The sequence below is a fragment of the Tachypleus tridentatus genome, chromosome 5 (assembly GCF_004210375.1).
Source record: "Tachypleus tridentatus isolate NWPU-2018 chromosome 5, ASM421037v1, whole genome shotgun sequence".
In the NCBI taxonomy this organism is placed as follows: Eukaryota; Metazoa; Arthropoda; class Merostomata; order Xiphosura; family Limulidae; genus Tachypleus; species Tachypleus tridentatus.
Window position 1 is genome coordinate 18,584,035 of NC_134829.1, and position 72,089 is coordinate 18,656,123.

A 72,089-nucleotide genomic window follows, 5' to 3' on the forward strand; every position below is an offset into this window, starting at 1 on the left:
TAGCTCAAGAGTTGGCGGTGGGTAGTGATGACTAGATGCCTTCCTTCTAGTCTTACACTGCTAAATTAGAGACGGCTAATATAGATAGCCCTTGTGTAGTTTTCCAAGAAAATTTCAAACAGATTTTCTTGTACTCCTCTTCTGTTAAACGTTTGTAGTTAACTTCTCACACATCCCGATGTTTGCTTTTACGATTTCATCTTCATATACTGTTATTCATTTCTCGAATCGTATCTTGTATTTAAACTCACTTATAAGGTAAAGGAAAGAAAATTTCTTTGTAACAGTAACTGGGATTGGTTACTGAATAGGACAATAGTGTAATCTATCCATTTAATATTGGTCACGTTTAATAAATTTCTCCAAAAATACGTTTAGATATGGGTAGTAATAAAAGCAATGTTTAACTATTTCTAGACTCTTACAGTACAGATATTTATTTGTGTTTACTATTTTGAGTGTATGTAGTCTTTCTCTTGTGCTCACCATGTTATGAGCTATTTTGTATTTAAATACCGTCTTTTCGCTTCTATCTTTCTGTTGTTTCGAGTTTTCGGGAAGTGTTTCAACTCACATTTTAATATTGTGTTTCTATTTCTCTTTGAACCTTCATGTGTAGGTATTCGTATATTTCCTCTGTGTTTATTGTGTGCAGTTTTATTTATGTGTTCTCATTCTCTAACTTTCCATTACTTAATTTAGGTAAACTGGTGTTTTGTTTGGTTTTTTTAGCTCGCAGTCCCAGTGGTTTGTTGTTTTTCTTTGAACAATTTGGAGTTGAAACCAACTGTGTAATTATGTTCTATCTCCATTATCTTACATATTTGATTGAGTATGATGACTGTTAGGTACTTTCCATTGTTAGGTCTAAACCTGTATCTTTAACTGATAAATTTAATGATTCTCTGGATAGGCGTTCGGGTTTGTTGTTCCCTATGAACTTGTACATTATGTAGTTTTTCTTTATATCTCTGCTGTATGGTAGTGAAGTACGTTATAGGTAGATTAGTTTAGCATAAATATCTTGTTTTTGTACATGTGATTTTGCTGCCAGTGATTTCGTTGTCTTCTAATTCATCTAGTTTTTGTGTGAGTTCTTTAATTTTTTGTAGCCAGTTGTATTTTGTTTGGTCATAGAGACCTAGCCAGATATCTGCAGAAGCTGTTTAACGTACTTAGATTTTGGATATTGTATTATATATGGTTATCGTCATAAGCGTGTGCAAGTAACTTTTTACTGGTGATTTTAACTTGAGGCATGAAGATAAGTTATTAAATATTCAAGATAAACATATTTCTAATAGAAAGGAAAGTGTAGCTGCAAGTAAAAACAAAACAAAACAGATCGGCTCACAAAGATTTTAAGAGATAAAATTAAAGGAAAAACATCATAAATTTAAGAAATTTAAATAGACTGGTATAACAAAAAACTTAGAACATTGTGTAATATCGAGAAAGATGATGAAACAAAAAATGAAGACATCAAAAAGGATGTATGAAAAAAAGGTGTAATTTCCTTTCAACTTTAGTACAATAATTTAAGGTAACTTTGCTATTTAGTTCCAACGTACATTTGATGTTATACTTCAAACAATACACAAATTACTCTAAGAGTTGCGAACTTAGCTAAAAATTAAATGAGTGTATTCAGTGGTAAAGTGGCCGATTTGTGCAGGTAGAATGCGTTCAAGCCACTGTCCAAATTCCATCCTCTCATGTATACTGTTTCTAATCTACCGCTCAAGATTCGATTGACAGTGCAATTGACAAAAGTTGGAGTGATTTTTATCTTTTAAAATATATTCAAACAACCTAAATGCTTTTTAGTTTTGTTTTTGTACTTACGGACTCCTCGTATCGTTCTGTTCGTAGCCAATTTAGGGTAACAACAGTCTCTGGGGTTGAGTTTGAGTTTGCATACGTCGGTGGTCACGTATGTACGACTCGTAGAGTTATTAACAGAGAGAGAGAGAGCTCTCTCGTACATTGAGCAATCACCGACTGTGACATAATAAAGGTTTCAAAATGGTCGCCAAAACGGGAACAATTTCAACAACACACTAACACACGTGAGTCTTGAAGAGGGTGAGAATTTCCTGAGAAAACTGTATAATTGACATCATGGGCATTATAACGTACCTGATTCCGTTGAAATTTAGTCTATATTTAAGTTCGAGTACGAGTTATTCCCTTGGGATCTTTTGCTTTTGTTTTTGAGTTTCGCGCAAAGCTACTCTAGGGTTATTTGCACTAGCCGTCCCTAATTTAGCAGTGTAAGACTAGAGGGAAGGCAACTAGTCATCATCACCCACCGCCAACTCTTGGGCTACTCTTTTACCAACGAATAGTGGGACTGACCGTCACATTATAACGCCCCCACGGCTGAAAGGGCTAGCATGTTTAGCGCGACTGGGGTGCGAACCCGCGACACTCGGATTACGAGTCGCACGCCTAACGCGATCGGCCATGCCGGGCCCCCTTGGGATCAGTCTCACATGCCTTCAATTCATTCTCAATAAGATACAGTGTTTTATTACTGAGGTTTAGTGACATGAAATCAACTTGCGCTTTGGTGTCAAGATTCTTTTCTTTTAGGATTTGTAGGTGTTTTACGACAAATTCAGTTTTAATTTTCTTTTTTTTTTTCAGATGACTGAAAGAAAGGTCACATTTTGGGGCTGTAATAAGCCAAGGTGGGATGAGCTGACCTATGGAATCTGCAATGTTATCCAAGGACAGACCCAATTCATCCAATTGCGCCCGGATGCGAAGGCCAAACGGAGCAATGGCAGATCGTTTGTTCTGAAAAAGTACGGCCCACCGAGGAAGGAAAACACATCCCCAGGTGGGATGCTTTGTTAAGGAACGAAGTTTTGAAGAATATTGTAAAGATAGTTGCAAACGGCGAAGGTGCAGAGAAGGTTCATGAGATTCAACGTATAAGCTTTGAACTGGAGAGGTACGGAAAGCCCCAGTGCAGAGTCGAAGTCCTTGGTGATGAATGGGGTCCAGCATCTTTAAGGCTGAGGGCTTTTATTTAATGAACATCTTTCAAACAATCATTCCGTTCCCATTTATACAGATGGTTCCAAATCAGGTAATTCAGTGGGCTCTGCTATGGTTTGCCGCGGTTCGGTAGTTGCGCGTAGAATCCTCTCCACAGCTTCTGTGTTCACTGCTGAACTGTATGCCATATGTCTTGCCCTGGATCATATTGCAGCTGAGCAGTACTCCAACTGCACTATTTATACTGACTCGCTTAGTTCTATACAGACCCCGGAATCACTTCACGTTGGTTCACATCCTGTTCTCGCTGATATTCAAAACCGACTGGCCCATTTCTCATTAACTGCTACTTCTATCCAATTTTTCTGGATACCAGGCCATGTTGGTATTCGCAGGAACGAGCTTGCTGACACGGCAACTAAATCTATCTGCTCCGGCACTATCACCACTGTGCCTATTCCGTACATGGACTATGGTCTTGTATTGAAGGCTCGGCTCCGTGCTAGCTGGCAGTCCACTTGGAGTGAGCAACGCGACAACAAGCTTTTACAAATAAAATCATATATTGGGCTTTGGCCATCTAGCTTCTGTAAAGTTCGGAAGGAGAAAGTTGTTCTAACTAGACTACGCACTGGTCACAGTTTTTTAACTCATCGTTTTCTTTTATCTGGAACTGATGCACCAATGTGTATTTTGTGTAACACTCAAATCACTATCAGCCACATTTTACTTTATTGCCATCGTTACAATTCTCAACGACGGCAATATTTTAAACATGTTTTTTCCAAGGGTTTATCTGTAACATTGGACAGTGTTATTGGTGATGGTGACACTGTCCACCTTGATAAAGTTTTTAGTTTTTTAATGGCCATTAATCTTTTTAATTTCATTTAAGTGTTGCATATTTAGTCATGACACCTTTTTAATTGTGGTTCCTTTTTTACAGTTTCAATCTCTATAGCTCAATTTGACATTGTAAAATGGCCAGAACATTAAATAACTCGACACCAGGACTGGAAAGGCCAACTTCAGGTGACTAACGCTGCTGTTTGAACTATCCGTTTGAACTACTCGTTAGTCGTCCTGGCGAGTTGTTATTACACTTTTGCTGCATGTCATTTAACACTTTTACTACTTTACCTTTTAGTACTGGCCATAATGACACATAACCCGGAACCAGGACTGGAAAGACCAACTTCAAGTGACTGACAGTGATTCTTATACTTACCTGTTAGTCTTCCTGGCGGGTTATGGTCATTACCATTCTGCTTCAGGAAGCCCTTTACAACTTTGTAGTTGTTATTACACTTTTGCTACATGTCATTTAACACTATTATTACTTCACCTTTTTGTACTGGCCATAATGACACATAACCCGGAACCAGGACTGGAAAGACCAACTTAAGGTGACTGACGGTGGTTCTTGTACTTACCTGCTAGTCTTCCTGGCAGGTTATGATCATTACCATTCTGCTACAGGAAGTCCTTTACAACTTTGTAGACTGGATGTCAACATTGGTTTTATGCCATTTTATGTTTTTAATTGCTGTTTTGCTTTTACCTTCATTTCCTTTTATGAATTTTACTTCATTTACTTTGCTTTTACCTTTTTACCGGACATTTGACTAATTATTATTACGATTTTGCTGCATGTCTTTTAAACCTTTTATAACCTTATCTATTAATAATGGCTGTTATGAAACATAACCCGGAACCAGGACTGGAAAGGCCAACTTCAGGTGACTGACGGTGGTTCTTATACTTACCTGTTAGTCTTCCTGGCGGGTTATGATCATTACCATTATGCTAGAAAAAGTCCTTTACAACTTCTCTTTCTCTGCTTTCTCTCTTAACATTGTAGACTAGGTGTCAACATTGGTTTTATACTTTTTCTGTTTTTCAATGATGTTTTGTTTTACCTTCATTTCCTTTTATGTACTTTTATACATTTACTTTATTTTTACCTTTTTACCGGACGTTTGTCGCAGATAGCCTAGGTGCTTTGTGCCATAAAACACTAAATCAATCAATCAATCAACCTTTTCATTTTTTTGCTTGCATACTTTCATATCGTTTTGTACCTTTTTTTTAAATTGTACTTAAGTGTTTCAAGCTGATCTTCTACTGGTACAGTTGAACAATAAGAATGCTCGGCACCTGATGTATTTTTCTTCTTCTTGGTAGGTACTGGGCAGGTTATAAAGTCATTGATTGTATTTTTAAAAAATAAAAATGAATTTTCTTTTCAAAAATATTAATAAGTATTGACAGTATTGTCCAAGTAGTTTTATACCTTTCATGTAATCTTTTGTCAGAAAGTGCTCACTACACACCCAGTGATGCCGAATGGTTGAAATCCTTCACGACTTACATTATTCAACCATTATTGACAAACTGCTTCATCAGAAGGGGACCTAAAAATTAAATTTTAGTGTAACTAATTTTGAGGATAAACTTTCCGACATCTCTCCGTTACATCAATCTAAAACCTTCTTTTCAAACTTTAAAATCAGACAAGAAAAAACAGAATTGGGAACAAAAACGTATTTAGTTTGCACCTAATTTTCACCAGCGGCCATTCATGATTTGGCTGTTTGATCGCTTAATACTGGTATATTCAATACCTCAGTCTTAATCAGTACCATATCAAACTCAATTCTGACGTCCAATACATTAATTAGGCCTACGGTGTATAGCCTAAAAGATCTAGTAGAAATCAGTACACTACAATACAGTTTGGACCTTTGGGCCTTGAAAGACACAAAGCAGACGACAGTTTGCAATTGCTCGAGCTTCAAAGTCTTCATTTTGAAAGAAGAGTTCATAAATGTGAATACTTACTTATGGAAGGAGATTCCTGAGGCCTTTTTACGCTTCTTTGTGCAATTAAAACAAGCACAGCTCTCGGGCATTGTTTGAGAAGTTTGCATTTATCTGTTAGAGATATTCGAATGTCCATTCCCGTTTTGACAATAGCGGCGATCCAGTCATCACCACCGACCGCCAACTTTTGGGCTACTCTTTTACCAACGGTTATTGTGACTGACTGTCGCATTATAACACCTCCACGGCCGAAAGAGCGAGTATGTTTGGTGTGGCGGTGAGTGGTGATGACTAACTACCTTCTTTCTAGTCTTACACTGCTAAAGTAGGGACGGCGAGCGCAGATAGCACTCGTGTAGCTTTGCGTGAAATTCCAAAATAAACATACAAACAAAACTTCTCTTATTTTTGTTATTACCGTTTCTTCCAAGTTTATCTTTCCTAACGATCTGAATGATACGTTCCCACCATACAAAATGTAAAATGCAGTAGCGTGTTGTATTTGCAGGATGTGGCACATTAGACCACATGCTTAGCATCTTATGTCTAAATGGTTACAAAAAGGTTTTAAAATAAAATATTCTTATATCATGGTGGATAACTACTTACAAGTGAAGACAGTGTTTTAAAAGGGGGGGTTCAGTTTTCCAATAAATTGGAAAAAGTCTTGAGAATTCGACATATTAGGACAGTAAGGGGTTTTAATTTATCCTGAGCAACTTCATCATCCACTATGATTACGGAAGAAAAGAAACAAATGAAAAATAGCAACAGTATTGTGGTGAATTTGGAACATTGTTTTATTGTTTACAGGGTAATAAACAATAATTTGAGCTGGCACAGGTTTACAAGCTAAAAGCTTACAAATCAGCAACTGTTTTCATGAAAAAAATGATTGAAGCAGTGGAAATCACAGTATATTTCCAAAGTCCCCAGTGCAACTATACAATGGACGTTTATTCATTTAGTCATTTTAAAATTGGTATTAGAATCCAATATATAGAGAAGATATATATATGGCTAGGTTTATAACAAATGGTTTCGGTGCTTCATTCTCGTTGGTTCCCTTCAGTTATAGATATTGAGATTTTTAATGAGTTGAAATTTAACGTTTTTCGCAGGTTAAATATTACTTAACTGGTGCGGTTTGAAAATATTTGTTGAGAAAAAAATATTAGTGTTGAAAAATGATAATAGTCTTTTAATTTCAGCACACATGATAGAAAAGATATTAACTCCTCCACTTGTGTTTGCCACGATGGAAATACCACTTCTAATACTTTTTTTTTTGGTTTAATGTGTTTATTGTTTGGTACAGGATCGAATTCCTGTAGTGTTATTAACCATCAACTTTATAGCTAATTGGTTGGGCAGGGTAACATTTTAGGTATATTTCAATCTTTGTATGGTTTATTATCAATATTTTGAAACTGATATCTTATAAAGAAAACTTTAAATCACACTTTCGAGTTTTATACTGATTAAATATTTATAACATGTAATAGGCTTACGAATAAGGATTGTTGTTGTTGTTTTGAATCGAGCACAAAGCTATACAATGGGCTCTCTGTGCTCTGCCCACCACGGGTATCGAAACACCGTTTTTAGGGTTGTAAGTCGGCAGACATATCGCTGAGCCACTGGGGAGCTACGAATGAGGAAGGTATAAAACTATACAATTTTTAACAAGTAATTACAGTTGGTAAAACAATATAGATTTAACCGCTCATTGTCAGTGGTCGTTAGAGTTATTTAATCACCAGTTAATTTTTATTTCTTCCCCTCTTTCCCTAATCTAGAATATAATTTAAAATTGTTCTCTAAGAATGGAACTCTGCGATGTTGATTCAAGCAGTTGAGAATCTTACCATGAAACGTGCCAGTTACCCAGTGTACTAATATACTACTATAATATTATACTGAAGTTAGACAGATTACACTGAGATTGCTGTTTTTTATCGGTTAGCTCATGTTACTTTTGATACAAATATATTTATACTTACAGTTATAGACATGTTTATCAACATTAAGTTTTTTTTTCTTCAGTATTATAATTCGTAAACGTTAGAGCCTCAAGGTATCACAATGTTGTCAAGACAGAAATTCAGGGACAGAAAGAAACTTCGATGATATAAAATACTTACCAATTGGAAATTCTAGTTTAAAACGTGAGGGAGATGCATAAAAAACTGCAAGAGGTTCCACAACGATAAATTTATCAGAAATTTGGGACGTAAGTGTTAATAAGTGTTAAGTGACATAAATTTAGTTTAAGATCCTACTAAGTAACTGTGCAATGAATGGAAAAATATAGTTTGTTTTTTATTTATTGTGAAGCATAAACCTGTGTAATGGGCTATCTAAACAAAACCTGGTTGTTGGAATTATAAGTCTTCAGATTCAACACTGAGTAAAAAACTTGAAATATACAGTGGCGAAATCGGATTTCGTCATCGAGCATAATTGTCATTACAGCGTTATAGGCATTATGCTGTGATGACCAATCTCACTGTTCGTTAATAAAGAGTAGCACACGTCTTGTCTGTCACTTAAATTGATCTAAACAACAATCTAGACATGTATCTAATTAAACAGTAAATCTACTGACACAAAATATACATTGACTACAGAGTGAATCCCAGAAAAGACGTACTTTGTCAGGGTGGATTGTAGTATTTGTTTTCATTATTTATATTTGTCAAGTGTTCCGTGTGTCAGGATGGATTGGTGTATGTGTTGTCATCTTTTTATATTTATCAAGTGTTCCGTGTTTCCTTTGTCAGGTTGGTTGTAGTATTTGTTTTCATTATTTATATTTATCAAATGGTCCGTGTATTCTTTGTCAGGGTGGATTGTAGTGTTTGTTTTCATTATTTATATTTATCTAGTTTCCGTATAGCCTTTTTCAGTGTGGATTGTAGTATTTGTTTTCATTATTTATATTTATCAAGTGTTCCGTGTATCCATTGTCAGGGTTGGTTCTAGTGATGTGCTTTTCTTCCTTTCTCCTGCACACAAATATTGTTCGTTCTTGTAACTAACTAGTTTATTACGACCGTATTTAAATTATTTGGATGATTTGATTCATGATTAAGATATTAGGCGTATCTGCGGCTTTCCTGTAAACTCCTATGGTGTATGAATTAGTGGTAAATATTCTATATAGGAAAGGCAATTTATTTTGTTTTTATATTTCCATTGTGAACTGTTTCGTCTAATTTCTTACACCTTGTCAATAGTCTGTCACAGAGTGATCTTGTTACCACGATACTTCAAGGTTTCCATGCAGGTTTGTATAAGTGAGGTGTTGTGAACAGTTTTCAAAATGTTATTAGAATAAAGACAAATGTGTCACAAATTAACTGCCACATGAATTTATTCCTGCACACTGCACAGTATAAAAGATGGCCATCATACTTGACAAGGTTACTAATAACTTTCATTGCATGAATTACGTTTTCAAATATTAATAAAATTAGTAATTACCCTTGATAAGTTTACATCTACTGAAAAACTGTTCTTGTTGTTTGATAAAAATAATTAAAATGTCTTTGCAAACTCTTGAAAATTACACATCAATACAATGTAGCACATAATTATTCATACTTTTCATTGAAGTAAGATTCATTTAGTCCTCTAGTCTACATGTTCCCAAACGTAGACCTCCTTTGTGATGATCTGTTTGTGAATTCTTTCATAAGCTCTTCTATATTTATCTTGTCGACCTCATTTTTTGTGAGTGTGACAAACTGTCACATGGTTGAGAAGGCACTGAGACATAGTTGATCTTAACCATGTCTTCAACCGTCTTAATGCTGAAAAGCTGCGTTCACATTCGCAGCTGGATACTGGACATACAAGAAAAATTTTCATGAGAAGAAACACTTCACTAAACATCTGCTGGCTTGTTTCATGCATTTTACAGTAAGCATCCTTCGCACCTTGCAGAGATACTGCTTTTGTTGTTTCTTTGAACATGGGCAACTGAAACTTGAGCCATTGTGCAGAGATTTCTGGATAGAAGTTTATAACCGAGTTGTCAATCTTGCCAGATGTGATCAGGTTTTCAAATGCCAGATATTGCTTCAAGTCATTGTTGTCTGCATTGAATCTAGTGGTTACATGTTCTATGACTGTGTCCACAAATTTAAAATATTGGCTTCTGTAGTAATCTCTAACTGTTGCAGAATGGTGTGCTGAGCCATCACCTGTGATCCTTCTGGGGGTTCTGCGAATGCGTGGTAGTTCAATAGGCACCAAATCTAGAGAAGTTATCTTTTTATCAGCTTCATCAAATATCTTGTTGTAATTTTCCTCTGTTCGCAATACCCGCAATTGCTCACTGTCATTGCAGATGCTTCAATCATACATGTAATTATACACATTTTAACTGGCCTTTTTTCTGAAAATACTGATATTCTGTGAACAGCAAGAGTGACCTCTGACCAAGAAGTAATGTTTTCATACAGTGTATTTAGGTTGGGGAGTGAATTAAGTAAATTATAAGTTAATGAAAAATATATTTCTTTAAATATTATATACACACAAAAAGCATTTAATAAAAAATACTTTCTTATACAGCACTTTGTAACATGAAACGTAAGTACCTTTATTGAAAGATTCACCCAACGAGGCAGCACAGTGTATATAGGTAGAAAATTGATAGCTTGTTATTAAAACTACTTTGTAGAAAAACAATACACAGAAGTAAAATTATCTCAATATTCTGGTGTTTCTGAAAGACATCACTCTGGTGTCTGAGTAAAGCAATCTGAAATAATCACAAAAACATAACCTTTTAAAATTAAATACTAAAGTATATGTGTTAACACAACATTTCATTCAGCTCTGCTAAAGGACGCTAAGCCAATAAATTACATGTAATTGACGTAGTGTCACCACACACTTTTCTACACCTTGACTGAAAGTTACAAATGTTAGCATTTAATAAATGCAAAAAAAAAGTACCTGAGAGTATTTCTTACCAAGTCAGTTGGTGACCACTTGCTTTATTTGTTTGTGAATTTTCAACAAAGCTAAGCAAAGGCTATCTGTGCTAGGTATCTCTAATTTAGAGGTAGTAAATTAGAGAGATGGTAGCTTTTGTTTGAAATTAAACACAAAGTAACACTTTGAGCTGTCTGTGCTCTGCCAACCACAGGTATCAAAACTCAGATTCTAGCATTTTAAGTTCACAGATATACCGCTGTGCCACTGGGAAGCGAGAAAGCAGATAATCAATACAGCCCACTGCCAACTATTGAGCTATAAGCTACACTTTTATCAATAAATAACGGGATGGACCATCACATTATAATACCTCTATCGTTGAAAGAATAAACATGTCTGATGACAAAAATTTGAATCAAAAGAAGGCAAGTCAAGTGCTCAATATAGGTTTGTAATACCAACATTTTTGAGATTTTGAGAGAATATCCTCAATATTAGTTTGTATTGCCAACATTTCTGATATTCTAAGAGGATATCTTTGGCATTGTTTTGCCTACCACTTCAGTGGTTGTCAAATAAAGGGGGAGGCAAGAGTAATAAAATTCTAGTAGCATTTGTAAACATCATTGAAGAGTTAAAATATTGGTGCAGCACCTGTCAATTATACATAAATTATTTTTATATGTCTGCTGATTAGACTGTACTTTTCTAGAATGAAGGAACCAAGTATACTAACTGCTTCAGACAGGTGCTATTTCTGGAAAGAACCCTATCAGACAGAATCTGATAATAAGATGTTTAATTATTTTTGTACAGTAAGTCTCCTGTAAAAAGCCTGTGAAGTAATCCAGACTTTCCATTCATCAAACAGTTATTATATAATAATGGTACAGAATAGTTCTTCAAAAATAAATGCATGTTTAAATGCACATTTTCAAAAATATTCCATGTTGCCATTTATGTAACAATTATATTTTTGTTACAAGCTTGTATATAAAGATGATCATAGCTGTGATTAAAAAAAAAATTTCATGACTCCACACTTGACCAAAGTGATGCCAAAGCAAAACAGAAACTAAGTATAATGAAGAAAAATAAGTTCAACTGTAAGAGAGACAATCAATTGGACATAACATGTATAAACCATATTGTTTTTTCCATTAACCAATAAAAACATTTTCGAAAGCAAATTGACAGGTAAAGATGGGAACTGCTGTTCAGTTTGATGCAGATAAAATCAGTTTCTTCTGAAATTCACTGACCATCAAGTTAATAGAGGTAACTGGCTGTAGGATTCACCCATTTTACTTTCACAAATGCAAAACATGTCAAAGCATAATATTATGAATGGAGTGGTATGAATGGTTTAGGATTAACTTTCTTGCAATGGGCTCAGTCAAACTGAACAAGCCTGTGACTCCTAACTGATCTTTACTTTCCATTCTATAATTTTCTGTACCTTCACAAAATATCATAAATTTTCAATAACCATTACAAGTCTTTTGTAGACAAAATTTTTTTACCATGTGAATAAAGTTTGAACTGAAAGGTAAAGAGAAAATTTTCTGAATGGAAAATAACACAATATTGAATTTTATTGTATTTTTATTGGTAATAAATAGCATAGTGTAAAATGTCATTAAGAACTACTAGCAATTTGACAAAGAGAAGATGTGGCAGGTAGGCATGGCAAGAAGATTCTGATTTTATAATTTATGGCTCTGTAACCAAATAACATAGAAGGCTATAAAAACTATGCTTTGCCTGACTAATAATATTATAATACATAAGTTATGTTAAATTCCTTACTTCTCATAAGGACTGCATACTTGCACAATACTAAGAAATGCTTACACAACCAGCATGATTACCCTATTCTGCAGCAACAAATGTGACACTACAATTTTTATGCAGATGGTGCCCCTCTGGTTGTTGGCAAACACATGAAACACATTTTGGAGGAGTACTTACACAGACTAAATCATTCACAACCAATTTCTATGTCAATGGCTACCTCACCTCATTTACCAAACCTAATATGAGTTTTGGGAGTATCTTGAAGCCAGAAGCTTCACGCAGTTAAAGATATTAAAATGCAATTGTCTGGGAAGTAGTCAGCATACCAAATGAAATGTGCATTGTCAAAGAAAACCAATACACACTGGATGCTGGAGGAGTTGCATGTCGAATAGTTACTGTGATTGATCATGCATCATGATATAGTGGCACCATATAACAACTGTAGTATTTCAATCTCCACAATTCCCTTACCCTGTGCAATTTTACCTCACTATACCATACCATTTTGGAGATACAATTTGCTGAAGTGTATCTCAGAACATCTGGTATGGGTATTAACACGTTTATTGATAAGTGGAGAATGATGTTTCAACCTGGTTAAGAGAGAGAGTTTGCAACTAACCGTTGCTGGACACTTGTCTCAGAAACGAGAGTATAAACGAATACAGGATTGTAGGGGGCATTGCAGTTGGATGTTAGGTTATTAATTAGTACAGGTATAAAGGTATTCCTTTATATTGCTTTAATTATGGCTTTAGTTCTTGTATAAATAGGACTTCTTTAATTTTACATTTGTTTAGATGTAAACAAAGAAGCTCTACTCCCTTCTAGTCCCTAAGAATTGTAATGAGAATGCGCCTGTCCCTGGAGAGAAAAAGATTTATATTGATCAACTGTCTTTTTTTGTAATTAATGCCATAGAAGTGGAGAAGAAAATGGCATTAAAGTTGAAACATGAAAATAACCTGTAAATTTGCTGTACATTTCTCAAAACCAAAGTCAGAAGCCAATACTAATAAAGGTACTTACCTCTTCGTGTATAGCTTTCATCTTGTCTTGTATGAGCCTATCTACTGTGTCTTCTGACATAAATCCAAAATTGACACATTTGAACCTGGGAAACAATGAAGAAATATTTTGAATTTATTTTTCTTTATATATCAGTTGGCTTTTCCATCTTGGAAAGAGACAATTGGAATTTCCAGGAATAAAGAACTGCCTTAGTCAGCTCTATCTTATAAGACAATGTAGATTAATCAAGCAGGATAAAATTATATATAGAGAGAGTTTACAAAAATATACTTCCTCACAATGCAATGAAACTTTACAACACATCTTGCCTGATAAAATTATTAAGTTTGTAATCAATGAAAATGAACTGGGAGCTAAACACACAGCAGAATATGTGAAGAGAGTGACTGTTCTAATGAGATTAAACAGGGATATGCTGCTAATTTTATTATTTATCATTAAAGTTTCATGGATGTATACTGGCAGAAACTATACCTATTTGAAAAGCTATAATATTATTGTGTCTTCCACTTACTTATGTTTCAAAATATTTTGGGGAGAACTCTTTTCCCAAATGCTGTTTACTTGTGCTATTTTTGGTTCCTTTTCCTCAACTTCGACAGCTACCAGAATAATTATATCTGTGGGTCCACAGTGTAAACCTAGTTATACGTAAAGTAAAAAAACATTACTTGTGAAAAACAACAACTAAAAACAGAACCTATATGTACATCTACAGGTATATACAAATCACCATAAATATATCTAGGTTAGTCATGTCCACATTTTCTTTATCACCTTGCCACTAATACAATGTAGTTGTTCATTATGTTTGATAGATAACCTTAATAAAACCACTAATTATAGAAATCGATAACAATGTTGTTCTTTATGTTTGATAGATAATCTTGATAAAATTATTAATTATACAAATTTATAACAATGTTGACTACATACTAAGCAATGTATGTAATACTAAGCAATTAATCTTGACTTCGTATGGAAGCTAACAGTATGTAATGCTGCACTGGTTGTTTAATCTAAACATTTAGGACTGCTTAAATAAAATACATATTTTTTTTCCCTCTCACAGCTATTTTAATTATGTTTGCATTAAATGACATTAGAGCTAATTGTACTTACTAATAGAAGTTTCATTTCAGAAGAATTATTGAACTTTTGCTAAAATAATTTACAAATTCAAGAGGGAATCCTCAATAGCCACAACTTTAATTATATTTCAAATGGCTCAAGAGACGGAGCTGTGAACTCAAAGTTTGTACTTGAAAAAAAACTTGGAGCCATTCTACAAGCTGCTATGGCACAGTGAAAATTGTCAAAAAAATACTGTAAAGTACAAGTACAAATCATATAACAAGAACTTCACTGTGATATAGTTTTGTGTTACATTTTGTCAATCATTCCAGGTGAGTCAATTTTATTTTATATCTTCCTACATTCTTGTAACCTTTCCTATAAAGTTCTGATTCACAAAACTGTTAGTATTATCTTTCTTTTGATTTGAAAAAACACAGTCTTTAAGTTCACTGTCTTTGATCACTGGCATGCAAAAAAAAAGAAGCCACCTAACTTTTTTTATAATTGCTAACCAAAAGGTTTTATATTAATGCAAGTTTTAAATCCATTTTCATTAATTTATGTACATGTATACACTTTTTTAACATTTATTTTGGTTGATTTTATTTGTCAATTAACTCTTTTTGCAATGGGTCAAAGGCCATGTCATCGTGTTTGTTGACTTGCTTTCAAAATAAAAAATATAAGGTTCTTTTAATATATTCTAGCTTAATAATATTAGTAATTTGAGTTCATAATTTGTATGAAACTAGACTTTCTACTTTGGCATCACAAACATCTAATTTTAAATAGTACTACATTCATACTAAGTGACTAGCTAAAATATATATTTATGTGTTCTTCTAATGTTTACTTTCAAATTAAGAAATTAACTGATATATAATATTAAAGTTTGATTTATAATCTACAGTGTAATTCCAAACACATTGATATAAGTTTATAAAATAGTAGTTCAATAAAATTTTGAATGCAAGTCAATAAATACGATGACATGGCCATATGAACCATGAACTGCTGTGAAAGGGTTAAAGTTTTTTTTCTATTCTGATATTTCAAGGGTACAAACACAGTATGCTTGAAATGATATTTGATATGGTTGGAAGCAAAATGATTTAAATAAGCCAATCTTATCTTCATTACCAAAAACTCATTTCTTGTATTATTATACTGTAATATTATAATTTAACTGAAGTATAATGATGAAGAAAGTCTTGAAAGAATCAGGAGTGTAACTGTGGCAGAAGTTGTTCGTAAATGTTTTTCTTTCTAGTAACGTATCACTTAGCTTAGTTTTTATCACTTTGTTTATGTCTATGCCAATCTTTGGGGAACTGATAGCAATACTGCTTTATACAGTTCAAAAGAACAGAAAAACATGTGTTTTAATCACTATCTTATAACTTTTTTAAGTTGAAATATAGGCAATTATATCATACTATGACAACCAAATTGAGAAACAGTGATTGGCTAAGTATCTATTAAACTATACTTGTGCTCATGTTTCAAGGTCAAATAGGTGCTCTTTCATTTAAAACTATTATGATTTTCCTCCAAGGAGTTTTTAAGTGCTGTACTTGCTCATTAAAAACTTGATAAATTCACAAATACTAATGAGTTTATTTAGAACATAGTGAAATAAACCCAAAATCAGTTTTCATTTGTTCTTCATAAATAAAACCTTTTCATTGAATATCCTTCAACTTGTAAACATTAACTTTCCTAAAATGTGTGAAAGAATGAGATGTTTATTATACGATCTTAACATTAAATGACAATCTACTTTGTTCTTTATATTGTTTAGGTTTGGGTTTACTTAAATTGTCTGCATTATGATTCAAAGATCTTTAACTTTGGATAAAGCTTGAGTGTCAGGAAGGTTCATATTTGCTTATTATGTTGTCTAGATTCTGATTCAAGAATCTTTACCTTTGAACTAAACTTACATTTTATGGGTATCTTTATTTCTTAATCTGTCTCTATTTGAAGAAATAAAATTGTGCATAACTTACATAACAATCAAGTGCAAGGTTACACAGCATATTACAAACACCAACCTTTAGTCAGCTTAATGTGAACATTCTGAAATCCTCCTGGCTCAATTATTCCCCATGGTGGTTTAACATGGTATATTCCTAAATTATTTGTCTTTAACTGCAGGAAAACAAGTGTTAAACACACACGTATGTAATTCTAGAACCAAATTACATAACAATCTTCATAGTTTTTGACATAAAAAAATGAGCATCTGTTGAAATATAAATAGCTGTCTACATTTTATAGTTACATCTTACATCTTACATTTCTTTATTTTAAGAGAAATACAATAAAAAGGTAGCATTGTCAATGAGATATGAAGGTAATTTGCTTTACCTCATATGCAACACAATTACTTGTAATGTTGGTAAGGGTAAGGCACACAGGAGCAGGCTCAGAGTCAATGCTTTCAGGGAAAACCAGCGTTGCTGGAGAACTATTTTGATTGCCTACTGCAAATTCAATGCTCAAACTGATTCTGACAGATGCTAGCTGATCATGGAAGAAAAAGAAAGCAAGGATAAACAGGAGATGGGGAAAAAAACTGAATACAATGCCAGTGAGAAAGGTACTCGACTAGCCAAGCAACCACTGAACCCAAACAGACAAGGTAGTCACTGGTACTAGTGGGGATGGGAGAAGTAGGACATTAAGGAAAGCAATGAGAAGTACCCCTGATTATAAGGAACATGTAAGAACAGGAAAGAAGAATAGGAGGCATATGAGGTTATCAAGACAGCCAAGCTACAAAAATCATTCGGGTGGATTGTTAATGAACAGATTTCATCTGAGTCTTGATTGATTCAGAAACTGTACAAAATAAATACGTCTCAGAAAAGATGCCAGACATCAATCCCCAAGTTACATAGAGGATAAACTGTCCTGAGCCAAAACTACATCCCATCCTATAAGATTAATATCCCAATAATAAAGTAACCATGTATGTGACATCAGAGCCAAAAATGCAATGTGAGCTAAAGTGGAGGACAGAAAGGTAAGGATATCTGCAGAAAATCCCTCAGGATTTCTCTCAAGAGAAATGAATAGAAGAAGAACACCATAAGAAGGTGGTTAGGGTAAAACATTGGTGAGAATATTCAGCATAGTTAAAACCAACATTTGACTCAAAAACACCTCCATCCGAATAGGTGACAAGGAATCTAACAATTGTTGATCTAAAAACAGATAGTCTGCACAATGATAAGAAAGAGCAAACTGATAAGAAGTCCTTGGAGAGGAAAGAAGAATGCTAATCTCTTTATTTAATTGTGAGTCATTTGATGAGCATGTACTCAAATATCAAAGGAGGTATGAAAAACCATAAAAAACATGGTAAGTAAGAGATAGGAGAAAGGGATAAAGTCCCACAAACCTGAGACACAAAACTGGTAAAGAACAAATTAGACTTAGATGATTTTTCAGGCTGTGAATAAGAAGGAATGGCTGACTCTGGAGATAGGAAAAGAGTATCAAAGTCCTCATTTTTCTGTATAGACTCTGGACAATGTCCTGGAGGAACCTGGACAATGTCTGGGGACAAAGGTTGACCCATGTAACATTCGATCTCCTGATGAATAAAAGCAGGTAAATCCACCATCAGGTCAAAAACAAGCCTGGTGTGACTCCCAAAGTGGTAACATGAACTTCAGAATTCACTGCACAATAAATCCAAGAGTGAAAATGTAGTTACAAGAATTAATTGATAAATATTAATATATGAATTGGTGGAATGAATGAAAATAAAGACAGAAAGTAACCACTTAATATTTAAAAAACTTATCTGCGGTATTGGAAGCACGAGCCAACCAAGAGAGTACAATTGAATACAGACTGTGCCAAATGAGAAGTGATGGTTCGATAGTGGAGTGTAGAGGGAGTTAAGTAACTTGACAATATCATGCTACTGTTGCTTAAGAGGTGACACATGATGATTTACACGAGAAACATGGTGAGATATTGTAATTTCAACAGAGAGAGGAGTGAAAGGCTTGTGGTATACATAAAGTTCATATATAGAGGGCAGCACTGAACAAGAAAAGCTGATCTTGTGAGCAGTGTTTACTGTATCAAAATTTGTTTTCTTACTTTGTATCCAGTAAAAAATTTTACCATACCAAGTGATCTAAGACTTATTAATGAATTATATATTCCCTATGTTAAACAAGAGAGCGAATAAAATAAAACAAAACATTAGAAGACCCAATAAATTAATATTTGCCTTTTTTTCACTTTGTTTGCCATTTGACTGAATGATAGCATAGTCTAGGATACACTACATAGAACAAAAAATCAAACAATTGTTTTACATTTATAAGAGTGCTGGTTTGAATCAATGAACATTTTATTACATACTGAGAAGATGGCATACTTGATTTACTATTATCTTTGCAGTAACGTTTTCCAAGTAAATCTCTCATTATTCATTGAAACATGTCAGATACAGTTTTAAATAATTGGAAATCATAAATATATAATTAATATACATTATCTCATTAAATAACACCTTTAGATCTGTATTTAATTAGAAAATTTTACAATTCATTTAGATGCAAACACATAAATACATACTGCAGTGACAATTTTATTTATACAGCTTCAATCAATAATTTACAAATTGATTTGAAGGTATATACAGAACATCAGTGTCACTTCAACAAAGTTTGAATAAAAAATATGAACTTCCCTAAATGACGTACATATGGTTTAATTATACAAGTCGATGCTTCTGTTAGTCTGTCAATCTTGATTATAAATACAAACAATATATTTATATGCAAAAACGGCTCGTTTGGGCTGAGAAAACACTTTACATAGAAGAGCGAACAACGTTTCGACCTTCTTCGGTCATCGTCAGGTTCACAAAGGTATATATATTTTAACATGTGATTTAAGTACACATTTTGTGTGTGCTGCTATTATTAACAGCTTACATCATGAAAATATTTTGAGATTTTGTTTTTCTTTGGTAATTACATATTTACACACAGGAATGAAAACAGACAAAAGAGTAGAAAATAACTGCCAAGGACTTTGCATTTGAAAAACTTATTCAAAAATATTAAAAACTTTCAAAGTAAAGTACACATACAGAACCCCCCCCCCCAGGTAGAGAGGCAGCTGTTCAAGAGCTATATAATTGTTAATAGATGACTTCTTGATAACCTTAAATCTTCTTGTTGTTTTAGCTGGTAGCCTAATCTTTAGAATCTTCCAAAAGGCTGAAATAATAAAAAGTGTCTTCAAATATCCATTAAGTACATTCTTAGCATGACTGAGATGAGCACTAGGTCAGATTCCTGAACTAAGCCTGCTGAAATAACACTTAGAATTCACTTTCCTAACAATACAACCATTCTTCTAGTTTCCCTACATTTGCAATAAATAGAATCAAGTATATGTTATGGCCTATACCCACTACATTAACTTCTTTGCACATTTAGACTAACATTAACCTTACTCTAGATTCACATCCCAGCTGTTAAAATTCACTCCACAATAAATAACAATCACAAGACTTTACATAGTAGCTACTTACAGATACACAACAGTATCTAATCCCTGCCATGTCATGCAAAACAATATTGGTAAAAGTACATCCAATTTTAATCAACATATTTAACCCCAATCTGAAAATACATTGTTAATCACAAGCAAATACAAGGCATCTATAATAGAAAAATAAAAATATGTAAAAATGACCTAGCAATAACATAATAACCATCTATAGCAACTACATGTTTCTCAAGTAAACTGCATTTTTAGTTACATGTATGCTGGGACAAGTATGAAAAAAAAACACATTTTTAAGGAAAACAACAATAAACTTCAGATAAATGTATTTTATTCTACCTCATGTTTTAGTCTATACATTTTTGAGTATCTTAAATATTAAATTGTGTTGTAACCTATGACATTTAAAGACCAATAAAAATATACTAAAACTAAACATTGGGTAGAATAAAATAAACGTTTATCAGAGGTTGTTTGTTGCCTTTCTTGAAAATGATTTCCATACTTCAGTCAGTGCTGAAAACTTTAGAAAGATGGTAATTAATTGTGCCATATTGGCTTTCTTATATGAATATATTACTGTTTATTTTAAGAGGAGTTGTTTGCATATTTCTAAGTCGACTTGTACATTCACATGTAACTATAAGAGTTAATTACTATTCTGCTCATAAAATCAAATTGCATTTGTTACTTACATTGCTGCTTATGAAGTTTTATATGACTTTAATTCAAGTCAGAGATGTAGTGACAAGATAGGCAATATAGATAAATGCCTAGGGTGCTGATTTAGTGAGGGTGCTTTGCTGTCATGTTGGTACTCTGTGAATTTGTACGTGTGTTAATCACATTATTGATAATTGACGTTTGTCAAGCATTATAATGTGTGCACACACTCATTGGAATTCAATTTACAAGTGATGCATCTGTGACACTAGTGCCATAGCACTTGTTTTATTTTGCTTGTTTTATAATAGGCTCTATATGAAAATGAGCAAAAATACTCAAGATTTCAAACCAGAAAAAGAAGAAATGCACATGAATTGGTGAGTCAATAATTTGCTAAATTTTTGAAGTCATGGATTTTTTTCAACTGAAGAACACAAAATTGAAGAAGAATTGATAAAGAATAATGAAAAATCAATAAACAACATTGAAGAATCTTGTAGTTTTTTGCCATTGGCAGAAAAACCAACATAATATTGATGAATCTCAAGTTGAAGTGGTGGACGTTAAGATATGTACCAAATGAAAATACTACAGTATCTTGTTGAAAGGGATGCCAGAGGTTTTTTCCCAATATCGACATTTTATTTAGAATATTCTTCAAGTTTTCTGTTGAAATCGCTTCAGCAGAAAGAAGCTTTTTAGTAAATTAAAAATTAAGAAGTAATGTTGAACATAAACAGGTCAACAACAACTTAATTCATTTGCAGTTCTTTCCATGGGTTATAAAACAGCAAAATTATTAAATTTTTTAAGTACATAACTAATATTCTCTCTCTTAAAACTAGTATATATGAAAAACTATGAATTCCTAGTTTGGATGTTCAGTGTGATATCTTTACTCTTGCATTACATGGTGAACATTATGGTAAACTGTACTTAAGTATCAGGCTGTTAGATATGAAGTATTGAATTTCCATGTGCAAATTTTAAATTCGATTTTTAGAAGATAACCAAACCAATACATTTCAGTGATGTTCCATAATTCAATAGACCTTAAACATGATATGATTTAACTTGATACTGATAACAGGTTTTGAACTGAAATATTCAGTGTTTGAGTCCTAACTTTTATTTCTGTTAATAGTGTCATTCCACATAACTTGATTGTAAGTGTTATTTTACAAATGCAAATTTTATGCTAGTCTTTAACAAAGCTGAATGACTTTTACCTCAAGTTAAATTAACTGGAAAGCTACAATTTAATGGTAAAAGCTTTCGTACTATAATAAAAACCTATGGATTATAGTTAAATAAAAGTAACATTTCACTAAACAAGTATGTTTCCAATTCTATTACAAAAAAAAAAGATTTTTCACCGACAAAGACTTCTCACTGATGAACTTGCCAACCTTCTGTCATCTTAAACGATAACAATCAGATTTGGACATGTTACAAAGTAGTTTTGTCTTCCAACCTAGTGTCATTTTCAGTTTTTATATACATATAAGAACACGTGATCTTGCTTTTTCTTATATTAGTTTAACATAAGTTATTTATTTTACTTTCTAATGTAAGTAAATCAGGACAAGAAAGACCAACTTCTTGGTGACTTCAGAATACTTCAGTCTGCCTATATGTGCTAAAGCTTTTCTACAATTTACAGTATCTTACCTGGTTTTTTTTATTATATTTAGTTATATGGTCTGATTTTCTTTGATACATTTTTTTAAAATTTTGTATTTAAGGAAAGAAAGGCTGTAAATATAACTGTAATTATTCAGTTTATTTACTTTTTTGTACCTTGTATTCTGTTTCTCTGTTATTTGTATACCAAAATCTTCAGGTTTACATGTGGTTTATTTATTCTTTTCTTATTATTTTATTACAAGAAAAATACCTTATAGTAATTGAATACAGATTGTTTAGTGTAGGAGTTATTATTTACTTCACTTAGTAATTTAATATTTCATGATTATTTAGTTTTCATATCAAGAATTTTAAAGTTAATTATTTTAAAGGCAGTAGTTATAATAAATTTTGTTATGCAATCTGGTAAGTGTCATAGGTTGTGTGTGTAGTTTAACTGTTGTAGTATTGTTGATGCTAGTTTTCTCAACACCTCCAACATTTTCTCTGTGTGTGAGTAGCTACATCAGTGTCTCCTTGTCTGTTGAAAGCCCAGGCAATTTATAGAACAGGTAATAAAGTGAGCACAAATTAAGAAAATGTTCGTCAGAAAAAAAAAAGAAGTTACTTATGAAAGAATACGAGGGCTGTTCAAAAATACGCGGACTGTTTGAATTGCGCGGCTCCAGTTGGAAATCCGCTTGGTGTCGCTAGGTTCGCACAGATCAGCTGATTACGACGCCATTTTCCGATTGCAGATATCTTCATTTGTGTATTAGCTACGCGGTTTTAAGTGAAGTGCGATTTTTTCGTTTGGCGGATTTCAGAATGAATGATCTGAAGGAGCAATGACTTGCTGTGAAATTTTGTGTTAAACTTGGAAAATCTGCGACTGAAACTTTTGCTATGCTTAACACGACTTACGGTGATGTTGCTATGAAGCGTACGGCATGTTTCAAGTGGCATGAATGTTTTAAGGATGGTTGACAGTCCATTGAAGATGATGAGCGTCCTGGATGTCCTTCCACGTCAACTGACGACTCCACGTCGACAAAATCAACACCCTGGTGCGGGCAAATCGACGTCTGACTGTCAGGGAACTTGCTGAAGAGTGTGGGATATCAGTTGGATCTTGTTACGAGATTTTCACCGAAAAATTGAAGATGCACCGCGTTGCTGCGAAATTCAGCCCTCAGAACTCGTGAGTTTTTTGGCCAAACACTCGATCACTGTTCTTCCCCACCCCCCCTACTCACCTGACCTTGCTCCTTACGATTTTTTCTTGTTCCCCAAACTCAAAAGACCCTTGAAAGGAAGAAGATTTGAGACGATTCCCGAGATTAAGGCAAATGCGACGAAGGAGCTGGAGGACATTACAAAAGAAGCGTACCAGGACTGTTTCAACAAGTGGAAACACCGTTGGGATAAGTGTGTGCGTTGGGGAGGAGAGTACTTTGAAGGGGTCCCAGACCTGTAACTTCTAAATAAAGTACATTTTGTTTTATGATGTCAATCCGCGTATATTTTGAACAGACCTCGTATATGAAGTTATCCAGTGTGTTAGTGACAAGTCTTAATGGGTGATTCATATAGTGTGCTTTGCTGTTGTGTTATAACAACTGAGATAGAAAAAATAATTAGTCTTGGAGGTTTGACTCTGTAAAGAATTTTTGTATATACATTTGACTTGTTTCAAATATATTATTTAAAAACAAGTGGACTGTATGCTGCCTGTTTGTTGTTCAAATTTATTGCCAACAAGTTACAGGCACCTACTGTAAAAAATACCACCCCACATAGAAAATTCTGCCACATACAGTTAATGTGAAGTTCAGGACATTATAGGTCCTTATACCTGAACCTAGTGCTCCAATAATTTCATATCTGTTTATCTGTTCTTAAACAGCACATTCTAACTCACAGGCAAATAACTGAAGAGACAGACTATCTTCAGTTGTTTTTTGAATGTTAGTAAACAGTTATACACCACTCAAGGCTTGAAAGGTATGATGACAATTTCAGTACTATACATTTTATTTTGTGCACGTTTGAATTACATTCTAAGACATGATATTTTCATTTCATTCTTTTGTGAATGTTGAAAACTTCTGTTCCTCAACACATGGTGAACTTAAGTTCTTATCCTGCATGTTTATTATTAACATGTATGTTTTGTGTGTGTTTGTGCATCTATTTAATATTCATAACTTACACCTTAGTGGTGTACAATAACACCAAGTTATCTAGTGATGCTCCTCTCTTTCATTGTATCTAATTCCAGTTATTCATCTTCTTACAGTTTCCAACCAACTCATGTTGATTTTGAAGTCAACCTTTTTAAACATTGGAAATGTATTGCTAATAGATACTCACACAGGTTTTCCAATTCAGTTCTGTTCTCTATATGTGACCTTTTTTGCTCATCACTGGCCTTGAAATTTCCACCTAATCTCACATGTTTCCATGTAAAATTGCTGTGTTGTTGCATTTACTTAATAAATGTAAATATTTTTCATCTTGTTCATTTGCACTATATAAACTAATACTTGGACCTTTCAAAGGTGATGTCTAAACCATACTGTACATTCTTTTTTATTTATTTGGGTTCCTTTCAGTAGTTTTTGATCTCTCATAAATCAGTAAATCATTTATGACTTCTTTCCCTTCAATTAAGTCTTCTATTCATAAACTATAATAGTTTTTAAACAAAAAACATAGGTTTTAGTCATCTATTGGTAACCATACATCACTCCTTTTTTTTCTTTTCAATATTTATGCTTCCTTAAAAATTTACTACATTTGTTTGGAATTTCCATACCTCAAGTACATATCTTCATATTTTTTAAATATTGAAACCCATTTTGTACAATTGTACTACTTGTTAAAATTCTTACTATCCTTTTGAATTAAAGATGTTCTTAACAAATAACGTTTCAAAGCATTTAAGTGTCGCCAGCAAATTTAGAAATATGATAGCTGAAGTAAATATTCAAACTGTAGTTACACACTACAAAAACAACGAAGCCACTGGAATATAACCATAAGGAAATATTATCACTATTTTCCCAATCATTGTCATTACCTTCTACTTTTTTCTACAAAGGGTATCTTCTATAAAGTTTAACTCATCTATTCTATTAGTCTCAAATCATAGACCTTATCAAAGTCTTTCTGAGAGTTAAAATCTGCTTTCCCCCAAAAAACAACATCAGAACTCCCATCAAAACTTAATACATTGGTAAATAGAGGGAAAAAAAAGTTTTCCAAATGATTCTGAGTGTTGTTATTTGTAAAAAGGATCTTCTGTACAATAGTTGAGAATTCTTAAAACTTTAAATTTTTGGAAACTTATTATAATCAAATACACATACTAGACTTAACCACTTTATTAGAAACAATATCTAATGAATTGGACCATTATTTATTCAACTAAGACCCATGATATGACAGAAGAGAATTCACAAAGAGTTCTGAGGGTTTCCTCTTTTTAATAATTAATATTATAACAATTCATGGGGCAAGATAGACATAGCTTAGTGATTATGAATGTGTTTCAAGTTCACCCCACAGATGCTCAATAGAAATAAGATTTAGGAATATGTGTCAAGTCTCCACAATGTTGCTTGAACCACACATGTACAAATTAGGCAAGATGAATAAAACCACTGCCAACTGAGAAGAAGCTCTCCCCATTTCTGAATGCCTTTGTCACAAATGATGTTAACATAAGCTGTAGCATTCATTCTTCCTTTTAGAAACAAAAAATATGCTCTAAACCATAACCATTAGAAGCCTTAACAGCTAAGATCATGCAAGGGAAGAGGGTAAATTATTCTAATTTTCTCTAACCTGTGCCAAAGTTAATCTTATCTTGCACTGAATATAAAGTTCTGATAGGCATTTACCACCACTCACCCAAAACCATCTCAATTTTTCTCTGCTCTCCAACTACTACTAAAAAGAATTTCTACAGTGCATTAGTCTTCTTAGCCACCACTTTTGCACCATTTCAGAACATATGCTGTGTGACTACCTTACAACAATTTTACTGTGTCATTTTTTTAGGCAAGTACAAAACAATGGCATATCAGTGGGGAGAAATGGTGCAATATGAGGTAAGTACCTTTTGAAAATACATTTTCAGTGTGAGAAAACACCAACTTCTGAAATAATCTTACCTCATCTCACCCAAAGTTGTAGTCCTACAGTGCAAATATAAAAGGGATGGTGAAGATGCAGCGATATTCATAGAAAGTTACCACACTGAAAGAATATGTGTGCAAGAATATAAAAGTAAAGCACACTTCTGGAATAGGTATTCTCTTTGACCAGTAATCAACAGAGTAACACAAAACAGGTGGAACTGAATAGGCAGGAATCAAAACATTCAGTAAAGAGACATACAGCAATGAATCAGGGAAGATGTGTTGTATAAGATTAAGAGCCTTTGATACATAAGATTAGACCAAATGTAGTCTGCTTCAGCAAAAACATCTAGGGAAGCCTCTTGTATAACATACAAATACCAATGAGTGTAGGCTGCCAGAGGTAAAAAATTCAGCGGAAGCACACTTGATACTGAATATTATTGTATAATTCGTTGTCTAGTGTCACAACAGTTATAGCAACTATAGCCTTCTTCACATCATGTGGGTACCTAAGGGCTAGAAAGTTTTATTTTTCAAAACCCATTCAAGAGGAAATTTTCACAGTTCACTACTTCAGAAATTGGGAATTGGAAGAGATAAGAACTCACATGCTCCACCAGAAAAAAAGGGAAAAATATATTGGAGAGTGTGAAGGAATGACACACCAGACAGTACAACTGGTGCCCATGATTCTGTATTCTATGTGGGGAGAAAATGGTTGGGTCAAGATAAGCAATTGGCCATCAGGTACATAACACTGTGAATATGACACTCCAAGATTGCAAAGTAGTGATCATGAGGGAGGTAAAGAAGATCCACAGTCTGAAAACAAAGAGATTTGAATTTGGTTCCCTACCTCATTGCTTGGTGATATAGCCAACAACGGTTGGATAGATGGAATGAGTCATGGCCAGCCATTCAATCTCTCGGGAATGGAAAAAAACAGTGCAAAGCCCAACTAACCGCTAAAAGTTCCAGAATAATAAAAACAGAAGGCAGCTTACTCCATGGATCATCAACCTTAAATCTCTTGGGAATCAAAGAAAGCTCAGAAAGGAAGCATCAGTAAATAGATCAGATCCTGAAAAAGGTGGAGGAACAGGAACACCCACTGTAATTAGTTTCCTGTTGAGTCACCAAGCAAGTACCCTGTTCCTTGGGATGATCCAAGGATTCATGGAAGAAGTTCCATTGGTTTGAGGAGCATTGAGGAAATGCACGTGAGCTTGGCCCAAGAGAATGAGAGCTTCCAAGGAAGCCTAAATTCCCTAAAGAGATAGGACCCTCATGCAATGAGAAAAGAAGAAGGTAGGCCATCGGGACTGCCTGCTCCGTATCATTGAGACAAAGTAGAGAACGGTAAGCCCGACAAAGATGGGAATTTAAGAAACAGCCTTATGAAATAAAGAACTGAGTCAGGTTAAGAATAGACCTGTCCAACTGAATCAGAAAACCCCACCAAATACGTTTCCTGAAGAAGAAAGTAGGTATGACTTACAACTACCAACTAGAAATAGGAAAATATAAACAGGAGCCAATGCCCATAAAAAGGAATGTATGAAGACCCAACGAGTAAAAATTATGGACAACAGACCATTCCACTCAATTAAACACAAGGAGTTGAAGAAAGACCAAAGGGCTGCACCTCAAACTTTAAGATATAACCCATGTAAACAAAGTGAAAAAAAAAAGTGACAATGGAGCAATAGGAATATGAAGTCAAACATCCATAATGATCTGGGTAAAAAAAATGAAAATATTGTGAAGTGAGGAGGCTCCAGAAAAGAGTTCAACTAAGATACATTTATGACAGGTCTCAGCGCTTCCATCTTTTGAGGGGCAACAATTAATGGAGATAAATCCCAGATGAGTGGGTACCACCTGTTCAACAGTCCCTATGCTTTGTAGGTCTTGAACAGGCTAGGCAAGATGACTTAAAGAGGTACAAAGGTTATCACCATGAAGGAACTAATAAAATTTAGAAATGTGTAGTCTCCTAAGAACATAAAAATAACGAACTTGTCAAACTATGAAATTTACCCTAAAACAGAAAACCATACTTGGAATACAAAACCACTAATAGAAAATAGAATATTAAAGACATAAATTTCGAACTTATAAGTCCACTCAAAGAACCAATAAAACAAAGGATGTCAAAGTAAGAGCTACCCTGAAGAAGAAGAGAACGTAAATGCAACCAGTTAACATTAAGAAAATTTACTCAAATATAATACCCAATTAGATGTAACTAATAGTAAGAAATAAATAAAAAAATTTACAAACGTATATAAATAGTGAAAGGAAGAATAAATGAACTAACACACTATCTTGTAAAACCCATATATTGTAAAACACACCAAAAATTAAACTAAATGTAGATGGTAAAAGAATTATTAAAATCTAGCATATCAGATACTGAGCACAGAATACATGAAAGACCAAATTTATAACACAAAGGAATTAAATTAATATGCACAAGCTAAAAAAATTCAATAAATATGAGTATAACTATTGGGAATGAGAAATACACAAAAAAAAAAATCCAACACAGATTTACTGGGAAAAAGTACAATATCTAACCCACAAGATTAAATGGAGGTAGGATAATGAGTGGAAGGTGCAGTAAAAATAAATTTCCTCTCAGTACTGACTACTGACATCCTTCCCTACAAAAACTCATAATGCAGAAGGAAGAAATCACTGGCTGAATATAACATACAACTTCTCCATGGACTGAATTCTGTGCTTTCCCAACAGATATCACTGACTCTGAGATTTGAGGATTCAAGTTAGAACAACTGCCAACTTTTGCAAGACTTTCATCATCTGCCATATCAAATCTCAAATTCATATGAATAAACTGGAATTTGGAAAACAAATATTCACAAAATAAACAAGCAGAAAGAATGGTAATCAAACACAAAACGAAACATGAAGTTGAAGCTGTATAAATTTGTAATCAAGCATAATCAAAGTTTTGTAATCACATGGAGAGAACGTTGTTTAAACACACATCTATAAACTACAGGGTGTTCGGAAAGCCACTGTGCAGTTTTGTCTGTTAATAAATATATAAGTTCACAGTGACATTCCGAAAACCCTGTAGAATGCCCACTGAGAAAATGAGGATCATTCTAGAATAGTAGAGGGCACTTGCTGAACTTGTATAGATGATGCAATATGATTTGTGAAGGGTAGTCATGTAATCAGCATCTTCCAAAATAACACAAAACTAATAGGGTATAAAGACTGATGCAATGTTCCAAAAGTTTTTTTAGCAATGCTTCAAGGGCAAACCAGGATCAAGATGGCTTTTGATAAGAGGAGGTAGGACCATTTTGTAAAAATGCATAAAGCTTCATTAACAGGACTCCATCACAGATTCACCAGCCCTTTCAGTCCAATGTCTATACTCCCTACACTACTCAAGGTTTTGTTATTTGTAGTTTTCAACTGAGCCCAGTGTTTTATGCAATGGTTTCGTTCTTTCTGCCATAATCTATTTGTTGCAAATGTACTTCACAAAATAAAACTAAAAAATGAATGTGGATTGCACTGCACTGAATGTCTGTTTGTGCTTATATCGTTTGATGACATTGTACTTTACCTACACGTCTAACTGCCCTTTTCTTATCTTTCATTACAATTTTCCCTTTGCATCAGACATTTTACTTAACCTTTCCCATTGTTGATAAACACAAACCTAATAAACTGTTTTGGCCATTGTGGCATCTGATAAATACGTACCCACTATCATGCCCCTTTTAAACACTAAAATATCTTTGACTGACAACAAATGTGCTTATAATAGTTATGTTTGGTGCTATAAGAATCAAAAGACACACATCACGTGAACAAGTTAATTTGCATCTACAGCTTAGGTCAAAGTCTGAATGGTTATAGTTTCTAATAAGCTGGTGAAACCCTATATAAGTAATAGTTTAAGTTCTAAAGACTCATCAAATTCAATAGCTTAAGAATAATATCTTCTCATTAGACTAATATAATTATTAGTAGTGTAAAGTTCAATGTACGAGATGTGTTTTCACATCTCTCTAACATACAAATAAAAGTTCAGTTACAAAACAATATATTTCCAGCTTTACCATTTATCCCCATCTCCTTCCTCCATTTCATTGTATCTCTTATCATGTTTAGACTATCTTCAATGGCTTCTTTTTGATGCTTGATAAACCTGGCACAATACCAATTGTCTTGTTTCAGCCTCTCAACATCTCGTTGATCGTAATTATCTGAAATAAAGAAGAGAAAAACCACATTATCAATTGATATAATTCAAGGTCATTTTGTAAATGTTTTATAGACAGTGCATTTTACTAACACCACTATCACACATGGATAATTCTTCTAGGTCTTCAAAAAGCTTTGTAACAGTCCTGAAACTGTGGAAGACATCCCATGGAATTTAGAAAATTATTTCATGTGCGAGGAGAAAACTGAAGATATTTTAAATTTCATTTTGTTGTAGTTAAGAGACAGAGATAATAGAAGTTAAAACAATTTTGTCACACTCCCAACTGAAAAGGTTCAGGAGATACAACAATTATGCTACCCATCCATCAACTTTTTTAAATGGTAATATGGTAACTAAAGTTCCAGTACACTCTTCTTTTAGATAAGGAAGAATCCTACCTCTTTGGAGTTTAAAAAAATTCAAATGTCAAAATCACAATTTTTGAAAAATTCAAAATTTTATTTTTGAAGAAGTGGAAACGTCAGTGTAACACGTACATGCATAAAACATATTTTATGGGGCATGTCAGCTTGATTAATCATATGTAAGCGAAAGAAACCAGTATAGTGTACTGAATACATTAGCCTGTGAACCTAGATTACTTTGCTTAACCCCAAGCATAAGGAACTGGTCAATGTCACTGACATTGTAACCTCTACATAACCATGTGGTCACACATATTATAACTCTGAATGTAACGAGTATAATGAATAAATCTTCAGAAATCTTTGCAAGCTTTTAATAAATTTTATGAATGTGCTGTACACAAAAAAAAAGACACTTTAACAGTATTTTTACCAAAGATTTTTCTGTAAATTTAGAGATCATGACTGAACCAGTAAGTGGATTTCATGATAACAGAAAGAATACTTCTTTTCATCTTATAATTTTATAATTTCACTTGCATAACCTACTACAAAACCCCCTAAATAAATAACCAAAGTTTTTTCTTTACGAAACTTTATATCTTATTTTCTTCACCCTAACGCTAATTGTAGCAAAATTATCGATGTATAATGAAATGAAAAGTTGAGAAATAGTAGCTTTCCTGCTAAAGGATGAATGTCTATTGCAACAGATAATTAGAATTAGTTGCCTGAACAGCCTCAGCTTTCTTTTAATTTTATAGTATTACTGCCATATTTCAAAACCTCCCTGATGTGAAGAGTGGGAGAACTCAGAGTAGGCAAATGATCAGATTACAACATATCACACTCATACTGTGTGCTTCTCTATCACATGACTTTGTGAAATATTTCAATTTATTTTTGTTTATTTACCTCTCATCATCTGAAGTAATAAGATTCTAATTTTTCCATTTTAGTTACTTTTGTTTCTGTAGCTGAAACTACATTTAAGATAGATAATTATCATTCTGCACCACTAAGAGTTATTACCATGGAATTACCTGCATATAACACAAGTTTTGAACAAACATCCTTGCCTACATGTTCACAGATATTGCACGACCTTTGATGTATTCATCAATGTAATTTACCCATTCACCAACAAGAGGGTGACATGAAATCCATGTGCTGCAATCTCTGTAAGCATTAGCACATGACATTCATAGTATAAAAGACTGTTTAGTGTAGATATTAATAATTTATTTATTTTGTGATTTAATAGTTTATGATTATTTAGTTCTGTTCATAACAAGAAAGTCAGAAGCAATGATTTTAAAATACATGTTATGACAAATGTAGTTACATAAATAGGTAAGAGTTGTACATTGTGTTTGTAACTCATTGATGTTGAGATTATCAAATGTCACATGAAATTATTGTTGTCTAAGATATAGCGAATGGACAATTAAGTAATAAACATAGAAATAGTGTGATATGAGCAGGAAAAGCAGACAAAGAACAAAGTAAAGTCATGTAAAAGAGGTGTTTAGACAGAGAAGAAAGATCTAACATTTAATGTAGGTTTAACAGATGACATATATGAGTGAGACTAACAGTATTGAAAGACAGAAGAAGAATAGTTTATGTCTTCAAAGAATGTTCTAAAGTAATTGAACCTGCCTACATGGGCTTTGACAAAAAGCAGATGTTTATTTGAAGTTGGCCCAAGTATGAAAAAGGAACAGGCAATATTAGAAGCATAGAGTACTACTGTGGCAGAGATGAAACATAAGTGAACTATGTTTGGATAGTTAGACAACAGTAATACAGAAAAATAGTTTGGCTTGTGAACTGAAATTTTAAAGCAACTGAATAAACCTAAGTGGATTTTTGACAAGAATAAAAGAACTATATAGTATTTATTATATGCCTATAATCATCTGTAGTATAAAAAATTTGTTGTACATGCATTTAACTTATTCAGAATATACATATATATTATTTTGAAAACAAGTTAAATGGGTGCTGTTTATATATATTTTTCATGTTTACTGCCAACAAGTCACAGACACCTACTGCACAAGAATCTTAAGCCCTACAACACAGTATATATTCAGAAGTATACGTGAAAGCTACTAATTTACAATTGATAAACATACCATAAATTAACATCTGACTGTGATTATAGGCTCATTTTTGATGAGACAAAGAAAATGCACCAAATGTGGAAAGGAAGAGTGGAAAGATGGTGCAAAAAGAGGTAAGTATTTTATATACATTTTCAAGCGTGGAAAATGTTAACTTCAAAAATGCTACTTACTCCTTTGTACTGGTAAGAGCTTGAATCCTGCAATGAAAATGGTAGGAAGGCAGATTCTTATCAACTACAAAGATGAGTACTTTTATGAAAGAGCAACAGAAAGAGAAAGCCCATAATTTTTTACTTCTATGATACAGCACAGTGGAAAAACACCAAATGAAAGACCACATCCCTCTCAAATGGGGAGTACTTTTCAACTAATTTTTTGTTATTTATTTCATCACATATTACACTTACATCAGAAAGAGATTCACTGTAAAGTATATCTGGTGAATGTAGTGTAAATGGTAACTTATCACAAAGGTGGGTTGAATGTGAGAATGTGTGATGTGACTAGTGTTAGGTTGTTCTATCTTGGTTAAATATACAAGATAGTTACTGTAACAATAGGTGGATGGAGGAAAGGTTTCCTCCCCCTATGTCCCTAAACAAACACAAGTTCAATCTGACTTGACATACCACTCAGGTATTATTTGAGAGATATCATAATGGGGTGTACTGTATTACACTTCCAGGGATCTTAGGTAAGCATTCCTTTTAAGTCATTCCCTGGCAGTTCAGAAGATATCAAGCATAAGGAACACAGGGTGTAGTTCTTTTCTAATATTTAATTTGATGAAAAATTTTTTCCACTTGTTCAATGTTGTTTATTTTCTGAAGGAACTTGGTGTATGCTGAAATGTTGCACACGTCATGGTACACACATGAATGGGCCATGAGACATGAATTTCTATAGAGATGGCTGAAAAATATGATGGGTAAAATTCACCACACTCGTGCCTCTCGGTACAATGCAGTTTGGTAACCAGAAGAATGTAAAAAACCAGAAGCATAAGAAACTATTCAATAAGGTAAGCAATTGTAGGCAAGTGTCTTTTATGTGTATTCAACATACCAAAATGTAAGATCTCCAAAGGCCTGCAATGAAATGTGTTAAAAGAGACTCTAACATGCTGCTGAAACTGTGGGAGGAGATTCACAAAAGCCTACAGTCAAACTCACCCAAAGAATAATATGTGATGCGATAATAAGTATGAGATATGTGATGAATAATACGTGATGGATGAGTTGCCAAACAAAACTTGTTAAAGTTGAAAGAGACAGGTCCAAAGTTATAGATAATAGAGGTTTCCATGAAAAGGGGGAATCTGAACAAGACAATCCACAGAGAACACAAAAGACAGTCTGGATCACACAACAATAAAATAGAAAGGTTATAGATGGTAGAAAACATTCTATTGCTTTCATGGGTAGATCAAGTCTTCTGAAGAAAGAAGCAAACTGGAAACATCAACTAGTCCTTATGATATAGAGTACTTGAGGTGAATAAAATGTAAATGTCTGAAGGATGATAACCACAAGGAAGAAAAAGGAGATAATAAACCTTTAGGGAAAAATGATTCAAAGAACAGAAAGCCAATGGCTCAAAAAGGGGGCAGACAAGAGCCCAAAGAACAATTATACATTGGAAGGAGTCAAAAGGAAGCAGTTATTGCCTAGCAATAAGTGAAGTTGGTGGACAATGTTCTATGGTAACATGCTTTAGTCAAAACAGACAAGCCTTAAATAAATGAACAGCTAGGTAAAGAAACAGGAAGTATGAGGAATACAATGAGCTTGTTAAAGAGGGTAAGTTTAACACAACCTATGTAAACTAATATAGTAAAAGTAGACAACAAGAGTGAGACAAAAAATGGGCTAATCTGTGGAAGAATCCCATACAAGTCCCACATGTGAAGATGAATAAATGATATCCAATTGTGAAAACTGACAACTGACATCCAAAGTGGGATTTGCAACAACATCATTTGAAGAAGTTTTGAAATGGGAACAAATGTAATGAAAAACCAAAGCATGAATCCCACTGTGGTAAAAGTAACAAACCACAGAGACACGACCACTGTAAAAAGCACATGATTATCATAGGCCCAAAAAAGAAAGTCCAGTTTGAGAAAGCACAAGTCCCAAAAATGGGAACCTCCCTGGCAGTTGAATAAAGTAATAACCATAGAGTTGCCTACGTTAATTAGCCGATGATGACAGGACAACTGTGTCAGAAGAAGAGAGCAAGCCCAAAAGCCATAGTCATCTCTATGACGCTGATAAGCAAAAATGCCTGATCAGATTTTAGAGACAGTTGTGGTATTGAGAACCATCACTCCCAAACCAAAAAGAAAGGCACTGATGTAAAGGTTCAAGTAAGGCCAAAAGGTTGAGAGGTATACCACAAGTTATGTTGATTTGAGTGAGCCATAACAACAGAGGGCTGTAAAGAAGTAGATGCACAAAACAACCACTAAATGCATGAATTAAAAGAGAGAATAGCAATTAACTTGTTGTTACACCAAGTTTCATTACAGCTTAACAAGGATGTTGGAATTAGGTAATCCATGATATTGAATGTACCTGATCATGGAATATATCTCAGTCATGAACGTGCAACCACATATTCCACAAAGGGAGCTAAAGGGTCATTTTTATATCAGGTCCACAAACAGATATTTGCCTCCTCTCACCACTGAGTAAGGTGGAGAAAATTATCTAAGAAAAAGGAAAAACGTATGGATCTCAAGGATTTTTTTTTCAATATCTATTTACATTTTACTAAGTATATGTTGCTAAGAGTAGTCTAAAGCAGAAATGTGGTGGCTAGAGAAAATGAATTGGAAATCAGGTAGTTGGAATAAAAGTGCAAAAGCAATATAGCACTAAAAAAACAAAAGCAGTCAATAAAGGCAATTAGTATCTCAAAAAGTATAAGAAAAACACATATCAACACAGGAAAGACTGTGTAAAAATTACACAGCAGTTGTGCAAGTGGTAATAGCTCTCAGTGGCACAGAAAGGCAAGTTGCATTTCTTGAGATAAATTTTAGGCATGAGGGATTTTGTACTTCAGAAACATGCTTCAGTTACTCTTTGCACTGATTTTCCACAAAAATAATTCATGCACATTCAAATATATGAATTTAGAACACAATAAATATACAGATCACTAAAATAAAACATTCCAAACTAACTTTAAGTTTTCTCACTTTCTAACTAAGTTATAACTAGATTAAAAATTTCTATTATTGCTCAGAGCAATGATTTTTCTCAACTTATCAAACTTTCTTTGCAAACTATCATCCCTTTCTACATTAATTAAATAAAAAACTTAAAATTCCTATATATTGCAGTACGATCTTTCTGTTGCTTATAAATATATCCAGCAGATAAATTGGTATGAGTAAATAATGGTTTGAAAATGTATGAAAAGAGGAGAGGTGATTCCCTGGTAAATTTGACAAATTTTCTCTTATCTCAGTAAATCTAGAAGATTAGAGGTTCACATATTATATTCTTCCTTGTTAATGGTTTTGTTTTACTTGGCTTGGCACTAAATAAGCTTTACTGTTGAAGTTACAATATCTATATTTAAATGGATGAGTTCAGATAGCAGACATGACAAAGAGTGAAAATTTTCTAAAATATTTCTATTTAAAATTAATAAAGTAAAACTTGTATGTTAAATTTCAAATTATAAACTAAACTTTTATGTAAAATGTATCAACATCCACTGATAATAAAGTTGTTTTATTAAGTTTGGAATGTAACTGTAAAAATGTTGTAATGTGAATTATAAGGTCATTTAAAATAAGAATGTCCATAAGTGTATGGTTAACTCTTAAATAGTACAGTACATAAAAGAAATCAGAACAGTGTATACACAAGATTAAGCTGTGAAAACTGGTTTACCTTGATTAATCTTTAAAAAGTATACAAATGAAAGACACCACAAGTATATATGTGCATGTTTGCATAAATATGAACTCTTGTTTGCTGAATAATTATTCGTAAGTTTTAGAACAGAACAAATCTGATCAGCTGCAATTATTAAAATAACTCTTATTACTGCAGTATTTACAATTTAGAATGTTTTCACTTGCGTTAACAGAGATGATGATATTCGTAATTTTATTTTAATGTATTTTGTAACAGGTAAAACTTTACAAGGGTTGAAGAAGATATTTTTCATACAATTCAAGAAATGGATATAATAAATCAAATTCATAGTTTTAGAAATTTATTTAAGTATAAAACACTGCTTCTTTAAGCCTATACATTTCTTAGCTAACTAGCAAGTTAACAGTGTCCATTACCTAGTACTCACTGCAACTGCAAAGACAGTTTTCAGCATTTGACCAGCTCAATATGGTAACAACACAATAAAAAATGCATTAATGAGATGTTGGTAAATATGATATGAACTTCAACTTTTAATATTTTAATCATCCATAATAATATGTTTAAACTAAATTGACATAAGGTACAGCCTCCTTAATGTATTATTATAAAAAATTCTGAACTTCTCTGTAATCTTCAATCCATAAAGAAAAGAAATATCATTCTCCCTAGTCTTAAATCAATGTGTGTGTGTGTGAGTGTGTGGCTCTGGTTTCCAATCCAAATAAAAAGTAGGTAGATAGGTAGGGATTATTTTTTTTTATGTCAGATACTACTAAGCTAGTGTAAAATGTTTTTTTTTTGTCTTAAAGGGAAGAAAAATACTTAAGGTGTTTTCAGGTCAGTTGTAAAAAATCAGAATGATCAGGAAACTAGAACCATACTTTTGTTTGGAATAATGAGAGATTACTTTTATTGTTTAAGTTCATTCACACACTTGAAAATCATTGATTAGTGATTATGCAAGTCAACATTTACTAGCCTCATACCTTTCCAACCTGCTATATTCTGTTCATCAAATATTCTTCTCCTCACTTCTGTTACTAATTGCAAATTGATAGAGGTGTCAGATGAAGTGGAGGTCTTACATAGAGGAGTGAAGGTCTTACGTAGAGGAGTGAAGGTCTTACATAGAGGAGTGAAAGTCTTACGTAGAGGAGTGAAGGTCTTACATAGAGAAATGAAGGTCTTAAGTAGAGGAGTGAAGGTCTTACGAAGAGGACTCATTCCTTCAATTTATTTATTTCAGCGTTAACAACTGAAAATTAATGTAAAAAAACATGTAAATATTAAAAAACAACAACAATAACTTTGATAAACCATACAAATGAAACTGAATTCTGGAACTGTCTGATTTGGTCTACTGCAGTTTGGATACTTCAAAATACAAGTTTTTCATAACCACCAAAACAATATTGTGCAAAAATTTTCTCCATTTAAATTTTTGGTTTATAACAATGGTTTTCTGAACACAAAACCTGTAAAATAAAATGCATTAAACTACTTTAAGAAATTTTGCAACTTTTTACATATAGGTGAATATTTTGTTTTGATACTGTCTGTGAAAATATTTTAAAAAGTTCACCAAATTTCATCTTAAGCTGCATAGAAGTTTCTCCCTAAAATAAATTTAAAATTTTGTTTTCAAAACTTTTCTTATAAAATACTGCTGTTATAGGAAGAATAGCCCCAATTTACAAAAAAGTATCTGAAAATTGCCAATGCTTTGATAACTCTCATAAACTTGTTAGAGTTCTTTTAAAGCAACTTTCTTTTCATTGTAGATGAAGGATGAGGCAATAAGTAGAACACATATGATTATATCTAAATGTATTTTAACTTCCAAAATACCTTTTGTAAGGAACAACAAAAATTACTTGAGTCATAGTGGCTTGTGGAATTTGCAGAAAAACACAGAAATACTACTACATGTTGTTTTAGTTCAATAAGCAACAAACAATGCTGCAGTGAAGGCTGTGGTATTTTTGGATATAAGCACAACGAAAGGGTGGGGTATGGGGTTTTGATCCTCCAATTAGCTATATACATATTTGACTAAACACTGATGAAATGTGGAAAATTTGTTAATATTCAAGATAATTATATTTCTTTTAGGAAGAAAAGGAGAAAAAGGAGGCTGCAGGTTAAACCTACATTGACTCATAGAAAGCATAATGGATAAAATTTGAGAAAAGCATCACAAATTTAAGAAATTTAAATTGATTGATATGGTGGGGGGATTACATAAATGTAAGATGAAAGTTCATAATTGAAGATTCAAAGTGCATTCTAGGTAGCTCAACTCCAACGGTTGAGTAAATGGTATCAGTAGGTCACATCATCCAGAAAGGTGATATCTCAACTCCTCTGAAGACCACATCTCATGCACATCAGCAAAACACCACTGCTCGACTCACAACTGAATGATTATAGCCTTTTTTTTGTGGAACCCATTCAGAAGGATGCCTCCAAGGGTGACCACAACAGCAGCTTGGAACTGGTAAGGACTCTCTCATTTTATTAGAAAAAAATTGGGGGGAGTGAAAATGCACTGGAGAGTCCAGAGTAATGTCATCACTAGAGACAGTGCAATGAGTGTTCACAAAATTCTATTTTGAAAAGTAGACCATACCAATTTATTCAATCCCCTTCTGTTTTACTCATGATGTCCATAGATGGTTCAGTCCACAATGAGTATATTTATGAAGCAAAATACCCAACAACTATTCAACTACAAGAGATCTTGTCAAATATTCTTTCTCAACAATGAGCAATGCAAGGGCATGGAACATAAAGTGTGAGTAAACATTGGTTATACAGTGCAATTTAGAGTTAAACATTACCAGGTCAAGCACCACTCACCACAGTGTGATCCATGTGATAAAAAGTAAATAAAAGCCCCTGAAAAAAAAAGTATGAATACAACTTACCAGTTAGAGTTGTACCATAGTTTGAAACATGACCACAGGTGGTAGAAAAACATCTAACAGACAGGAAACCAGGGCATTACAGAGATAGTAGGAGATGAACGTACTAAGAAGGGCCCACATGCTAGATTGCAGAATTTTCTCTATTGGACAATGAGGATAAGAAAAAAAAAAAGATTAAGATACAAGATATGACAGAAGAACAAGTGGAACTAAGGGTACAAGATATAAGGTAGGAAGGAGTAGGCCAATAAAACCCCAAGGTGCAACCCTAGTTGGAAGAGTAGGGTGTAAAAGATCATGATGGGAGGAGGATTGCCAGCAGATCAAGAATGTTGGTGGACAGATGTCAACTGTGTCTCAATAACATCCGGGACAGAATCAATATATATATTGAGGCCATACATAAATATCCAAGAGAAGTTGATGGTAAACTGGCCTGAGTCAATATGGTTTAATAAACTAAAATGTTCCAGAAACAAGAAAGCACATACTACCTGCCAGAGCTGAAAATGAAATATGGGTTGAGGTGGAGGGGAGAAGAACAAGGTTATCTCCAGAAACCCCACAGAATTTCTGTGAAGAGTCTCAGACGGAGATGCAAGTAAAAAGAAAAGCATAAGAAGGTGGTAAGGGTAGGAAGAAAACAACAATATAAGGCATGTGAACAAGAGACATATAATTTAGGAATCATCTCAACCCCCCCTTCCCAAACAGGTAAAAGTAATCTCACAACTATATATGTAAAAGTGGCTGGTATGGATAAAGAAAGCTCTATGCAGAGGAGCAAACAACGTTTCGACCTTCTTCGGTCATCGTCAGGTTCACAAAGATGTTGTTTTTGTTGTTGTTGCTTTTGGAATTTCGCACAAAGCTACTCGAGGGCTATCTGTGCTAGTTGTCCCTAATTTAGCAGTGTAAGACTAGAGGGAAGGCAGCTAGTCATCATCACCCACCGCCAACTCTTGGGCTACTCTATTACCAACGAATGGTGAGATTGACCGTCACTTATAACGCCCACACGGCTGAAAAGGCGAGCATGTTTGGCGCGACGGGGATACGAACCCACGAGCCTCAGATTACGAATCGCACGCCTTAACACGCTTGGCCATGCCGGGCCCTTAGAAGTCGTGCCAGTTATCACATTTCATTTTATAAATAATGTTGGTGTTGTGTTTGTCAGTGTAGTTTTGTGCCCGGTTTTTGAATAAATTTTGTATTAACTGGAATGTCATATTTTGTTACTAGTTTTTGCCAAATGTTGGTTATTTTTCTGCTGATGTCGGGAATATATGGTATGCAGCAGTATATGGTTTCATGATTTTTAAATCGTGGGGTATATTAACTTTTGTTAGTTGATTTTGCTTTTTATCTAGGTGTGTACGTATCATGTTTTCTACATTTTGTGGAGAAAACTTATTGATGTTAATGAAGTATTGTTTAATTTTGTCTAATTCGTCGTTAACTTTCATCTGGTGAGCATAGTTTTATGGCTGTGTTTATTTGGTTTCTTAGTACGTTGAGTTTTTGTTTTGCTTCATCTGCTGAGTCCCAAGGAATATCCAGTCTTTTGTTGGTGATTTTTCGGTGGATTTCTTTTTCAAATTCTGTATCGGTTCTTGTAATTTTGAGGTTAAGAAATGATATTTGATTGCTTTCTTCTTGTTCACATGTGATGTTAATGTTGGGATGTATAGAGTTAATGTGATTAAAAAATTAAGTGTGTTTTCTGTAGATATGAATCCCGCAATCGTATCGTCTATTTATCTGTACCAGGATAGTGGTGGATGTAATGCTGTGTTAATTGCTTGTGTTTCAACTTGTGTCATAAAAATATTGGCTGGAACTGGTGATACTGGATTTGTTTGTGTATAGTTGTGGTTGTTAGACATGAAGTTTGTTTTAATCGTGGTGAATTCTATTAGGGTTGCTAATTGGTTGCGGGAATGTCTATTGATGGGTTAAGGTTCTCGGATATAGAGTTCTAAGGCTATCTTGAAGGCTTCAACGGTTGGGACTTCTGTAAAGAGGGATATGACATCGAAACTGGTCATTAAGACTTTATGATCAAGTTTATTAAGATTAGATTTGAAATTAAAAGAGTCTTTGATAAATATAATCCAACATCTAAGCACGCCCTCTACATTCCTACATTCAATTACACAACCGCCTTCAAACATGTGGTCAGCTATAGATCAGTTACCTCTTTCTTTCTTTGTGAACCTGACGATGACCGAAGAAAGTGGAAAAGTTGTTCGCTTCTCTACATAGTTGGTTTCAACGCCAAATTTTACGTAAATTAGACCAAACCTCAAGCACTACGAGCAGAAACTCCACCAGCCTACCTAAAAAATATGATAGCAGAAACAAAAAGGTGACAAGCAAAAACCCAGCGGTTCAACTATATAATATGTCAACAGAAAAGATATATCCGCAAGATGCAAAGCTGTTTATGAAAACGTAAAGGAAAGCGTTCCGGTAAAGTTGAGAAGAATTAAAGCAAATACAAAAATTAGGTGAAAAATCGATAAGCATCGATTAACGAAGGAAGAATTTAATAAGAGATGGGCCCCGGAAATAATGGAAATGAAAGGCGGATTCATAGACCTGAGATTTTAAAATTCACTATGTCGAAGCAAACATCACACGCTGACTTAAAGTGGAGGACGGAGGAGGAAACCACAGCGGACCAGCCAACGCTGGAGGGGCAAACCTGGTTAGTAAATATGTGTACTTCACATGTGTAGGTGCTTGGACAAATGGCTCATGAACCGTAAAAAGAGTGACTTTGACTGCACATGTGAAGATGTGTATCGTGTTCCCCAAAAGCGTTCAACAAGATATCAACACACGACAGGAAATCTAGAGGCAACTACGACAAAGGAATGCTACAGAAACAGGGAAAAAGGAAACTAAGGTAGGTAAGGTAATTTCTATAACTTACTTTGTGTTGACTAGGTTTGCAGGGTAGGCTAGAGATATGCCCTATCCTCTTCCCACAGTAAGGGTTTAGTCAGAATAGTTAGTGTGTTTACTAAGCTGAAGGGATGGAGGCAGAATACAGGAGATGGAGTTAGGAAGCCTACCCCAAGGGTACAGACCAGATCCTGGGGCCTGACGAATGGCGGACGGTCTTTGGCGGCGTACGGCGCAGGAACCCCTGTGTGGTTAGCTGTCGAGTGGATAGTTCGTCATACCGGCGAGTGTTGGGTACAAGGAGGTGAACCCGGAATACTCATGTCAGTGATGGAAGCCGACTCTTTGCGAAAGGAAAGACCTACATGGTCAAGTTCTGGCTTGGAGTACGGCGACCACACAAACGTGATGACTCGGACTAACGATCCGAAGTCGCTCAATAAAGGTAAGACTTTAAATTCCGAGCAGAAATCGAATGTAGACTACAGCCAAGTTCCAACGGCAAAGTCAACACGTAAAGTTAAAATAATTGATGTCATTGGCAAATGTAGTACATAAAATAATATGTAATAGTTCCCCTAGCACAGGGTTCTGGGTGGCAAAGAGCTATCTTCATCATCCAAGCCTTTATTGTGTTTAGAGCAAACATATGTGGGAAGATAACGTGTAAAAAGTAGGAGATAATAGGTAAATTTTAGGTAGGGTTACGTAAGTATGTTGCCCACAGAAACATCGCTTCTCTGCATAGAGCTTTCTCTACCCAAACCAGCCGTTTTTACACATATATTTTTCTCTACAAGTGGGTTTTCTCGTCATCACGGATTAATCTTACAATTGTTGACCTGAAATCAAATACACGGTAGAATTTCAGGAAAAGGCAAAATAATCAGAAGTCCTCAGGAGGCATGACATGCTAAATCCCTTGAGGTCAATGGATCAGCAAAAACCCAAATGTCATGGAACAGAAAAAAAAGCAAAGGTTGAGAAGATTATTTATGTGATAAGAATAAAACACTAGAAACATGAGCTATAAAATTCATTAAGACCAAATGAAGCCTAGGATACTCCCTAGGTTTGGAACCTCAGCAAGCTCAAGAGGTAGAAAAAGATGATCAAAGTCTTAGTCAGCCATAAAAGACTCAGCAGTTTCAGCAGAAACCTTTGCAAATTCCAGAGATAAAGAGTGGACACAGTAATACCCAATCTCTCAACATATAAAAGCAGATTCATCATCAAGTCATCAACATCTGAGGCCTGGGAAAACTCTAGTCACTGGTTTATCCCCCAAAGTGGTAGATTAAATTCAGAATTCATTGCATAGAAAGGTTTTACCAAACTGGAGAGCAGAAAAAGCGACTTGATTTAAATGATAAATACAAATAAAAGAATCTGGTTGAAAAAATGAAATGAAGGTGAAAAATAACTACTTCATGAAGAAAGCAAACATGCAATAAACAAACGAAGGAGAAAATCCAAACTCTAAAACGTTTCCAAACAAGAAGTGATAGTTCAGTAGAGGTTCATAGACAGAGTCACATGCATCATGTGTAAAAATAAAGTTTGCACATAGAGGACAGCAACGGATGAGAACAGCTAATCTTTTGAGTGGAGGGAAGTATCATACCAGAAAAAAAGATCTGGGATCTGATTAAGATGTTTCAGGTTGTCGAGTTAATTGAGTATCGATTCATCATCTTTTTTTCATACTTAATAGTGAGAATGGTATGACTAGAGGATACAGATATAAATTTTAGCAAAGTAAGAGTAATTTTCAGCCAAGTTTTATTTTTCAAACAGGGTGATTGGCCTTTGGTTGTAATGGAGGCAATAAATTTAAGTAAGTTTGAAAATACGCTTGATAAGCATATGAATGAGAAGAGCTGGTTTTAAGGTTTTTTTAAATTTGTACATTAACAGTTTCAGTTTTGATTAGAAAATAGAGCAGCTGAGATGAACCAATAGGTACCTTGTTGTCCCTAAACATTATGGTATTTAACAGTGACCTAGGATGTTTGTTTTTCAAACTAAAATAGAAACGTTTTTAAATTTGCTGGTATCACAAGTGTTATCTTAATACAGTTTGATAACTTGTTACTATTGGAATAAGAATATGTGATGACGAGAAAACCCACTTGTAGAGAAAAATATATATGTAAAAACGGCTGGTATGGGTTATATTAATCCGTAATGACATATATAATGGAATAAAAGTTTTAATGTTTAAAGTGCAAGATTATGTTCTCAGGTGTAAAAATTCGGAAAGGATTAGGACAGTGGTCTTACGTGAAAAAAAAAAAATACAAGGCTTGTGTGGAATTTCACATGATGTGGTAAAAATATATAAATTCTGTGTTCTATTTATTAGAGCTGTGAGACCTAATTTAAAGTACTGTGTTCAATTTGGTCTCACTGCTATAGCAACATATTGTAAACAATTTGATCTCATTGCTACAGCAATATGTTGTAAACGCTTTAGCAAGCCTACTAGACTGGCACTTAATCTAAGAAAAATAATGATTTATAGATTTATGCTCAATATTTGTGCTACGTATAACTGGTTATTTGTTATAATTTTTTAGAATTGTTATGATTTAGGCATTCTTGCACTGGGTAGTTTGGCTGAATGGTGAAAATAAATATGTTGGATATGTATTTTTTTCATATTAGATGCAATGTTTAATTGTTCTAAGTGCACTTTATGATTTTTTCAACAGAATTATTTCTTCATTGGTGGTGTACATTTGTAAAATAATGAAATAGTTGGTACTGTTAAAAATTTCTGAATTACTTAAAGGTGAAAGGTTACACTTTGTTTTTGTGAGTAAAAAGATTCGTTTCAACAGGATGAATGTTTTTAGATTCTAATACCTTCTTTAAAAGTCTCAGATCTCAAAACTTCAGCATGTTTGTTTAAGTGAATTATATTGTTTTCACTGAATACTAGTGCTCCTAAAAATTATACCATTATTGTTCAGAGTGACAAAAACAACGCCCAACCCCCCAGTGACTCAGCGGTATGTCTGCAGACTTACAACGCTAAAAACCAGGTTTTGATACCCGTGATGGGCAGAGCACAGATAGCTCATTGTGTAACTTTGTCCTTAATTAAAAAAAAACAACAACAACGACAATGCAAAAATATCTAACAAAGTCCAATAGTTATATATTAACCAGATTTTAAATTGTTTAAAACCTATTTTCTCTAAATACTAACTTATAATTTCATGCCTGTACATGCCTATCAATAGTGTGGCTTGGGGTATAAAATGTCAATATTATATCACTTAACGGTCTTTTTGTCTCTACCATTCAAAATAAAATTAGTTTCCAGCTCATAATTGTCACTTCTTGGTACTGTAGTATCGGTTCAAAGGTTGAATAATAACATATTTTATTTATAAAAATTAAAGGAATATACTGTTACTGTTAATTACTAAATTAGTGTTATACACATTCAATAAATCATTAATTCAGTGACTGATTATGTAAATTTCTTAAACACTTGTCAATTTAGAAATCGTAGAGACATTTATAAAAAGTATATATATATATATACAATATGTAAATTGCACAAACAATTTAACTTAAACTACAAAATAACACTACGTGCCTCGTATCTTACTTAAAAATTATAAGATACAACTTTTAATCTTTTACTTTTCAATGTCATCACCGCCACTGTACGTGCACGAGCTGGCATATTTACGCGTTTTCCCACCAAAGATCGATAAAAGAAAATGACGAAAATAAGTCTCAAGCCCATTGTCCAAAGTTGATTAATCATCAGATATACGAGGGCTGTTCAAAAAATACGTGGACTGAAGTCATAAAACAAAATGTACTTTATTTAAAAGTTACAGGTCTGGGACCCCTTCAAAGTACTCTCCTCCCCAACGCACACACTTATCCCAACGGTGTTTCCACTTGTTGAAACAGTCCTGGTACGCTTCTTTTGTAATGTCATCCAGCTCCTTCGTCGCATTTGCCTTAATCTCGGGAATCGTCTCAAATTTTCTTTCTTTCAAGAAAAAATCGCAAGGAGCAATGTCAGGTGAGTAGGTGGGGTGGGGAAGAACAGTGATCGAGTGTTTGGCCAAAAACTCACGAGTTCTGAGGGCTGAATTGGCACAAATTTTGCAGCAAAGCGGTGCATCTTCAATTTTTCGGTCAAAATCTCGTAACAAGATCCAACTGATATCCCATACTCTTCAGCAAGCTCCCTGACAGTCAGGCGTCGATTTGCCCGCACCAGGGTGTTGATTTTGTCGACGTGTGGGTCGTCAGTTGACGTAGAGGGACGTCCAGGACGCTCATCATCTTCAATGGACTGTCAACCATCCTTAAAACATTCATGCCACTTGAAACATGCCGTACGCTTCATAGCAACATCACCGTAAGTCGTGTTAAGCATAGCAAAAGTTTCAGTCGCAGATTTTCCAAGTTTAACACAAAATTTCACAGCAAGTCGTTGCTCCTTCAGATCATTCATTCTGAAATCCGCCAAACGAAAAAATCGCACTTCACTTAAAACCGCGTAGCTAATACACAAACGAAGATATCTGCAATCGGGAAATGGCGTCGCAATCAGCTGATCTGTGCAAACCTAGTGAAACCAAGCGGATTCCCCTGGAACGAACTGGAGCCACGCAATTCAAACAGTCCGCGTATTTTTTTAAGACCTCGTACTACTAGATCTCAGCCCCCCCACGAGTACGGCGATAAAGTCTGCAAATTTACAATGCTAAAATCAAGGGTTCGATTCCACTCGGTGGGCTCAGCAGATAGCCCGATGTGGCTTTGCTATAAGAAAACACACACTCTTCTACGAAATCTCAAAATATATTATTAATTACAGTCTCATAAATACAACAATAAAATTTAAACAGGAATAAAATTTCAAAGTTTCTTTAAAAAATCTAAGCCTACGTGATACCTGTTATACTAAAAAAAAGCCATACAATTTATAAATTTTATATATCTGCAAAAACACGTTATCACTACAGTAGCTTTTAAAACAGCAACGTGCTCTTAAAACAATCCCTAGGCCTGGCATGGCCAAGCGTGTTAAGGCGTGCGACTCGTAATCTGAGGGTCGCGGGTTCGGATCCCCGTTGCGCCAAACATGCTCGCCCTTTCAGCCGTGGGGGCGTTATAATGTGACGGTCAATCCCACTATTCGTTGGTAAAAGAGTAGCCCAAGAGTTGGCGGTGGGTGGTGATGACTATCAGCCTTCCCTCTAGTCTTACACTGCTAAATTAGGGACGGCTAGCACAGATAGCCCTCGAGTAGCTTTGTGCGAAATTCAAAACAAACAAACAGAAAAAATCCCTATCGGAGAACAATAAAGCAAAAAGTATAAGTCTTACAAAACAAACCGTGGTTTAGTGCCCTTCCAACTCAGCTAAAGAATTATTGCTCCAAGCATTTCTTCGTAAAGTACTTTTTAAACTCTTTCACGACGTAGCATCTACAGCATAATAACTTTCACCGTGCCCACCACGGGTATCGAAACCCGGTTTTTAGTGCGTAAGTCCGCAGACACACCATTGTGCCATTGGGGGGCGAGTAGTTACATAACATTAAAATGTACTGATAAAAATTTAACAAGTACCTCACACAATAACTTTCACAACTAATCTAAGAGACAATGACTTTGTAAAACGCTAGGTGGTTCTTTCACTGTAGAAAAGCAATCACTATTTCAGAAGGCAATTATCGCTGTGACTTTTTTGGACTGAGTTTTTAAACCCCTAACAAAAATCTTTGGTAATACAAGCTATGGATGTTCTAGCAATAGCTTTTGTAAACTTCAGTAATGAAGTGGTAGTCACAGAATTTCATCTTCATATTCTATTGTATAACATAATTCAACAGTTCAAAATACAAAAATTACAAAGCCTTTTTGGTCATTTGTTCCTAACCAAACGGTTGTTCCGGTTGCTCTGGTCCAACGATAATCACAAAATGTAGTTCATATATTTAATTGCAAACAACACTGGATATCTCAGAAAACAACAGTTGTAACATCCTTTCAGTCATTGTTTTCTTGAACAAATGACTTTTCTAGCTACTGGTGGGAAACTTAATCGAGTTTTAATGATGAGGAATTTGTCGTCAGAATCCAAGGCTTACATAAAAAAATATTCTCATCATACATTCTTGTGATATGTAGGTGTACCGTGTGCTTTTTTGTTTTAATATAGAAGTTTTCAAGCATTTTCGTTTATTCAAGATGCGTCCAATTTTTCTATAGTACGTGGCCTAGAAAGTTGTTTAGGTTATTTCACACCAGCTACCTTTGTTCTTTGTCATTTCCTTGAAAATATAATCTAGTTTGCTCATGATAGGTGTGGTTTTAAAACTCCACTTTGTGCACAAATGGTAACGGCAGTGTTCTCCAAGGGTAGGTCAGATTACACCTTAAGGTTACAACCCTTCTTTTATTTGAACAAGAATGACCAATCATGTTGTTTAATAAGTTCTCTGAGTAAATCTGCTGTTTTGGATTTAACCATGTAATGTGAGATTTAGACAGTTTGGAACATCGTTTTGAGTGAATCATTCAGCTCGGAAGTAAAATCAGCCTGATCAGTACAAAATATTATAAAGGTGACCCAGCACCTAAATTAAAAAAAACACTTATTCCATTAATGAAGATTGTTTTCACTTTTCACTGCACTTTTTGTCCACAAAGACAAGGCTAGTTTTAACGGAATTCAATCTTAGTTTACAATTTATCTTACCAAACACCGCTGTTAGTCTATTCCTTTTGGAAATCAACTTATCTGAAGAAATTACATAGTGGGTAAGAAGGGGAAATTTTGGTGCCATAACCGCAGGATATTTCAATGAAAGGAAGTTTTCAAGCACACACTTCTCCATATACACACTGATTGAATCTGCTCTTATTTTAGGATCTCTCTGTCTGACATTTGTAGTGGAACAAATTCACTTGAAAATACCACAAATAGATTTATCACATATTATACGTATACTAGTCCTGCCTTAAGTTATTGAGTTGAACGAATGTATAGAATTACTTTTCTTTGAAGGCATGCTATTTTCTGTAGAATAAAGTACCTTGTGAAAAAAAAGGAAAGTTTACTCATGAAGAGAGACAGTTGTATGGAGGAGTTGTCGAGTGGAGACGATTCCTTCTGGATACAAGTTGGTTGGTTGGTGTTTGGCGTTTTATGGTGCGAAGCAGCGAGGCTATTTGCGCCAAACAACCTGTTAAATATTAAAAATATAGTTATTATAATCCCTAAAAACGAATCATGTTAAAACAAAGCGAAGTTCAATTTTTGATTAAAAACTTAAATAGCGTTTAAAAGGCCAATATCCTTTAAAAAAAATAAAAAATATTTGTAAAGTGGACAGTGTCACCATCCCCAACGGCAATGTCTAGCGTCAGGGGGTAAACCTTTGTATAAAACATATCTAAAACGGTGCCGTCGTTCAGAGTCGTAATGATGGTACGACAGTAAAATGTGGATTAATGTAACTTGAGTATCACATAGACCACACACTGGAGCGACAGTCCTGGATAAAAGAAAACGATGAGTTAAAAACTGTAACCAATGCGTAGTCCAATTAAGACAACCTCCTCCTTCCGAATCTTGCGCAAACAAGGCGACAAAAGATTAATGGAGGGTTTTATCTGGAAAAGACTGTTATCATGCTGCTCATTCCGAGTCGACTGCCAACTGGCACAAAGACGAGCCTTGAATGCAGGACCATAGTCTATGTATGGAAAAGGCACAGTTGTAATAACGCCAAAACAGATAAACTAAGCTGAGATGTCAGCGAGCTCGTTCTCGCGAACACCAACGCGTCCTGGTGTCCAGAAGAACTGGATAAAAGTAGATGTTAAAGATAAACGGGTTAGTCCGTTTTGAATGTCGGAGAGAATAGGGGAGAAAACCTAACGTGAAACGATTCCTGAGCCAGTAGAGAGTAAAGCAAATCGGTAGAAATAGTACAATTTGACTATTGCTTAGCTTATATGTGATCCAGGGCAAGAGAAATGGCGTACACTTTAGCAGTGAACACAGAAACTGTAGAGAGGATTTTGCACTCAACCATCGAACTACAACAAACTATGGCAAAGCCCACATAGTAACCTGATTTTGACCCATCCGTATAAATTGGAATGGAAAGATGGTTCAAAAGGTGTTCAGCAAACAGAATATGGTGCTTCCAACAATAAGTATCCACCTTTCTCAGACGACTCAAAGAAAGGTCACACTTGGGAATGGTAATAAGCCTTGATAAGAGGGGCTGACCAGTGGGTAGAGCAATATTATCCAAGGACAGAATCACTTTGTCCGACTGTGCCTGGATACGAAGGCTAAAAAGAATCTTGTCCCACATGATTTTGGAACTGGTGATATAAGTGATATTTGTTGAGAATTCAATCCAATATTCTTTTTGGCTTTGATGTCTTAATTGCCGACCATATACACGTGGTTGCTGAAAAGTAATGTGGTTTGAAAGTGTGGGATATCTATAAAAGGTATCCCAGGCCCGTTTTTGAGCCTTGCATGCGATGTGGCATGCAGGATTCCACGACGGACGAGTATTCCATGGAAAACGTGTCGTGGTTTCATGTATATATTGAGGAGTTGCTTGGATAGTACAGTTAGTTACCGCTGCCACACATTTGGCTATTAATGGCTAATTGAAGATGGCAGGATCAAGTTCCGAGAAAATAGGGACAGTTGGCTTGGTCCAGCTCCCGCCGAGACACGCGAGCCTAGTGGCATCGACCATTGCCATTCTCTCTCAGAATGATAGGAAAATGATCACTGCTCTGTGGGTTTCTGTCATCCTTACATAAAAGTCAGGAAAAGTGAAGAGGATTAGATTGAGAGAGCAATAGCAGTAAAACTCTGACTAAATGCATAAAAATAGGTACAAACACGGGTACTGAAGAAAAAATGTTGTGATCCGAGAGCATATGCTCTATGGAGTGACCTCTCCCATCAATATCAGCACCTTCCCAGAAGGAATTATGCTCATTAAAGTCCCTCAGGATTAAAAAAAGGAGACGGCAACTGTTCAACGAGAGCATCAAGAAATGTTTCCTGTAAAGACACACATGATGGTAAGAATTAATCAGTGCTTTGATATGATCCAGATCTGAACATAAACCGCGACAGTTCCACTGTATCAATATGACCATTTTTACTTATGTGCTGGAGAATTGGGTTGAGAGTGCTTCTGTTTTCGACTACGTCTCTTTATTAGAAGGAAGTTTATCGACCTCCATGGATTCTGTCCTGGGTAGATCGGGGAGGTCTCTGTCGTTGGAAGAAGATTCCAGCGACTGAGGGCGTGAATGAATTATTATTCTGTATCTCAGAGCCAGAAAAGAAGATGGACACAAGGAAACGTCAGAACCCAAAATCAAAGGAAGCAGGTCTGGACAGCCACTGGAAGATATGTTTGGGACAGAAATGGAAGTAGACGTTGACTCGTCTACTCTCTTAATCATGAAGGGCAAAAGATTCTTGAGATGAGTTGAAAATTACTCTGTTAGAGGCATGTACAGATTTGTCTGCACTTTCACAGTAGCAGTGGAATGGAATGCAGCAGCATAGTCTTAGATGGAGTTTGGGACATTAATTTCTGAGCCTCTAAATAAGTGATATTATTTACAGTCTTTAAACGTTGTACTTCTTTCTCCTCCACCCAATTAGGCAAGAAAGAAAGTATAAAGTGGTGTGAACCACTACAGTTGACACAGTGTAGTTCAAGTTCACACACCTAGGCGTCGTGGTCTTTGCCACCAAACGAGCACGTGTTAATGATCCACGACAAGAGGCCTTTCAATGTCTGAATCTCTGGCACTGAAAACATCGGAAAAGATTTGAAATATATGGCCTAACTTTACAATTTAAGTATTCTGCTTTAATAATGGCAGGTGGAGGTGGCGATGTGAACGTCAACGTAATTATATTTGTAGGTACCATAATTCCGTCTTTGCAAGTAGAGACTCGATGCACTGCAGAAACACCTTCACTGGAGAAACCAGCGAGAATCTCCGACTGGGAAATGTTCTTTAAATTCCTGTCCAGGAAGAATTAAAAGTTGCATGGGGAATAACCTCGATGTGTATATTCCTTATGCTCCTCGAATTCAGGAGATGTTGTGATGAAGATGTTTCCACCAAAATGTTTTCAAATTGTAACTTTCTTACTGACTTGGGGAAGCCAGCAAGCCCATATAATCCCTTTTGAATAAAATAGAGACATTTGCACTAAGGATTTCTCGGATAAGGAGTGCATGATTAGAAATCGAAGTACAGATTCTGACTGAGACATGGTCACTTTCTGAAAATATTTTTTTTATTTTATATTTACTTTTTTTAAATATAGTTATCCATAATTAAGGGAATATATTTCAGTGCCCACTTACCTCACCCATCACGGAGTCCTATGAGGGAACACGCTCCAATGCCAATCAAAGACATTGAAGCAACGCCATTGTTTCTTGAGCACTATACCTAAACACAAGTATCACACACAATGTTCACAACACCTGTTGAGAACGTCCAATACTGTTACTTGGGTGACCCTTATCCAAGTGGAACAGCTGACTAACCCTGGAAAGCCACCTCAAGCCCGCTCGTCTACAGGGATTCAAGGCTAAAGTGGTGTTTTAGGATTAGACCCCTCAACCACTAGGATCCTCTCCTCCTCTTCACAGGTCGCCACGCACGGCAAACACGTAGGTGGATGTTTAGATCCCAGAGAAAGTAAAGTGAAAGAACATAACCTTCTCCCATCAGTGGACTCAACAGACAGCGAAATATGGTCTTCCTATAAGAAAACAGACAGACAGACCTTCTCTGGTAGGTCCCTTCACCACGTACAGGAATCTACACTGAGAGGCCTAGATATGGTATAGGACCTTCGCCCATGATATAAAGGCCCATAAAGTTTATCAATCTGTAACTGCAAGTATTATATACATATATAATGGTTTTATTATTTAAAGACCAACAGATTTAAAAAACGCCGAAAAAAAGCTTAAATTCATTTAAAAACACAAAATAGCTTAAAATGGTTAAAAACTGAAAAATGATAGCCATTAAATTTTATTTTCATTGACCTATCTTCCAGGCCTCAAGTTTTACCACCTCACTTAGTGGTATGGTGGTTCTGCACCATTTGGAAGGCATGATATTTCTGTTCTACTTTTGTGTGTTTTTATCTCTTGTTATCTCTTGGAGAGATAAAAAAATATAAGTGGTTCCTTTCAAACTAACCACCCTGAAACAGGACCCTTTGATATTTGCAGTATCAACTCAAAATTTAAATTTGTAGGATCGAAAAATGATTAATTTAAAAGATACAGGGTGTTTAAAAAATCATTTTAAAACTCGACTTAAAAATATCAATAAATTATTACAAAATCCTCGGGCCCGGCATGGCCTAGCGCGTTAAGGCGTGCGCTTCGTAATCTGAGGTTCGCGCCCGAGTCGCGCCAAACATGCTCGCCCTCCCAGCCGTGGGGGCGTTATAATGTGACGGTCAATCCCACTTTTCGTTGGTAAAAGAGTAGCCCAAGAGTTGGCGGTGGGTGGTGATGACTAGCTGCCTTCCCTCTAGTCTTACACTGCTAAATTAGGGACGGCTAGCACAGATAGCCCTCGAGTAGCTTTGTGCGAAATTCCAAAACAAACAAACAAACAAAAGAAAATCCTCAAGCAGGTTTTAATCCGTTAGCACAACTACAATTTTATCTTAAAAATCATTTAAATTCAGAAACAAAAAGAAATCTTGGGTTTGGTTCACATAGTTTATGAGTTTCGACGTATTGAAGTGTTGCAATAGCATTATTATTATTTTTACTGCTTCAATTTAAATTGGAAAAATTACCACAAGCTAAAATATCTCGGCCCTGCATGGCAAGGTGGTTAAGGCACTCGACTCGTAATCTGAGGGTCGCGGGTTCGAATCCTCAACACACCAAACATGCTCTCCCATTCAACAGTGGGAGCGTCATAATGTGACAGTCAATCCCACTATTTGTTGATGAAAGAGTAGCCCAAGAGTTGGTGGTGGGCGGTGAGGACTAGCTGCCTTTCTTCTATTCTTACACTGCTAAAATACAGCCGGTTAGCGCACATAGCCCTCATGTAAGCTTTGCGCGAAACTCAAAAGACTAACAAACAAACCAAACATGCTTACTCATTTAACTGTGGGGGCGTAATGTTAAGATCAGTTCTACTATTCGTTAGCAAACTAACAGCCCAAGACATGGCGGTGACTAGTGGTGACTAGCTACCTTCCCTTTAATTTTTTACTGCTGTGTTAAAAACGACTAGCGCAGATAGCCCTTTTGTTGCTTTGCGCGAAATGAAAAACAAACCAAATCCCCTGTAAGACTCCTTAAACATCATCAGGTCACGTAATTGACTTTCGAGCGGAGCGGAAGTGCGGTAAAATATTTACAGTTCACTATTTCATGACTTTAAGGTTAAATTTTGTAAAAACAAATCTTTTAACAGCATGTTATAATAGAAACAAAACATTAATTTTCCACAAAATAAATATTTAATTGCTCTAAACTTTATAAGTGTGTTTGTGTGTGATTTCTTAGAGCAAAGCCGCATGAGATTATCTGTTGTGACCACCGAGGGGAATCGTATTTCTGAGTTTATGGTTATAGATTCGAAGATTTATCGCTGTCATACCGGGAGACAATTATATAACTGAAAGATATTGAAGAACTGTTTTAGTTTTTGGTGCAAAAGCCTTTTTATGGTGGTTGAGGAATGAATAATTCAACAGTGAGAAAACTGTTTTGTGATCACCATTTCTAAACATGCATTTTGTTGTGTTCCCTGGTCATTTTCCTATTTTAACTGGTGTTACCATATTACTTAATAGTAATAATATTTGTATGAATTTCTTTACAATTCTTTATTTATAAATATGTACATTCAAATAAAACTCCAATGCGCCAATGAGCAATATGGCCACAAGAGGTATAGGCCTAACTTTAATTTTTTATGGAATCGAGAAAAATCATGGTTACCAAAACAATGCCCCCCGCAAGTACAGCGGTATGTCTCTGGACTTACAACGCTAAAATCAGGGGTTCGATTCCCCTTGGTGGGCTCGATATAGCTATGGCCCGGCAAGGCCAAGCGCGTTAAGGCGTACGACTCGTAATCTGAGGGTCACGGGTTCGCATCCCCGTCGCGCCAAACATGCTCGCCCCTTTCAGCCGTGGGGGCGTTATAATGTGACGGTCAATCCCACTATTTGTTGGTAAAAGAGTAGCCCAAGAGTTGGCGGTGGGTGGTGATGACTATCTGCCTTCCCTCTAGTCTTACACTGCTAAATTAGGGACGGCTAGCACAGATAGCCCTCGAGTAGCTTTGTGCGAAATTCCAAAAAAACAAACAAAACAAATAAAAAACAAACAAACAAACAAAACAATATTTTTTATCATTAAAGTAGAAAAAAGTAAATAACATTAATTTTAAACTGTCAGGTTAAAGTAGTGCCTAAGAAATGTTTTAATGGTAGGTTTATGTTTGTTTAACAAATCGAAACTATAAATCTTCTGTCAAAGTATTTTAATACAGCAACAATAAAACAGTAACGTTATTGCACATAATTATTTAAATAAGGTTCCTTAAGCCTTAGGTATGTCTAACCGTATAACCTAGGTTCATAAAATTAACGTTCGAAGAACAACGACACTAAGTTATGTGCTTTTAAATTACTTGTTTAGCTTCTTTTGTTAAATTTTAGAACTTGAGTTGGGAGTCAGGCTAAAACCTAGGACAATACCTTTCCTTGTGATTAGCTCTAATGTTATAGTTTTTTTGATAACTTAAAATTATTTTCGAACAACAATTGCAAATTTCAAAAGACTCCCTTCTCAAACGATTCGGTTTTCGAACATATTGTTTGAGAAAAAAATGTCTCAGTTGTCAAACATAAGCTCGGTTACCGAACCAAGCTGTCGTGGCCCGAACCCACGAAATAACCCGACTGATGATCCGAACGACTCTTCGACCATTTTTGGCCCACGCCAAGCTTGCCCAAAACATTTTACCCGCATCTGTCGCTCAGTCAACACCCCGGCGAAAATCTGCTGCGAACGTTCTCGTTTTTTTGTTTGTTTTCTAAATATTCTGATTAAATAAGCCACCATGGGGTCCAAGAAGATTAATAAAAGCAGCAAACCAAAAAAAAATAAAAAAAATTGTTAGCGCTACAATAGAGGTAAAAAAAGATTTCATAGCTAAATGTGAGAGTGGTGTTCGCGTGTCTGATCTTGCTACACAGTTTGGTATGGCGAAGTCTACGGTCTGCACCATACTGAAAAATAAAGAGGTCATCAAAGGAGCTGATGTTGCAAAAGGAATGACAGTGCTTACGAAACAAATATCACAAACAATGGAAGAGCTAGAAAAACTGTTGTTAATTTGGGTAAACGAAAAACAATTAGCTGGTGATAGCATTTCTGAGACCATCATTTGTGAGAAAGCAAAGCAGTTGCATACTGACCTCCTGAAAAACACCACTTGAACGAGTGGTGATACAAGTGACGAGTTTTAAGGCTAGTAGGGGGTGGTTTGCAAAATGTAGGAAGAGAAGTGGCATACCTAGTGTAATGAGACATGGGGAGAGTGCCAGACAGAAACAAACCTCATTAGACAAGATTTTGGTGAGAAATAGGTCCAGTAAGTCTCAAGCAGGTTGTAGCGGTGCAAAGAGACAGAAAAGAGAAAGAACCCCAGAGGGAGAGTTACCTGACGTTTTTATGGAAGGTGACTCCCATTCCAAACAATAATAACTCTCCTACTCTCCACGTTCCTCACCACCTTTCACTTACGTCATCAGCTCTCCTCAGCTTAGGTAAATTGCAGTTAAATTTTCATTTATTGTTTTTTTTATTATGTTTATAGTTTTTGTGGTTGACTTTATGCATGTAAGTATTATTATACAGGTATAAATAACCAATATTTTTACTTAAAATGCTTGATAATGCGTAATTTTTGGAGGTCTCTAACGGATTAATTTAATTTACAGTATTTTTTATGGGAAAAATTGATTCGGTTTTCGAACAGCCTTCTGGAACGTATTAAGCTCGAGAACCGAGGTACCACTGTATAATAAAACATCACAATTTAAAGGAAATCTATTCATAAATAAAGTAATACTAAAGTAACCAGCTTATCTGGAACCATTAATATTTCGAACATTAGCATTAGTTTATAAAAGTTTACACTGCTGAAGCTTAAGTTAGCTTTAACCGCGATTACTTATAACTGAAAACTGATGTAACAAAACATAAAGTATAGTTTTGTTTTTTCCTACTGTGGAAAGAAACTATTAACAATTAGGAAATTAGGATTACTTTTTTATTGTGTTTTGAAATTTACGGAGCTTATAACATTAATCAGCTACTCGGTCATTAGTTTTCATATATACGGTTTTTAATCACGCCACTTCCTTTCTTGTGACGTTACCATTGTTGGTTTTGGTGATCACGTGAGTATACTTATGAAGATAAAAGCGTGAAAGATGTTACTGTTAGAAACTATATTGATTTACAGTTCTTAATTACGTACCCAAGATATCATTCAGAACTGTATTTTTTATGCCATGTTCCAGTGTGATATTTGAAATTGAATTAAATATTTTAAATATTTTAATCGTTTTTATAATTTGAATTTACTATTCTTAGCTACCATTCTCATCAACTACATTTTTAAATTATCAGATATTTTGGCTTGTTATTTATTTTCTGTTGCAGTTCGTAAACGCGTGTGTGAAATAAAAAATAAATGTAATTTTTTGCCACTGTGAAATGTGTTACATATCTGGCGCTTTTCTTAAATCGCTACAGTCAATGAGGCATATGTATATTTTAAATCTCTCTCTTTTGCTTTGTTTTGGCCACTTTACATGTGCAATGTGCAAGCATATCATGCATTTTTTACTTTTTTGAAATGTAGAAGAGTTTATATAACACGTAGTTTGTTTGTTTGATTTTAATTTTCGCACAAAGTTGCATGAGGGCTATCTGCGCTAACCGTCCCTAATTTAGCAGAGTAAGACTAGAGGAAAGGCAGCTAGTCATCACCACCCACCGCCAACTCTTGGGCTGCTCTTTTCCCAATGAATAGTGGGATTGATCGAACCATTATAATGCCCCCCAGGCTGAAAAGGCGAGCATGTTTAGTGTGATGGGGATTCGAACCCGCGACATTAAGATTACGAGTCAAATACCTTAACGACCTGGCCATGCCAGGCCAACAAATAGTCAAAAAGGTTGTTAAGTTACTTCTACTCCTGTTATCTGTTCCTCAGTCCGTGGTTTTGTATGAAAGTAAAGAGCAGTTTTCTTCAACAGCAGTTCAGATGCTTTCAAGGCTACAACCTCCCTTTATTTTCTATTGGGAATTACCAGTCAAGTTAATGGCAGAAATCACTCTGGAGGACTATGACAGTGCTGCTTTAATATGATGTAATAACATAGTTTAATATTATTTAAAATTAAACAATCTGGTAGATGTTTATATGCAAAAACGGCTCGTTTGGGTTGAGAAAATATTTTACATAGAAGAGCGAACAACGTTTCGACCTTCTTCGGTCAGGTCAGGTTCGAAGAAGGTCGAAACGCTGTTCGCTCTTCTATGTAAAATATTTTCTCAACCCAAACGAGCCGTTTTTGCATATAAATTTCTCAACAAGTGGGTTTCTCGACATCACTGAACCTGGTAGATGCTTCATTCAGTAGAATTTGGATAGGAATTAGACAGCTTAGATGTGTAAAAAGCACATGTATTTCAAGTTAAACAAGTACTCACTCTGTGTTGTATTTTAATAAGGATTGTTTATTTTATTTCTGCTTATTTGCAATTTGTTTACAACTGCTGGAAATCCCGTCTTTTTTCACACACAAGTACCAGTGGTATGATGTTGAGCAAATGCGAATCAAAGTTAGACTAATGTGGAAATGTCACAAGGGGTCGCCACAATCGTCCCTTTACAGATATTGTACGCTTTTTTGCACACAGACAACATTACAATGGTGATTATTTGGTTACTTGATTAAATACTCTGACTCCCTACCTGAATCATTCTTGACAGTTATCAGTCTGAACTGGACTGATGTATCAGTGAGGACTTTGCGTGTTAGGTTTGTTTGGGAATTTCGCACAAAGCTACTCGAGGGCTATCTGTGCTAGCCGTCCCTAATTTAGCAGTGTAAGACTAGAGGGAAGGCGGCTAGTCATCACCACCCACCGCCAACTCTTGGGCTACTCTTTACCAACGAATAGTGGGATTGACCGTCACATTATACACCCCCACGGCTGGGAGGGCGAGCATGTTTAGCGCGACGCGGGCGCGAACCCGCGACCCTCGGATTACGAGTCGCACGCCTTACGCGCTAGGCCATGCCGGGCCTGCGTGTTAGGTATCAAAACACTTGATTATGCAAATACCTCATGAAGAGGTGTGTTTGTCAAAGCTCTGAGCATCCACCTCACCTTTGCATCAAACTATATAATGGAAAGATGTAAAAACAGTAAATGACCACTTCTAGTTTGAACCCAACTGTTCGCAAGGTGGTATTGCTAACCATATCATACGAAATGGAGAAAACTTGGTCTGTTCATAGATTTCTAGAATGAAGAGGAACATTGCTATGATTAGGAACCATGTTAGTGACCATGACTACGTTGAGTTGGAGTAAGCTAGCTTGCTACATTGACATATGGTTAGTTGAATATGGAATCTAACAATTAGACTGGATCACTAGCTCTCTTAAACAACTACATTAAGGATGTAGCTCACCTTGACAGTTCAACCAACTGCTTAGTACTAACCTTTATCATCGACATTTTGGTGAAATCATCCCTTAACAGTGTGAAGAAATGGTGGAGCCGTAGAGGAATGGTAAATAATCTTTTCAAATCCACGGCCAAGTTGTACATTCTCGAAAATAGATGAGCTGATGAGGGCGGGACATCACCATTATCAACAGGCAAGGAAGAAACAAAGAAGTACCTAAAGAAGGGGGTAATCTTTGACAAACATCCCAACTTCACCAGCCACATAAATACTCTGACAGCTAGAGCTACCAAAAGCAATGCTGTGAAAGGTGCAGCTGTAAATCGAGCTGAAGAACAGAACCTACTTATTATATTGTCTATTCCATCCTGAATTATACAGCACCGATAACCAATTTGATTGCTGTATAACTTGATAAGACTGAAAACGTACAAAACATGTTTAAGACTGGTCACAGGAAATAATTCAAGTTTTTCTATCAGCGCAGCATCATGTAACACCAACAGCATATGCAAACAAAATTATATCCAGAGCCTTGCAGTGCAAAAAAAGGAAATGCATTCCATCATTGAATCGTTATCCACCACAATCAAATCTTAGATATTTTAATTTAGCCTAAATGAAAAGCATGAAGCAAACTCTCCTTTAAATAGCTAAAAGCAATGAAACTTAAATAGGCAATGTCACTGACAGTACTTGCAACTGACTCACAGGATACACTACATTAACATTGAGATTGATTGGCCTCGAAATGGATGACAAAAAGCAAAGCAATTGAACAACAAGATCATTATATAGATATACGTACCAGACCAAGCAGTAGTAAAACTAACAAAAAGAAATCTGAAAAGCTTAAAATGGAAGCTTCCTTATCAAATGCAGCATAACTCTACTAGCACGATATTAATCTCTTTTGCAAGTGGTAACCATATAAGTTCTTCATCTATATTTAGAGAGAAATATGCTGCTGAAAAATGAAGAACCATATGATGTAGCTAAGAAAAGCGAGAAATGGGATTCAACGTATGGCATAAAGCCAGAATATCGCTGACAACACCAGTATAGGAATTTTTTTATAGTTCTTGCAAGAAAACTAAGTTGTAAATAAGAGGTCAATAGTTGTTGGCTCCACCTTTGCAACTGTCGCACAGTGAGTAAGGATAAAATGCCTACAAATGCGCTGAAGATTCTAACAGTGAAGGACTGAGCCAAGCTCACAGTTTTCTTGGTTATATATTGTAAGCACTTTTAGTTCAACTTCTTATTAACAGCAGCACTGATATTACCATCAACAACCTCAGTTAACATGTGTTATATTCATGGCAGGATATGGAAATGTAGTTTTAACACAATCACGATACTGCACAGAGAAAAAACTGGAGACCTCGTGGAAGACTTGAATAGAGAGCTGTGGTATATACTTTCAAGATATTACTGAACTTCTGGAAAATGAAATTGGTCAATATTATCTAATTTATGATTGAGCGCATCGTGATTATGTAGAAATTTCAACTTAGTATAGAAATCTTTTGTGGAATATTTGAAACACCACGAAAATATAGATACATTCAGTGGGAAATGAATATATGAATGAATGAGAACCATTATATTTGCACATCAAAAATTGGTGTTGAATATGTTATATTTAAACGATTTTGAATATGCAGAAACAAGTCACGAGGCAACCAAAGCAATATAATTTTCCCATGAAACAGCGAATATCAGATCTACGTTTTACATTGTTTTGTGCTTGTAATACGATGCAACAGAAAATTTATTGCTTTTGGGTAGGAAGTGCAACAGCTCTTTTCGACACAAAATGGTTATATACACAGGACATAAAAACGTGCCCAGAGTGAGAATTAAAGCCTCTAAGATGGGCATTTCTCTTGAACTTAATGACATTGGAAGATAAAGGAATATGGATCAACTTGAGGACTTGGACCATCCAAAAAGAGGCATGAAATAAGTTATGTCCCAGTTGTTGCAAGCAAAATGTGATAAACTGTAACAAATAAGAATCTACGAACACAAAGGTCACAACAAAATCCTTTCACTTGCCACAGGCAACAGTGTGCAACATAATCAAGAAATCTTTATCTGGAAAAGTGGCACATGTGTACACAAATTGCCTGCTTGAAATATACGTTGAATTGTTGTATAATGCAAGTATTTGAAGAGTGAAATGGGTAATTGTATTATTCGACACAACAAAAAAAGACACAAGTCCAATTACTGAATGATGCAGTTAAGTATTTCTTTGTTATCAGACTGTTGAAATTTCAACTGGGAAACCTTCATCCTTGTACATCATGTGAACTTTCGAAAATATTCAGAGATAATTGTGTGTTTTCGGTTCATTCGTACAACTATGCTGTGGAGTTGTTATCAGGAGGCACAGTCGTCAGGTGGAGCATAACTGGAAGTGTTGAATGTAGGGGCCCCAAAAACATTTAAGTATAACGACTCAAGTACGTTCAAAATTATGTAGGGTATTAGCCATGGTATTTTTTGTAGTTTTATTTAAGAGTTGTTTAAAATGTTTTTTGTACAATAGATTTCTTTATTTTTTCACGTTACATCTAATATTTCTTAAAAGTATCGTGGTGAAATGTTCACTTTTATTTCTTCAATTTCAGAGACTATAAATCAACATTGATTTGTGTTTGAGTGTGAAACTCATGATGTTTTTGTGTCTGTTTTTTTGTAAAGAACAAAACTGAACAATGAGATATTTATGCTGTACCCACCATGGATATTGAAACCTGTTTGTTCTTTATTAGCGTTTTATAAAACGTCAAACTTATCCTTTATGCACTATGGAGAACTCGTAATGGAATGAATATCTTCAGATATAAATCAAATTGAAAGGGTTTTAATTTTACTCAAGTGTTAAAAACAATATTGAAAAACTTATCTCTTCTATGTTGCTGTTTTTAAATTAAAAAGATAAGCCTGTAGGATGAAATCTAATGTTAAAATGTGAAATATGAGAAACGTACAGTTGGAAATTTTTGCTGTAAAATTTGTGTGGGCATTTTGAAGAGTACAGTGCTTTTTTTTTCCCGTCTCGGCATGGCCAGGTGGTTAAGACACTCGACTCGTAATCCGGGAGTTGCGAGTTCGATTTCCCGTCACACTACACATGCTTGCCCTTTCAGCTGTAGGAGCATTATAATGTGACAGGCAATCCCACTATTCGTTGTTAAAATATTAGTCCAAGTGTTGGCGGTGGGTAGTGATGACTAGCTGACTTCCCTCTAGTCTTACACTGATAAATCAGGGAAGGCTAGCACAGATCATATGATGTAGTGTATTGTCAAGGATATTTCTGCATCTGCCATTGTCAATGTAAGCATTGTCACTTGCCAGCTTATTCGTTTGCCACTATGAAAATATGTGAGTGAAAGATTATCCTTCGAGTTTCAAGCCTGTATATTAACAGAGGGATGTTTATGATACTTTTATTGTCTCCATTGATCTTGAATTTTTGTTTTTAGGGCTTTACCATGAATCATTTCACATGTTTTTATGGTAGTAGGAAGAATTAATAATGTCTCTCCTGTATTATGTTGTTTCATCACTTCCAAATTAAATAATGGGCTTCTAAAGAATATTTTAAGGCTATTGATAGAACAATTATATGCTTTTAAAGCAAGTTGCTTTATGTTTCAATTATTACACTTGTTATTTGAAAAAAACTTGATGATTTTTCCCATGTTCTCATTGTTTGATTTTTAAATGCCTTTTAAGTTTATTTGGCTTTGTGGACAAATAAAGCATTACAGTTATACCTCATTATTAATAATTCTGAAAATGAAATAAAATTTTAAATAATCTTCCTGGTACTTATGCGGTGTAGCTTTTGATTTCATGTACGCTTCTTTTTCAAAAGTGCTCACAGGCTACTTTAGTTACTTTAAAACTTAATTGACAAGACAAATTCTTCACCTGTATCTCTGTTATTGCAATTAAAATGTGAAATTCACTTTAGAAATCACTTGTTAGGACTAAAATTACACGCAGTCTAACTTCTAATTTTACTTTCACTAACTTGGTTACCAGTTGTAATATATATATTGCCCAACGAAGGCTTGTTTTGTTTGTTTGTTTGTTTTTTTGGAATTTCGCATAAAGCTACTCGAGGGCTATCTGTGCTAGCCGTCCCTAATTTAGCAGTGTAAGACTAGAGGGAAGGCAGCTAGTCATCACCACCCACCGCCAACTCTTGGGCTACTTTCTTACCCACGAATAGTGGGATTGACCGTAACATTATATCGACCCCACGGCTGAATGGGCGAGCATGTTTGGGGCGACTCGGGCGCGAACCCGCGACCCTCGGATTACGAAGCGCACGCCTTAATGCGCTAGGCCATGCCAGGCCCAACGAAGGCCTAGAACTTTCAACAAACTACGAGATGTTATAAAATACTCATTTAAATTAAGAGAAAAATTCAGAAGGTTTGAATACTTGACATCAATTCACAACAATTGAACTATGCAAACAGCTACGTACTAAAACTTCCCGTAACTATTTTTTAAAAACAAGCTACTTTAACCCTTGCATAATACAAACTAAATAATACTCTTATATTAAACATAAAATTAACAGTCATGTACATCTATCAGTAAAACAATCAGTGGTCGGAAAAGCAACTTCCTTGTTTCATATCTTACAGACTTCAAATTATTGTAAAAAAACAGCAGTGTCTTAGAACAAGTTGCAGCCACTATCAAGAAACATAATGTATTAAATTTCCTATGCCTGGAGCGAGTAGTAGCTTGCTCCTTTGTATGAAAGTGTTTGAATACAAAATTATTTTTTTTTATATTCGAAGGTCCAATTTCACAGTGAAGAAGTAAAAATAGAATAGAATACACAACTTTTTAGCTGTGTAACCTCTCTGTTTCCCTCCTGTTGGCACAATGTTAAGTATGCAGACTTATAGTGTCAGAAGTCTGATTTCAATACCTGTATTGGGCACACCGCAAATAGTCCATTGTGTAGATTTGTGCTTAACTACACTCAAACAGATTCTTATTATTCACTTTTCAGTATGGAATTACTTTCTACATGTTCCTTTTTCAGTCTGCATGCTGATGCAGCTTCCTACTCTAACTTGTTTTGTTTATATTTTACATTTCTTTTTACTACACTGATTATTGTTAATAAATATTAATTTTTTATGGTAGTTTTTATAACTTCTTTAATTTTAATTCTGTACCTTCAGATATTTGAATGACTAATTACTATCACTTAACAAAAGTGAAAAAAGCCTTGCGAGAATTTGGCTGTTTATGTGAATGTTCTGAGAAGATTGCAAAAAAATCTTTCTCAAGCATGTCATCAATTGGACATAAGGTGATTCTCATTCATACATTCTTGGAGGGCTACTGAGTGAAACCAAGTTTTATCACATAGATCTCAGGAGCATTTCATCTCGTAATTAAGTTTATTGTTTTGTGATAGATTCAGCTTTAAAGCAATTTCAAGTCTGTGATGGTCTCAAGGCTTAACAAAAATTTGACCAACAACTCCAAAGCCATAGAAAACACAAATGTTGTGATGCAATCATCACAATTCTCTGTTGGATAACATAGCTTCCCAGGCTTAGTTACCATGGCTGCATCACAAAAACACAACAAATTCCCTCAAGAAGATGTCGATAGCATGAAGGATGAATACTGTTTTAACTGTGGCTTTCCAGGTCACTGAATTTCTGATAGCCTCTGTTAAAAAACAACAAATTATGAACACAACTTCTGCATCAAGGGCTTAAGAAATTCCAAATGTTTTAAATAAGTAGATTCTGAGTTGAGTTTAGTCACTAGATCATGAAGATTGAGTAGTCAAGATACATTCATAGGTATGATGTCTAGTTGAAATAATATTGGGCTTAGCATCACATAAAAAAATGCCATTAAGCTTCCTCATCTTTGCTCTGTATCAGACATTAGTTTCTAATAGTTCAAATTTGTTTGTACAGAATGGTTACAAGCAATATTTGAGTGAAGAGCGACATCTCAGATTCAAGTTTGACACTATTATTTATTCACTGAGCAATCATATCTATTCAAATATCATGTATTGGTATTTTAAAGGTGAATGTATAATGGAAGTTGCCAACTTGTTTTTCTTGTACAAAATGTGAACTAATCTCTGCAGAAATACCACACAGTGTTGAGTCTGAAACCAATGAATGAATATATGTTGAAAAGAGGTTGTAGAGCTTACAAATGTGCAAGTGATGTTCTTTGGTGTGTTATAGATGCTTCTCGAACATCTGAGCTTGCTAGCTGAGGATTCTGCTAATAATTTTAACTCAACACAGAAGCAGAAACTAAGTGAAGCGTTCATAAATACAAATGATGAGCATTCTATAAAGCAACTAATGTTAGGCTTTTTTGGAGTACAACAAATGTTGCCAATGCTGAAAATGAATGGATATAAAAGGACAAAATAATATAAGCTTTGGAGATTGTTTAACTGTCTCCAGAAGAAGAAAGAGACATTAAGTAGGTGAATAAACATGATAACACACTTTATATACATCATAAATGGATTCATAATGAAAGTAGATGTCTTATGTTTCATGTTCCTACGTAAATTTATAAAAAAATTAGAAATGAATAAGTTTCTTTGATAATGAAAATCTGCAGTATAAAGATATTTGATGAATTGAAAGGAGGGGACTAGTAACACCATGAGAGTGATAAAATTGTGATTTCTATTGAAATTTATCTTATTTAGGAGGGAAGAAAAAAGTGTATAGAAACAGATAAAGAACCTTCTATTGAACCAGAAGAGGAAGAAGAAAAATTACATGAAGAAAGTGGACTAAAAAGAACAGGAAGGTAAGCTATACCAGCAACCTTTATGTTTAAACTGTAAAAGCTGTAGGTTTCATGTATAAATGTTAGCTTTATTTCACGTTTTTTTCTTATAAGGAGAGAAAGAATGCTGTAACAATATGAGGTATTCTTTTTGGTTAATGTAATTAGCTTCATCCAGTTGTATTGTTTGGAGATGGTAATTTAAACTGCAGGTGAGGACCTTTTCTTGTCACTGTTGGAAGGTCATGAGAGAGATGATAATGGAAAAAATTGATGTAACTGTAAGAACTGAGGAATGTGGAAACCTGGAATATGTAGTGTTGCATGTTGAGGGGAATACTCAGTGATCATTTCATAACCTCCTTATGCTAACCACTTAATACATCATTTTAACAAAAATCAAAGTAATGTATTGTTAAAATGTTGAATTTGTTTCCATATCAAACTTTTATTGGATGAGAAAAAGAAAGACAGATAAGAAACTTGAACACTGTTTTTAGAAAAAATCACTCTAAAACAATGAACTGTGAGTAAAGAGTTTTTGTTAGAAGGCTAGCCATGAAGAGGTAATAATTTTACTATCTTATGTTATAAACATCCAGCAGTTATCTTAAGGATTTTCTAAATAATAACAGGTAAAAGGAATAAATTTATTTTTCCTTTCATAAGGTTGGAAGGGCTCATGATCAATGGCCTGATATGGAGTTGAAACACTTCACCAAATATGCTCACTTTTTTTTTGGCCATGGGGGCTTTATATTTGATAGTCAATCCTCTTATTCATTGGGAAAGAATATCCGAGAGTTGGTGGTGGGTGATATTTAAAAAGCTGTTTCCACTCTAGAAATTATCACTTTAAAATTAGGAATGGTTACTGTGAATAGCCTGCAAACAGATTTGTGCAAAAGTTAGTGACAAATCAAACAACTTTTTATCGGATGATAGTATATCGAAGAGCTTAATATAACCATTATATACCATAAGAATCAATTATTATTTTAACATTTTGTTTACCATTATAATATGTTCTCATTAATCCTTTTTAGGTTATTTGGTGGCTTGATCAACAACATTAAAGGAAAGGAATTCTGGTATTTGAGTGATTTCGAGGATGCTCTAGCTCTTCAGACTGTAGCTTCTGTTTTCTTTCTGTACTTTGTCTGTATTGCTCCAATTATCATTTTTGGTGGCTTATTAGGAGAAGCAACAGATTCCTGTCTGGTGAGATACAGCAAATTATTTGATAGCTTTATCACCCTATGAAATAGTTTATTTGAGATGTATGATAACTCAATTGTGTTATGAACAAGGTCAATTTTTCTGATACTTTTATTGAATAGCAACACAAGCTGTCTTAACTTGAATTTTTACATAACACAAGTATAGCTCTTTTATGAAATACCTTATGTTTTTCCAATAGCAGTACTATATAATAGCTCAACTGTGTGATATTTTTGTTTTGTAATTGCTCAAGCTGCTTGAGAGTTGTTAATAAAATAGTGAAGCTGCCAAATAGGTTCATTATGAAATAGTTTATATTGTTCCAAGAGTTATGAAACATGTAAGTTATGGTGTGAAATACTTTAAATTATGGGATAGTTTAACTGAGTTATGGAACATTTTAAATTATCTGATAGTTGTGTTACATGATAGATCAAACTGATATTTTCGCTGTGAAATAGTGTAAGTTGCAAAATGAAGTACTGTAAGATGTAAGATAGTTTCCTAGTGTTACAAAATAGTCACACTCAAATTGCTCAGACTGTTTGATACTTTAGTTGTGCCATAAAATAGATTAAGTTGTTTGTTCAGTTATTTGTATAAAGAAAAATTTCAAGCTGTCTATTAGTTTAAATGTGTGAGTAAACAGTTTGTTCTGTAGGTCAGTTCAACCACTTCATGAACTTAAATCTTTCATTTAATTTTTCTGTTACTAAATGTTGTAGGAAATTGTGATTCAGTCAGTACAATCTAGAGAGTTCTTTAGTTGTGTTGCAAAATTGCTCATGTTGTGGGCATGGCTGATTGTTTATGAAATTCTTTAAGCTTGTTTTCAAACTGAAGTTTTATAGAAATTAAGGTAATTAAATGTGTTTGTGCAAAACTTTTACATGTATTTATAAAGACTGAATGAATACTTGCAATAAGTATTTATTTGTATAAAAGTAGTTTTTTACTGTCAAGTTAAACTTTAATGGTTGTGTAATAGTTTGATTTTCAAAACATACTTACTTCTACAGGCACTTATAGCTATTACTTGACTGCCAGGGTTTCTCTTTGTTCATCAAAGCATTAGTTTGGTTTTTTCTCACATTCTTCAGTCTTTTATACCTCACTCAGTTGCCCATGGTGATATTTCTCTGTGATACACTTCATCTACCTGAGCAATCAATGGATCATGTACTACAACCATTAATATCATCTTCAATCTTGAGTGGTATTTAGACCAGACCAACACTACTGTTGGTGTTCCTGTACCATCCTGCTCATTCCAAGATTTATCTTTTCACAGATACCTCCTTTCAGGAATTGAGTGTGTATATTGGTAGTTAGGAATTCCAGATTTTATGAATGGAAATAAATCTTCCTTCAATCTCAATATTTTACAACTTTTTGCTGTTCAACAAGCAATGGTTCAAGGTTTTGATCTTGTTACTGTGATTCATTCTGACATTTATACAGTGGTCTTGTAGGTCCTGTTAAAGAGGCATACATTCTTAGGACATTTGTTTTGAACTTTGGGTATTCTCTACTGAGCTCACTCCTATTCTATCAGACTCCTGGTTTGCCATATGTCAGGGACAATGAATTTAATAGCAGATCAACTTTCTTAGCTCAGTTGAATGGATGCTCCTTTGTGAGATTTTCTAGACCTTTTTCTCAGTTTGTGACTTTTATTATTAACTCATTTGCCACTCAACAGAAATCTCAACTGCAGGCATTTTTGTTTCCAGTACTACATCCTCGGACTCTTTTGATAGATGGATTTAGTCAAAATTGAGTAGGATTGCATCTCTATGCCTTTTCCTCCAGGTTATCTGTTACCCAGAGTTCTGGCTATAATTTGATCCACTACTTATTGAGTACTGTTGGTAGCACCAGGTTGGCTGACCCAAGTGTGGTTCCTTCTGCAGTATCTTCAAGAATGTCTAGCTCTGTTACCTCCTCTTTGGCTGTGTATATTGAGGCAGTCCTGGTCTGGGATTCCCAAGCTCAAACTTCATGCATGGAAGTTATGCTGTCCTTTGCATCAGGGTTTAAATTGTAAAGTTGCTTTGTATTTGTCTCAATATATCTGTGGACCTACAGTGGCTATTTATCAATGAAAATGGCACACTTACTGCCAATGTTGTCTCATGAGGAAATTGAAATTGCTTTGCCCAAATGTGCCCACTGTCTCGTTTTTTTACCTGGCTTTTTGACAAAGGTCTAGCTTTGTCTAGTGTCGCTTTATCCTAGGCAGCTTTATTGACTACTCTTTTGTATACGAAACATTGGAAAGTATTTGAACGTCCAGTACTATCTGGCCTTCTCAGATCATTTAGAGCTTTTTATCCCAAACACCCTTTTTCATTACCAAACTGGGATATTAAGGTGATATTACATGCTTTATCTCAACATCTATTCAAATCTTTAGCCTCATGTACTATGTACAAATCTTCCCTTACAGTATTTGTTTGTTGCTGCTAGCATGTAGGCATCAGTGATTGGAGTTGTGCACACTTTTGTCCTGCTATTTCCTGACAGGTATTTTATTCCAGTGACTCTTGGTACCCAAGGAAGCGGATAAATTCATTTTTGCAAAATTCATTTGCCAGCTATTTTTCATGTATAAACCTTATCCAGACCCAACTAATTTGTTTTGTCCTGTCAGAGTCCAGAGGTGTTACGTGGCTCACACTAACTTCTTTAGAAGCATGAGAAATCAACGCTTAATTTTGTAGAAGTTTTCAGTTTCCCAAGACTTATCCTCAATTACTTTGAGAAGGTGGCTTCAAAATTGATCTATATTGCTTATTCTGGACTTTCTTTACAGGCAAGAAAACTTCTGCAAGTCACATCTCATTGGATTTATCACATTTCTTTAGCTGTCTGATTAAACATCTGTCAGGGGACATCGTGCAGACTGGTATGTGGACTTTTCTCAATACTTTTCTCTTACATTATTTACATGATTTGTAAGTTTCTTTCACTGAGAGTTTTGCCTACCCCTTACAGCCACTTTGACCACATTTGCTAGATTATAAGGATGGGTGAATG

At 34.8% G+C, this 72,089-nt stretch overlaps 1 protein-coding gene across 1 annotated transcript; it reads right to left on the minus strand.

Annotated features, from left to right (window-relative positions):
• Window positions 1-13,413: 13,413 nt before the first annotated feature.
• On the minus strand, window positions 13,414-38,547 carry LOC143251280 (uncharacterized). Its single transcript, XM_076502718.1, has 10 exons — window positions 38,310-38,547; window positions 30,779-30,925; window positions 29,392-29,498; window positions 18,941-18,994; window positions 18,095-18,289; window positions 17,059-17,214; window positions 16,743-16,839; window positions 14,126-14,252; window positions 13,609-13,693; window positions 13,414-13,443 (listed from the first exon to the last, which is right to left on the minus strand). The coding sequence occupies exons 1-10, from the start codon at window positions 38,545-38,547 to the stop codon at window positions 13,414-13,416; spliced, it is 1,236 nt and encodes a 411-aa protein (XP_076358833.1).
• Between the last annotated feature and the right edge of the window lie 33,542 nt (window positions 38,548-72,089).

Coding starts and splice junctions, on each gene's coding strand:
- LOC143251280 (XM_076502718.1), bottom strand. CDS start 38,547: ATGAGTCCTCTTCGTAAGACCTTCACTCCTCTACTTAAGACCTTCATT. Junction 18,290..18,940: donor GCAAACAAAGTGAAAAAAAG/GCAAATATTAAT, acceptor TTTATTCATCAG/GAGATCGAATGTTACATGGG. Junction 13,694..14,125: donor CAAAATATTTTGAAACATAA/GTAAGTGGAAGA, acceptor ATTGTTTCCCAG/GTTCAAATGTGTCAATTTTG.